Below are 72,089 nucleotides of genomic sequence, written 5' to 3' on the forward strand. Positions count from 1 at the left end.
GAAAGCATACATAATCGATAATAATCATCGATTTGGACGAAACTTTGCCCATTCTTTGTTCTTAGACATTTCTAAGTGATTCTTATACAAGTATTCGACGCGTATTTCTTCATTACCCAAGGGGTGAACATTATTTTTCTGGCGGACAAAAATAGACGAATACGTTTAGTAACCATGTATCTAATGTAACCTAGAATAACAGGATGACGGTAGAATACCACGTTAGAATGCCACGTTAAAGAAGAAAACCGACGATCGTTTTCTCTTATTTGGAAATAAAATTCATCGCTCGATAACGCTTACTGTAAGGTTAAACACGAAAAAGATGTATTCAGCGAGGCAACACTTTTCATCCGCCAGGCCGTTTGCCCGTGAACCGTGTGTCGCCATACGATGGATCCAATGAATTCCACGGCTTTCCAATTCCGTTCTTAGAAATGGAGTTTGGATGGAGTTGATGAGGTTTCCTCTGGAAAATACACACTCGAGTGGCGGAGAGAAGCGGCGGGAGGGAGTGGATGGCGGCAGCGGGAGGGGGGTCGTTCTCAAACTTTCTTTTTTCTTCGCGGGGAATGTATCTCGGGGGCAAGAGTGGTACGAGTCAAGGGGTTTGGTCAGCGGCAGAGATGGACCACGCGATTCTATTGGTCAGATGTGATGCGCATGAGCCGTAGGGGTGAATGAGAAACGACGGGAACCTGCAATATAACCTGAAGAAAGACTCGATCGGAGTCAGGTCACGTAATGTTCCTCCACCTCTTCGGGCTCTACTTTATAACTTCTATTAATCCTTTCGCATCGGGGCTTAGGTTGCCCTAATGAAAAATCCTTTCCCCACGACCCAACACCACCCCCGGTCCATGGTCCCTGGTCCCCGGTCCCTGGTCCCTGGTCCGTTTCTATTTTTCCTACTCCACCGATATATGGCACCGTTGAGCACCGATGCCCGATATTGCGTCGACCGTTCGATCCTTCCACCGTTGAATATTTCCGATAGAAATCGTACGGCCGCGTCGCCTTCGTATCGATTTAAAAACTCGCTGAAAAACAGTGAAACTCGTTAGGTGATCGTTAGACGCGAAAGGACACTTAGTCGACATAAGGAGGGTAAGCTCTATCGAATCGTTTTCGAATCGACTTTCGAGAAAATTCAAGTAATTCGAAAAATCAAAATCCCCGGCTGATTCGAACAGACAGTTTTGAAACTCGCGCGACTCTGAACTTGCGAACTCGTTACATTTTACACCATACCTGCCACGCTTCTACACTCTCGAGATTTAAGAAGATAACCGTTCCAGAAACCGTTAATGCGATGCGATGTCCCCGTTAAAATATCCACTAAAATCTAAATTGATATTGTCCGCGATACCAAAGTGTTAGAAAAACGCAGCAATCGCGAGAAATCGTCTGGAATATTACGAAATGACGCGAATCCCGATTGAAATTCAACGCAGCGATGTTCGTCGGAGCTGGCGGTCCAAGGAGCCGAAAGTTGTTCAACGGAACGAAAACAAACCCGAAGTCGAGATGCGTGCTCCGAAAAGCGGCAGCCAGGAACAATGCCGCTAGACCGAGTCTCTCGGTCCCTCGTCGAAAGAACAGAAACAGCTTTTCACGGCATTGGGAACACGGAAAACTAGCTAACGACTCGACAATTCGCCCTTATTCGCCAATCTTGGCCCCGGCTTCCGGGGGCCACTGTTTATCCGAGCGTGTCGAGCATGACTAGAGTACGACATGAATAACCGAGTAGTTGAATTCTGCTTGTCGCGGTTCTATAATATTATCAGAGCATTGTGCCCGACTAATTAGCTGTACTAATGCAATCTTGCCTGATTACGCATTCTGCTCGCCGATCTCTCGAAGCCTCGGCCTCAACTTACGTAGAACGGTAGAAACGACATCTCGACGTCTTGCCTAGGTGGCAAGATCGTGGAGTGTTTCCAAAAACACGAGCCAAACGCCGAAGAAGGACCTTCTTTCATCATTACGTTGAAATACGATACAATCGTATCCCGGCTACTATCTTCGAAATTTATTTTTCTTCTCAAATCTTTATCAAATCTTTGCTAATTTACCTCGTTGTTCGTTTTTTAACACTTAAAAAAGCTGCAAGGTAACTCGCCGAATTTTCTAGTAGCATTCTGTTCAAAAAACGCTATTAATATCGTACGTGGCTTTGGCTGCGAAACGAATCGGTTTAACCTCGAAAGAGAATCACTGCGATTTCATGCATATTCAACCGTTCTAAAAAGAATTTTCAACTATCTCAAACAAAAGATACACGAAACGATATTTTATTTCGTATGAACCACGCAGCAAGCAAACGCGACAGTAGTGTAGAAATTATACAAAAAAATATATGAATATACTTCTTGATACGATCCAGATGAAGAAGAGTCTGGCTCTGATCAAATAAACATGTATGACGTATGCGTGTGGCGTGTAACAAAGAATATATAACGTAGATAAAATCACGTTTCCGAAAATGCGGCTTTAAAAAACGGATTCAAATTATAATTCGCCATATCGCTTCGAAATTCAAAGTACACCCCGCTACATACCGGATTCCAAACTTGCAAACTCGTCGCTTCGAACTTTGAAATTCGAATTGTTCGTGAGACGACAGATTTCGAACTGAAAATTATACGGCGCGATCCTTGCCATTGTCACAAACCGAGTAACTGTCATTTCAAGTTCAGTTTCAGATTCCGATCGATCCAAAAACTATCTCTCTTCCCACTCTATTATTCTACGTCGACATCCTTTCGTATCTTTTGATATGTCCAAGATGTGGTTTAATTTTCTTCTTGGCTATTTAACCGGCTTCAATTGAAATATTACAAGCGATTTTATCTGCCACTTTACATGCACGAACCTAGCAATTTATATTAATTCCGAACGCTGACAATTTTTATATCCCAAGCCTATATTTACAATACCGTGTTTTTATCTTTGGAAGCTCTCAGGAAATGAGCGGACGTAAACGTAAAAAGAGTACGAAATAAAGAATCGATCGATGGTTACCGGCTGGCTACGCGACTTTCATTCTGTTCGGCAAATATTTGATCAAAACTGACGTCAGAGTGGAAATCCACGGTCTCCGGGGCCGTTGGGGAAGGCAGTGGGGGAGAGGGGTGTCATTGTTTCGAAAAAATTTGTAAAGATCCAAGCCGATCACAATGATGCAAACGTGTAATCACCGACTTTTCTTTTTCCTTTTTTTTCTTCCTTTTTTTTTTTTTTTCGCCCATTGAATATTTTTGGTGCGCCGCGCAATTCTTCGACCGGGCCGATTCGAGCTTTTTCCAGGCCATCTGAAAAGCTGTGATCACCGATTGTCACCGTCGGACCACCCGGTACCGGACCAGTTGGAATAAAAAATAGATGAACGCATTGAACCCTCAACCCCCCGGCCACGCGGGATTTTTTAGCAAAAACGGGAACGCGTCGGCTAAACGTTTCGCTGCGTGGACGCTCGTTTTAAGAGAGATTGAGTTACGTTGTTTTTTGAATTTTCTGTCCACCCCCTTCTTTTTTCCTTTTTTTTTTTGCTGCCGTTTTTCCTTTTTTCCTTTTTTCTTTTTTTTTTCGTTTTTGCGATTGAATTGTCGGGTAGCAATTAAGCGGAACTGTCGATGGAAATATTTGAACGGGCGAAAATTGTCCGCGTAATGAAGATGCACCGGAGGATTGTATTTCGTCAAACAGATATTGTAACGACGCAGCGAATCGATCGTAATAACGCGATTGAAGCGGGAAATATTACAAGTTGAGTAATTAATTGGAAAATTTAGGCCATCTAATACGGTAACAAGTAGTGAAATGAAAAACGGTAAAGTCGTACTTGAGGTATGTTCAAAATTAAACAGATCCTTGATAGATTCTGGATACAGAACCGTAGAATGCAGAAACGAGGACATTTCACTGGACTGGAGGTGATTTTATACGAGACAAAGAGAAGAAACAGTAATTTTAAATAAGTAATCGTATCAACTAGTTATTTTACGAGGTTGGACGTTAGTCGCTCGTAGAACTGATCCGTGGTCTGTCCCTCGTAATCAATTCAGAATTTAAGAAACGCGACACTAGAAAATATTCCAAAGTTTATTAAAGTATTTTTAACGGATTAGTAATAGTCATAGACGCGAAAGGAATTAATAAGATAAAATATTAGAAAATATCCTCCATTATACATAAACGCTTCATCTTCGAATTGTCGTGGTGCACGGCAATCAGAATCGATTGGTAACTGTCATCGCCGATATCATCTAGCAACGGTTAGTTTCACGGGTTCACGAGTCCGGGGATCACTCGCTGTTTGCACAGTTACGCGTAAATCTGTGGTGTAGGCATCGGTTCCATATTAAAACACCCCTATGCTATTCTCCGATGGTAACAAATAATAGCCGCGACAAGGGTCGAAGAGGGTCATCCTCTTCTCACCTTCTCGTTCTACGATCTGTGTCCGATTTTTCCAATTTTTCGTCTCTCTTTCCCTCGTCCTATCCCCCATGCCGTTCTCCACGGAGCAATTTATCCGCGTTATACCCTCGGTTAGCCACGGTGCGTGTTTTGACAAGGAACACCATTATTAAATGTCCCGGATATCTGATCCTCAGACGAACACCCATGATCTACATAATATGCGTTTACGTCACGCGTGAACGGTCATCGTACAGTGCCATCATGGCCACTAGCTGGGATTATTTTCTGTCCTCCTGCTTTGGGTGGAAACGACGTTTAGTTTATTCATCTTGCCTTCGTTACCATCTTCGGCGAGTTAGTAGCAACTGAACAAATGCAAAATGCGTCGATCCTTAACACGGTAATTTGTATCGGAAAGCGTTCTTGACAGTTCGTGGCAACTTCAAACGTGTAACAGGTGTAACATGTAATGTTACATGTAACGATAACACGGAAAATATTAAAAGCATAATATTCGCTATGTAATAAGTAGGTATTTAAATGACGAAACAAACGTCCGTTAATACGCATTTACACAAATATTCCCAGTTCGATGATTATTAACGAAAAATTAAACAACTTGGCAAATTATCAATTTACCAATTCGCGCATTGTATCCAGGATAGTAGAACGAACGCAAGAGCTATGCACTTTAATCCTAGGCGGAAAGACGTCGGCCTTAATATAATCGCATAACGCGCGAAAATTGAAAGAAGCAAAGGGAGCAAAGGGAAAGAAAATGTTAAAGGAACAAGAGAACCGTAGAAATCTGCAAAAGGGAAATTAAAGGTCTGCGAAATGCTAAAAGCCCCGTGTTAAACGGTCCTACTCGGCCGATCAAAAAGGTGGCTTCTTTGAAAAGGAGTGACGACGTGGAAAAGCGAGCAACCCTCCCCCAGCCCTGGTTTGGCTGGCAGTCTGGCAGTCTGGCAGTCTGGCAGTCTGGCAGCCGACAGCAACCCCTGGGTAACGGGGTGTCTTGTCATAATACAGGCCGTAGTACAACTTAATGATCTATTGGTGCAGCGCAGTCGGGGATGTAGCATAATTCTCGACACGCTTCCTGTCACGTGGATCGGCCATTCGATACGTCCTCCTGCCATTGAACGGGATTACAGCCGTACATGGCTAATTTTTCTCATGCCCACTGTCAGCCTGTTATCTCTGGATGATCCGGCTTCCATTTGGCCCACGACATCCTGTCGCTCCATAAAGAACGTGGGATTTCGCCCATTTCCGCCGATGACGCGAAAATGACCAAAAGAGATAAGGATGATTGGTGACTTTCCTGATCGAACTCTGATTTATCGTTGAATGAAAGAATCCTAGCGTTTGTGAATACCGGAATCATATACGTCGCCGTTCATTTTCTCGACACTTTGGACGATTTGTATCAACAGTATTTAAATTTCGCTATAGTACAGAAATTAATGGTGAATTAATAATTAGCAGCGGTACTTCTTATCCCTCTACAGAATCCGCAGATTAAGTTTAAATAATATAACAGAGCAATAATAAAATAATATAATAAGAATAATAATACGCATATTTTATCAGTTACTACATTACTACGTATTACGTAGGCATATAGTTGTACGTATCGCTTGCATTGACGTTCAAAGTATTTCTATCGGCTTCGAAAAGTTCTACCACCTTCTTTATCCTCAATTGAATAGAATAATAAATTAAAATCCGAAACTGAACTTTTAGCAAGCATTTCGTTTTCCAAATAATAACTAATCATTCGCCAAATATTTGATTGAAATATCCCAAAACTAAATACTTTTATAACTTGTAGAACTCTCAAAGTCTTCTTCTTCAACTTTATCCTCCTGTTGCCTACCATTTTACCCCAGCCGACATTCGATATCTCCTTAATTCTGGTAGTCGAAAAGGAGCCTAACATTTCATTTGCCCCCAAGACTTTCCTGCATTGACGTGTCCCGCGCCGCGCCACGGCCAATGAATCACTTTTTAACCAGCCTGATAACCCGTTCGTCGAAGCTCATCCTCACTGACATCGATTCCCGATTTATCGGGGCCGCCATTTCATTTCGAACGAATCACGTGTCTTGGAATCGAAAACCGAACTCCTTGCTGGTTTTGCGTGTAATAATACGAGAGGAAGAGGAGGGAGGGAGGGAGGGAGGGAGGGAGGGCCCTAGGAAATAATTGCGGTACAAGTACGTGCTCGCGCCGAGCACAGTTTAATTCTGGGCGATATTATAATTAAGTGGTTCGAACCGTAATGGCTGGCGTCACGTAAACCGCCAACACCGGGACTTGGTGCTCATCATACTGCTTTGTTCAAACAATCAGCAACCCGATGGCGGCCGTCACGCGAACGTTTTGCCTCGGTGAAAGTGGCCTTCCTGCCTTCGAGTCGTCCCATCTCGAATCGCACGCTTGAAACATTTATTTCCCACTCCTCACCTGATTGACGTACAAAAGCCCGAAATTTATGCTCCGATGGACAGTTGACTCGACGCAGTTCAGCGAGTGAACTCATTATTCTCGAGTAAACTCGACTATTTAGCGTCGACATTCAGCGATACACGTATAACGTATATCGTGTATCGTGTATCGTATACATATATCGCTATATGTTCTTCATAGGACATTAGAGTCCTATGGATGGGAAAAGTCAGTTTAGAAATAAGTCAAATGGTCAACAATGGCTATCTACTACATAGACTATACTCTGCTAGATAACGCGTATCTCCGTAGCATTAATCTCGAATTACTAATAAACTGAAAGATCGTTGCGTTCGACAAGTGTAATGATTCGAATCTGCGAAGAAATGTAATAATATTAATAAATAAGGTAGTAATATTCACAGATTTGAGATAAGTACACGTCTTATCACGTGTTAGTAGTGTTACCTGAAACAACGATTCGTATCAACGACGTATCAACGATTGAACTTTCCGTTTAAGCAACATCCAACATTTTCAAACATCCGACAGATGTTCTCGGCGACAAAATGGTAAGCGAGAAAACTGAAGAAAAGATACAAACGGTAACTTGCGATAGCGTAAAGCAGATTGTCGTGCGAATTAACATACGTCAATCTGAATGAAAGTTAACAGACCGATGCGATGAGTCGGGCTCTCCAGGTAACCAGTCAACGAACCGCAACCGGAAATTGGCTGCTCGGTTATCAAAGTTTGCGGGTTGCGTGTCTGTCGAGTCACGAGGAGAGAAGTAACTAGGGGGTGGGATATCCATTAATAAGCGAGTGAAAGCGCGATGCCTTCGTATATCGGGGTGCCAAGGAAGGTAAATATTAATTTGCCCAAGCAACCGCAGGGATCGGCCGCGAACAGGTGAAATTTGTTTCGTGCGTTCAAATAATTATGGTTCTTACGTGTAAAGCGAAGGGAGTGAATGCCTCTCCTCTCACGTTTCACGTAGCGGCGGGATAAATCCCTATATTCGTTGCAACATTGCTTGATACTATGTAATTTTGCAATTTTGTAATTTCGTAAATTCGTAATTTCGTAATTTCGTAACTTTGTAATTCTATTTTCCAAGTATCGTGTTTTCGTGTTGCGCAATTGTTGTATTCGCTGAAACCATGTTCTTAGGGATGCCCCAGCATCGTATTGACGTAAAGCATACACGCGTGAGTATAAAAATATCAGTTTATTATCGCAGAAATCGTCCACTCAAATACGAGATACGTAACGAAATATAAACGAGATAAAAGCTTATTCCATTCTATATCCAAATAGTAAGATAACTCGACGAAGGATCATTTGCTCGCTCAAAGTAACGCACAGTGTCCAAGCGTAAAAACAAACGTGTCTCCGTTTATAATCTCAACAAAGATATGACAGAGGCAGTCATCGACAGAGACAGTCATCGACTGAGGCAGCGTGATAACTTGCTCCATCCATTTCCCTCAGCGAATAAGCGCAAGCCGTTCCTTGATAAGTACCTTCACATACGCAACGATCCCTGGGGAAACGGCACTCGAGGCGGGTTCGAAATACACGCGCCATAAATTCAACCAGCCGAAAGCCATTTTCCATTCGCGTTTCCCCGATATCGCTCGCGGAATCGGCACGCGGCAGCCGTCGCGTCGCGAGAGCTGAATAATAAATTACGCCGTTAGTTGAAACAATTAATTAATAATTCATGATAGGCGAGGAAGGGAAGTCCGCCAGGTGGCAGTAGTAGTGAGGGGGGGGGGAGAGTGTAGAACGCGTAGAACGCGTAGAACGCGGGGGTGGCCGCGGAGGGAGATTGGGTATACTTGGCGTCTGCGTCGACGGGATACAGTCGAAAATCAGGGGTTGAAGAGGGATGCGAAGAGGGTGACACATCCACCATGCTGAATATAATTTACTTGAACAAACTAAAATCCCTCGCAACCGTGGATCCTCGTCGCGCTTCCGCGACCGCGACGCGTTGTCCTACTTCGAAGCAACCCTTCCTCGCAACCCTTCCGTTCCTCTCTAACCCCATACCATCGACTCGCTCCTCCTTTGCGAATACTTTATAAGCTGAAAGACGCGGCTCAATGCCGCCCAAACTTTATTCTCTATTTATGTTTACCCGCGGCCCCGGAACACGAGCTTTTCCGCGAAGCTCTTTGCCTTTTGGAGGGGGATTATGCTAGCCCAACAGTAGGGTAGATATGAGACCCGTTTGCGGAGAAATCGTGCACTCGACTCGCTCCAATCCTCCATTCTACCCGGCTTCCGAGCACCGTTTCTTAGCGGGGATAGGTTGTGTTTATAATTCTATTCGACTGCGTGGTTGCAAGTGGCTCGGTTGCTGCTGTAGCCTTGGTTTCACGAACGCTAGGCAAATGAATTTTAAATATCAGCGTTATCGTAATGCAGCTACTGCTAGAATTTTTAATCGCAGGGCCGGTTGATTGTTCGTCTCTAGATTTCTGAACCTATTAAACAGGTAAGACGCTGCAATGTAACGGGAACCAGGGATGGAATTTTCCTGAAACAAACGATACGGATAAATCAACAAGTATATCGCTTATTATAGGAGATGAATAATAGTAATAGTAATAATAGTAATAGTTTTTCGCTGTTCCTTCGTTGCCAGTCGCTACACCATACGGTTCATATGAAATTAAAAAGCTAAAATGTGCAGACGGTAAAGACCTAGCTGTGCTTATCTCGTGCCTGTCACCTATGGAAATCTCAGTATCTGAAAAAAAAAGAAAATAGAAAAAAAATGTATATACATATATATATTTCAACGATGCCAATCCGAACCATCAGCTCGTCAAAATACCCAACGAAACGGACGTTGAAAGAACAACATCCCGAACAAGTCGAAGCACGACGGGGTCTCGATTCCGTGGCAGTCAGGATAAAAATCGAAAAGGATCGAACACAGCGGTGCTTTCGTTTCACAGGGAACCCTGGAAGACGAGTGTCGAGGCGGCGCGTACGAAATCGAGGGAAGGAGGAGCGGGTGAACGCGGCACAATCAGCAGGAACGATGCCGGGCGGAACGAAGGGATGAACCGGCGTTCATAAATCTCGGCAGATTACTAAATCCCCGGTTTGATGAAACCAGGCTGCGTACATACGTGTGTCTCTTTGGCGACGGGACACGTACACGCATACGTTTGTGCGCGTGACGATGCAACCGCGGTTGTGTTGGTATCACGGTAGCTCATCGGGGGCCGGGCGCTGATAACATTATCATAAAACGGCAATATCGCACAGATATTGGCCTGATGGAGCGCCGCTGCTACCAGCCAGTCTCGCGACTATCGAACCGAGTTAAGAAGTGATCTAGCGCGCGTGGCTTACAACTTTTTTCATATGCAAACGACGAATCGAGACGCTCCGCGACTGTCGCCCAAGTTACGTGGTTCTGGAGGGGTGGCTTTATCCGTTATCGGGCACAACTTTTGACGCGGCTTTTCACTGGTCGTGCGATCGTTCCAGTCAGAAATGGCTATTGCTTCGAGACAGCAGCGAGTAAGTCTTGAGAGCTTTGGCAAACCGACTCTAATAGATGGAACAATTTGAATTTCGGAAAGATTATCGCAAGGTAAATATCATGTACATCGTCCATTGTTTTAAAAGGATTCCAATGCTTTAGGAAATCAGCTAACACCAATTTGTGATAAAGATATCGCATAAATTCTTCAACAATTAACTTAACGCGTAATTTAAAGGTTGAAATTCGTGATATAGCAGCATTCGTTTACAGATATTAGAAGCTTAGCAACGTAAAAATGTGAATTCGATAATCATGTTCGTTAGTTCGAGGAAGCGCGTATCCGTTTGAATGAAACAATCGTGCTACGCTCTGTACGTTCATCATCCAATCGAATTAAAGAGCGACTCGAACCGACAGCAATCTACTTTCGCAATTTGTTCGCATGCAAATGTCGTTCGCAAACTTTTAATTAACTCCTTAAAAGCTTCTTTCAACACCTTCGACCAACATCTTCTTTAAATGGACGTGTCATTTATCGCAGTAAAACGCATCGGATGCTTTCTTCGGGTCTGCCACTCAACTTACTCGATTATGAAATTGAAAAATGCCATCGATATATCAGTAAGTATCTTTACGATACGCGATATAACGATAGTACGAGATCTTTTTAGTTATTAATTTAGTTAATTTATCTGGCTTCGTACTTTTACCAACAATCAGAAAGATACTTCTTACACTTCTCTTTCGAATATTTTAAATATTCTTGCATATATCGCAGCTATTCTATTGGCTTTTCCCTCTTGAAATCTCTCATAAACGCATAAACATCCGCGGTCTGGTTATCGATAACATCGCTACTAACATCTCAAGCACGAAGCGGTATTTCGAAGCTGATTAATAAAAGACGAAACGTAGATGACTCAGAGAGTAGATAAAGGGTTCGGGGAGAAAGGGGCGAATCCTCGTGGCCGTGAAATCGTCTATCCCCCTCCACCGCTGATGTCTAATATAGCAGAAGGCCTAGATGATGAGACTTGGCCCCGCCTCGACTCGGTTCAGCTCAGGTATTACATTATGAATATTCATGACGGTGTGTCTGCGCGGTGCTTCATTACACCTTCTCCCGGCGCGGCGGCTGCTCCGTTCTCCGTTCTCCGTTCTCCGTTTCACCCCTGTTCTTCGCCGCCTAGTCCTCCTCATCCCTAGCACCGTCAATCAATATGCAACGGCACATCGAGCTTTGCTTATCTTCTACGAACCGTGCCAGCCACGTTCTCGCTGATACGCACCAAGACTGGGGTTCTTCGACGACACGAACCCTTGTTAATTGCAACGCTATTCAGAGAAAAGTCCTGCTTCCAAGAAACGCTTTTATCACAGTCGTTCCTTTCAGACTCGAAGCCCTTTTGTTAAATCGGTGCAATTGCCGAGTATGCATTATATTTTCTAAAATCGAATATCCATGTGTTTACGGTTTGATCGGCAACGAGATTAACACCGATGGATAGAGGTAGGATCGAGTCGATTGGAAGAATGGTCCTATTCGTTACTATATATTATTAGTACTGGCGGCGGATAGATGAGATCGATCGACTGATCGGGTACGGAGACAAGTCCATTAACGCTAATGGTGATTATACAAATTCAGCGCACGAGAAACACGCGCCTACGTTTATACAATTCCCATACTATGTACCACAAATGTATGTAAATATTTTACTTTGCAATTCGTATACTATTTGATTCTTAGAAGGCATGTTTCACTAACGGCCATACGTAAACGCAAACGATTAAAGATTCTTTCATCTTTCATATTTGAAATTCCCCGGTTCATAGGAAAAACGATAAATAGAAAATGTCTCGTTCAATGGGAATCAAAGTTGAATTTTACAAAGAAAATTTGTTACATACATTTTCAAAAATATCGCCGAAACATCATCAAACCAACCGAAAGAAAATGCTCCGTCTGGCTTAATATATATATAAATATATATATATAAACATACAAGCCTCAAGTACCTGTAAACCCGCTAAAAGAAACAGCCAAAGGCGCACCTGTCCCCTTGATACGATTGCCCTCTCAACGGACCAAAAGCACCCCAACAAAAAGGTGTACGGCACCAACAGGATCCTGCTCGTCTCTTCTCACCCTCTAAACATGTGCCGAGCGTCCCGGGCGCCCTTTTTCGCGCACGCGGGGCGTCTGAGCGGACAGAAGAGAAAAACGATGGCCCGATTAGCGGCTGCGCGTATCGCCCGTGATTACACCGCGTCCCGACGCCGTATTACCCACATGACCGGCCAGATTTGACGTCTCGGCGCCCCGTCGTCCTCGATGGAATTAATAAAGCGGGGCCGAGCAATCTGCTCCCGCGTCGGGACACTCGGCGCCCAATATAACAAAGTGGACGGGGTTACCCCCCATGGCGTCGGATCCTGCATGATTTGATTAGCCCCAGATTGACCCCGCTTTCTCTCCGTCACCTCCTTTCTTCTCGTTTAAGCACCCTACACAAGACAACACGAGACAATGTCACATGCGAAAGCATCTCAGTAACATGTATCTGTACCTGTATCTACAAGTCTGTCCGGTTTTCACGTCTTACCATGTGACAAACAGATTGCAATTCGCGTGCGACAGTTGCCCATCGAAGAGAAAGTTTCACAAAGAATTCAGAGTCTTCGGAGTTCCCGATTGAAGTATCCGCTGGATCGTTCCTTTTCGGATCATCACCGATCATTTATACGACGACATGACGATTTTTTCTCATTTTTGTGGAAAACTTGAAAAAAACAATGAAACGAATTCTCCTGAAAACGTATCCCACTTTTGAATTTTAAGAAGTTTATTGTTCCACTAGTTCGCGCAAATAAGTAAAATAAAAAATGAATTTCACTGGACGACGGTTGTGCCTTTGCGATAAGCATTACCGTAATTATAGGGAAAAGACTGTATAAAAATGATCCACTGGTGTAATACACATATCTACCTATATACAACGTTCCCAACTCTAAACGTATTATTACTACCTGGCTATCTACAGCTAATTTGTAAATATAGAAACTGTCTGTTTGGCGAATTTTATTAAAATCAATGATAATCGCTTGTCTCAAGGAAAATATCAATCACGTTACGACCGGCTCAACTCTACATCCGTAAAATCTTTGATATTTCTATAAGGAACAGTTTCGTTGCATGCGGCGGGCCGTATATCACAGTGTGAACGGGTACCTTACGCTTCCTTTGCCGTCTGTCGCATGCTTCTCGGGATTTTGTTTTCCAGCCCCTCGCACGATCGTTCACGAGTCTTCTCTCTCTTCTTTCCCGAGGCACGGTCCAACCCTCACCCCTCGCTCCATTACACTTACGCTAGCCACTTTATGTCGGGAAATTTGCAATCTTTCCATTTAATATATCGACGCCCGGCGAACAGGGACGGAGGCATGCGATTTGAATACATTAAGCGGACACCCAGGTCCTTTCTCGACCCTCTGTCTCGTATACGCGTGGACGTAGCCGGTGACGAGGCGTTTCGAGACGAAAGGAAGCCGGGAAGACAGACGGTGGTACTATGGACAGCTTGTTTTTTGGGGGGGATTATTTAGGATGGATCACGAGGAAAATGAATAGCAAATTAGAAGGGTACTCGGCATGGTGAAATTTAAATGATTAAGGGATGACGAGAGACAGGCTAATGATTAACTGTGAAACCATTTTAATTCTTCTCATTCTGCTACGATCTATACTGTGATACTCTATTAGTATATACCATTCTTCCAACCGATCTATTAAGCATTCTATAAAATTTGAAATGATCGGAATCAGAAAGTATCAAGGAAAGCATCAACGGAAACAACGCTCATTAACTTGCAACGTTATCAATGTAGCACGGCGATAACACTCGTAGTTAAGTCTCGTAAGAGGCAGAAGTCTGCAACTAATTTTCCCACTGTTGCTTCGTCTCGAGTGATCGCGAAAACCAGGTTAGATGGACCGAGGCAATTCAACCAACGTGTGTCACTCGTGTTCGCTCTTTCTTCTTTACCCCTACCTTTACCGAACGTTACACGAAATTACAATAGATTTATAAATAACGCCCAGAATGATTATCTTTTCGATTTAGAGTATTTTATCCCCAACTTTTAATCCTTCCAACTAAATTACGTCCTATCGAAACTAACCACGAGTTCATGTATGTATTTTTATATGTATATGTATATCCCAATGAAAATTCGCACCGTCACACACGACAGACGTCTTCCGACACTCGAATCGAGACAGATGTAGGATATGAGTGTCGATTGCAGGGGGGGGGGGAGGTTTGGTGACAGGATCTCCGGGAGCGGCACCCCTGGCCGATATTCGTTCCCCTTGCGTCTAGTATTAACTACATTTATACCCGTTGTCTCAAATTAACCCCTGACTCCCCATTCATTTTGCTCTCGCATCCCTCTATATTCGTATCTATCGAATGTCGAATGCTGCCAGTAATATTCACTGCATGCCTATTACCATTAGAATACCGAAACGAGATAGGTTTCGTTATCGCGTCAGACGAGTGGATTCCAGTCTCGTTCTGGCTGTTGGTGCCGTTCATCGCGTGTCATTCTCCTCGTCGCATCCCGAATTCTTCGTGCCTGCTGTTCCGCCGTTTCCTACACTGCTTTCCTTGCCATCGAAATTATTCCGTTACCATGGAAATCGAAATACAGATTAACCTTTAGAAACAGATATATATTTTCTCGATAATACGAAAGAAAATTACGGTTTGTCCGAAATTTTCGATTCCTCTTAATTTGGAATATTGGAAAATTATCTGCTACAAATATTTGAAACTCGCATAAAAATTGCTCGACATTTTCATCGCTACCGACGCATGCGTCGCTTCAGTTATATCCAACTACGATACAACGAGTAATACAATTTCAGATATGAAATAGTTATATTCTAGTAACCGCGAATGTATTATATCAAGGAGACGCGGGATAAGATGAATCAATTAAGATTGCAAAACACATAGAAATCCGATAAACGAGGATATCGGATAAGATCGGATAAATGATGTTACACAAGGCGCATAAAACACGAACATTTCTTATACAAGTTGTAGAAATTCTCGGTCGTTTGCTTGTTCCGTGGTTCAACATCCGTTGACCGTACGTGTCGAGCTCGTAACACGAAATACACCGCGATCAAATTGCTCGACTCGAGTCGTCGATTCCCGAGGCGCATAAAAGTCAACTTAGACGAACAAAGTTGGAAGATGATGTTCGTTATGGGTACCGTCCGGTTAGAGCGAGTTAGGGGTGATTCGGACAAGGTTGAATGTAGCTGGTACGTATAATTCGATTAGACGTTAACCTTGCGAGGCACGGAAAAGAGGCGGACGATAGGATCGAACGAAGAAACTCCATGAACCTTCATTATGTTACCTCACCCTGGATGGCTCGTCCTCGGCATTAGCGTTAGCCGTAACGGTTTCCTCCGCTAAATTAAAGGAATTAAATGGACGTAAGATGACCGGAGGACAAACCTAGCCAGCGGATCTGATTATATCACGAGTTGCGATTCGTATTTGGTTCGGTTGACAAGTAACCACACCAAATTTTCATTCATCTCTGCAAATCGACCAACACAACTCATTCGAGTTACTCGGTTAGGAAAGTACTAACGAATGTCTGAAATTCTCAGAGACAAATTGTTTTATATAATACCTACGCCATCGTTTAGGTATCATTTTCCTTTTTCTTTTTCTTTCTTTTTCTTTCTTTTTCCATTTCTTTTTCCTTTCCTTCCTTTTCAAACAAAACTTCAACTACGCTACCAGCTCCTTCGGTAGCTCCTTTAGGTAGCGTTTATATATTTATTCGAAATAGTCTTCGCATCGTTCAATGGTTTGCCAAGTTGTCGATAACTTCGTACCTTCTCGACATCTCTCTTTCTTGTCCTAAACTATTTAATTATAACTACTGTTTAATTATGACTACGACACTAACAGAAACATACCTATCCAATTCAGAATGTGTAGGCACGAAAATTGTTCCATTCTCGATAGAAACAGAGTACAGATTTGAAACAAGCCACTAAAGCAGCTTACACGCAAACCTTACGCAATTTTTTGATAAAGAAATCTCGAGCGTCCTTTGATGAGCAAAGCAACGTTCAAAATTAACTGCCTATGTACATATATCAAACATTATCGTAAAAAGCGTTATGTCGGCAAATCGCAAGCGGCAGGCGTGGTCGTAAACCTGGAGAAAGGGCGAAAACTCCATAAGCCCAGAGAATAATCCAATGCTCGGTTTAACGACTGCTAAGTTCCGTAATGGCTGTCGGTGGAAGTGGAAGTGCAGGAAGAACGCGGGGGCATCGGTGAAAAATGGAGACGCTGCGCTGGCCCGGGAAGAAACACTGGTCGGTTCGCATCATATATTGTCCGAATGGAAGAAAATCGTTTCTCGAAAGGAGGGCCAAGAACGTTCGTTCGATGTTGCAGGATGGCAATCGTGGAAAAAAAAGGCGCACAGGCACAGCGTCACCGGAGGCGTAAGATTTGTTGCCATAAAGAAGATTGCTTGGTGCTAATGAAGAAACATTACCACGACGATATTGCGACCTCTTTTACCGCGCCTGCTTGTATTTATGGATGAGAAGATAAACAGGATCGATCGGACCGAACGTTACCGTTCGGAGGAACTTTGTTTTCAGTTTGATAAAAGTTTGGTTAAATGCTGGTGTGGAACTTAATCATTCGATAAATTATCGGTTTACAACGACACGATTATTTTGGTAAAGAAATATTTAGTTAACAATACGAAATATCAAGTAGATCGTTTAAACGGTATACCCTGCCAATTTCGTAAGAAAATACCAATTTGTACATTCTGATAATATTTATAGGTATACGCGATATTCACGACACATAGATCTCCAGAATTCCATAAAACTATCGCGATATTTATGGCAGATAGTGTACATGGATCTCGTGCGTCGATAGCAGAGAGTCGATCGAGCGCATTCGAATAAAAAGCCTGTGGCCTCCATGTAGGAAAAAGTCGGCAATCATGAGGCACTAGCGATCAGTTCTCGTGATGGCATGGACGAAATCTATCGGCCCTTTCACTCGCAACCGAAATCGATCGTCCGGGCCAGGAATCTGACAACGAGAGATACATTTGGTAACACACCGATGATTTGTGAAACTGTCCGGTCAGCAAGTATGCCAGAATGTGTATGGGGTTCGCGCAAGCGCAACCCCTTTTTCCGACCCCATGTATTGACGCGGTGGTCACCCTCAGTGACCAGCACCCCTCTGTTCCGTTCGACCGTCCACGGAGAAGGCTGTATGTCTTACGGAATGCCTATGATGCCTTCCTGCAGCCCTTCTAACTCCTCCACGACTATATAGTATGCGCACGCACACGCGCGCGCGCTCGCGCGCGCGCGCACACACACACAGACACACACACACACTCACACTCACACTCTGCAACCCCTGTCCAACCCCCTCCAACAAAGCCCGTCTTCTGCGATAGCCACACGCCGCGCCGGTGACAAGTGCGAGGCGGCCATCCAATAACCCGCACCGGCCACTACCCACCACCCGTCAACCCCCTACCTCCAACCTCCAACCTCCAACCTCACCGGCCAACTTATTGAGGACTTGGAGGAATTAGGAAACGGAGAGTGGCTTCCTTCTCTTCGCCTCTGTTCCTTCCCTTCCTTGTTTTCTTCTTCTTTCTCTTCTTCCTCTTCTCCTCCTCCTTCTCCTTCTCCTTCCTGTCCTGTCTCTTTCTTCTTCCTTTCATCCATCATCTTGCCATCTCCGCTCTATGTTTCTTCTCCTCTCTGCTCTCTATCACCTCCTGTCTTCTACCAAGCACCTCCGCTTTTTTCTATTTTCTATCCTCCACCTGCCTGTCCTCTTTCATTTTCTATCCTATTTCATTTTTCTATCTATTCTATCTATTTCATTTTTCCTCTCTGTTTCCTGTATCTCTGAATTTTCTCGTTTTCGCATCTCTATTCCCCTATGTCCTTCGTTTCTCCTCCCTGCTTCGTTCCTCTTTCGTTATCGTTTCTCTATCCTTCTCCGCTTCTCTCCTGCTGTCTGGTCCACTCACCCTCACGCCTCTACCCCATCTTGGCTAGCTCTCTTCTACAGGGTTATGACCGGCGACCACGAAATACCCGGAATTTCGCGTGGCCGCTCTTCTGAAACTCGATCGGGGACACGGACGGTCTTTTTACACGGTAACGAAGGCTTGGCCGCGTGGAAAAAGGCCAGGACTCGTCCGGCTGAAAGAGATCATACGGAATGCCGCTATTTCGATGGAACACCCTATGAGAATTTCCTGATTGATTGTTTAATCGTACTTTCCGGCAATCTTTCTCCCGTTCCTCCTTTCTTTTTTTCTTCCTTTTCAACTATCTTGCTGCATTTTTCCTAAGGATGAATCTAAGAAAGATACAATTGAGATCAATCAGGGGAAAGTTTAAGGGTAGAGGCTGAGTATCATATGATAGAGTAGCGCATGATCGACAATATCGTTATTATATAATTTTATTCAGAATAAAGTTGATATTAGTTTGAAAAATGGTAAACTACGTTACGGGGTTAAGAGAGAAATCCTCTAGTTTGAAAACAAAGAATCGAATGAATATTTACATAGTAATATCAGAATTTGAAATTCGACAAACGGTCATCAATGTTTCCGAAAACTTTGAACAAAGTTGACAGAACGATTCCCATTACGGCATCCTCACACGTAACTCATTTGTCAGCAATTCCTTCTTAATCTTTCTCCATTCGACCTTACAACCGCTCCTCTGCAAGTCTCGACCCGTAAACTTCGAAACTAATCTAATTTACGGTGAGCAAAAAGGCCGGTCAGCATTCACGATCAACCTTGCACCTTCGAGCGACTCGTTTGTCCCGAGATTCCGAACAGAAAACAAGCGTCCCACTGTTTCCTACGTGAGAACGAACCGCGCAAAACTTTCAAACTTTCGGCACTGATTCCATGGGTGATTAATTCGTTTTCATGTCTGTAAATCTCCCGGTTATTCCCCATAGGAGAAGTATTTAGCTTACTGAACATACCTTTTTCTAATTATTCAATATGTTTATTTATATATTCGATAAAATTATTATAGATTCTTGTAGGTACTTGTAGGGACGATGCGCACATACATACAAGCGTATACATATAAGAAAATAGTAAGTAAACTTACCAAATTGTACTATGAAGAGTTTTATTTCCATTTCTTTTCTTTGTTCTTTTTTCTTTTATTTATGATATATAGATTTCGCAATATATATTTTTATAATTATAACGATTATACGGATACTAAGTTATCTATTTATATGCTCACTACTCCGCTTAAATAACATCGATTTCCAAGAAAAATGACAAAATAATGCTCCTTTCACAAATAGCAAACGATAGTTTAGTAAAGATCTCCGAAACCTGAACACTAACTGAGTTAACTAAGTTACGTACGAGCGGCAGAAAGATTCTCTCGCCGCTAAATCGTTGAATAAGTTAAGAATTTTCTACTTTAAATTCTCTATTCCGAATTTCTTGAAAATTCCACTTTCCTAGATTGTGTCACTGCTTTTGAAAACCGACGCTATAACATGTAAAGAGCCAGAAGAGCCGATCAACACCGGTCAAATTGGGAAGCGTAACGTTAATCCGATAGAATCGAGCAGACTGAAATATTTTGCGGTTAATTCTGAGGAACAAGCTGTCCCGTTGCAGCAACTGCAAAATGACAATAACATTTCCGCGATAATCGGTTTAACCGAGCGGCGTAACTGAACGCCGCGGCGTAATTAACAAAGGAAAAAGCAATAGCGGTGGTCGTGCTTGTATGCACTCACACGAACACAGTCGTGCTTCAATCTGATCGCAACACAGAGAACTAGCCTGCAGTTCGAACGAAATACTCGTTACATTGTACCGACAAACGGCTGTTTTTAACCATTTCGTCACGATAACGGTTTTTCGATATTTCCGTCCGCGAAAGCTTTGAAGTGTATTTTACATTTAAACGTTTCTACCTTTCTTTATTATCCTTTTTTCCTTTTTTTCTTTCTTTTTTCTCCTTTTCTCTTTTTCTTTTCTTTTTTTCTTTTCACTCTATTCAATTTCGAGTTTTCGTTCCATTTCTCGAAGAGACCGTTTCGAACCAAGATTTTTTACAAATTGGAAGGAGCTTGAGATTAAGAACGAGAAGAAGGGGAAGACCTTTGATCGTTAGACAATATCTCTTGTCCATCGCGTCTCCTCCGTTTCTTTCTTTTCTTCTTCTTCTTGTCTTGGATCATTTCGAAAGAAGTAGAATGCCGTCGCGTGCTTTTCAGGGCATGTTAGTTTATTCGTGCCAACTGTCTCATAGACAATTCGACGAGTTTTATGAGTTTACAGCATAGTAGCCTATGTATGTATAATTCTATGCAATTAGATAATTCTAACTTAACGTTAAAGATACAAGTAGGATATTTTATCTTACAATGGCGTTATAAAGATTATGTCAGCGAATCGTTATACTTTTCTCGAATCAACAAAGGTTTCTGCTTGTCCAGTAATAAAGGTAATAACGATAATGCTGCTTTCACTTTTCAAGCGAAACGAGCATCTTTTTTATCGCCATTCCGAGATATCTGTATTGTACTTCGCGTTTTAAACGATTATTCGCAAGATACGATTGACGAGATCGATCCTTGGTCGCGGAATTTGAAGAATGTTTTGGAATAGTTGTTTTCAGGCCAGAAACAGGGAGACTGGGTTTTGAGGGTGTTCCGCGAGTTCGAACCCTTCGAGATGTTGATTTCTAAAACTTCAATATCGCAGACGATTACCGGTTACCATCTCACCTGATATCCATATCCGAATAATTAAACTAATCCATTTTTTCCACGTCGTTTCCCATACGATAATTTGCCGAATGTAACGTAACGTAACGTAAATTGTTAGGCAAGGTACAAAACGAGACATACAACAAGTAAAGGCTAGTTACAAAGTAAATAGTTACCAGACTTTTCGATTATTCGTGCATGGAAAATTACTACAAACTATATTAATACGTTCGTGCGTTAATAAACCTCCTAGATATATGGAAACACAGATATAAAAAAAAAAAAAAAAAAAACACGATATAGAGTGTACTGTTTCAACCGGTCGATTATTATCTGAGAGTCTGGTGTCCCGCTACGTACGACGAGGCAAGTCTCACCGTGTGTAGGGTACTTAACGCCAGTCCAACCGGGGGCGTTCAGTTCAGGCGGTCACTGTCTATGTATATGTATATATGTATAGCGCACACATAGGCTGGAACTCATACAGAGAGAACCGGCAGTGGGAGAAAGGACGGAGATGAGGCGCGTTTATATGGACACGCACACGCGCAAGCAAGTCCGGCGGTCGGTCCAGTGGCCTGTGCTGCGGCCGGCAACTGCGGGGGTGGCGATCGGGGCTTCACCCCGTAGAGGGTGGCGAGGCGTTGATCAATACGTGAAGATAGAATCCGATGCTACCCATCCAGCCCCGCCATCCCCCTTCGAGCCTCAACCGCTGCCCGGTCCGGCTGAGGGTATCGCGGCTCAATCGACTGATTTGTCACCCACGCATCATTTTCTTCGACGCTGCGGGGACGAACCGGCGCGACGCGACATTCCCAAATCGCAGACCTTATGGCATTCGCTTCGTTAGGGCTTCCTTATTAAGACTCGATGGGGTGCGCCGATGAGAAACCGAAGGCATTTTCGGTCGTTCGATTCAACCGAACCGCATTTGTAGACCATGTTGTAGATCGTGGACTGTAGACTATGTAGACCAACGTACACTGTCTCTACACGGCGTATTCCATCCCGATCAATTCCTTTATGTTTTCATGTTTCTATTTTCATTCCTTGTTGGATTTAGATTTTAGAGGTTGCTGATTTCTCGCACATCTATTGCAAAGTTAATTAACCCGAACGGGCTTGATGCGAGAGTTGAGAAAATGAATACAGATGGTTTATAAGAGAAAATCTTTAATTTCTACTCGAGTATAGATACATTGGTGACGATAGAATACGCACCGTGTACAATACACACAGTATCGAGCGAATTTCATTCGTATCCGTGGTTAAGACGACGCTACTTCTATGTACACTTTTCATATCTGATCAAATAACTCGATTTAAAATTACAAAGTAGAAATTACAAATATGTTTTATTTATAAAGGCAACGGTTATCTTAATACTTTGCAGTTAACTCGAAGATACGTCTTTTGCTTGTTGTATTACACTGATCTAAAGGTACTAGAAAGTTCTGCTTCTCACTGACCAAAACATGATTCATCTTTTCATATCTTATTCCCAACGCACGATGAAACGTCCAACTTTTCTGCATCGTGATTGCATTGTCAACTATTTCGAAGTCTTTATCGATCAGCTTGACCGACCGAAGCTCCAAGGGAAGGCAGGCTCACCACCGATATCACAGGCAACCCAGTACCGTGGAAAATAGCCGCAGCTAACTTCTTTTTCAGCAATTCGTAGAGGATGGGAACGATGTCGCTAATGGGATATGAAAGCTGGGGAAAACAACGGACTCCGCGACACGGAGGATTAGCGCGATAGAGGGCCGGTTGTCCAGTATTTTCGCCAGGCAGACAGAGGGAAACGCCGAGCCGGTTAACAGGACTCTCGTCGTGAAAGGAAAGTTAAATCCCTTTACAGTTTATACGACAGGCGCGGCTGTTTCCAACTTAGCTGTTTTAGGGCCATAAAGCTTGCCCGGGCATGCAGAGGAGGACGCATTTATAACTAACGTAACGCGAGGCCGTTTAGCTAAATAATTAAAAGATACGAGCGAGCATGTCCTGAATACCGGCTCTTTCAAAGTCCGACGAGTCTCTTTTGTTTTAAAGCCTCATTTCCGATCGCCAATGTTAGTCGGATTCCAATAAGTTGACTCCAAGCTTATTATGTTCGTGTAAGTCGAGCTAGTTGATTTGAAGTCGTTCAAGTTCCACTAATCCGAGTCACATTAACGCTTTAACAGTCAATTATATTAAGCCCAGTCGAGATTACTCGACTTTACGTTTGTATTCACACGAATTCAGCTAGTTGTCTTGAAAACACTCGAGTTTCAGCAAACTGACTTACATCGGAATCAAACATCGTTCGCATCGAGCTTGGTTTTTCCATTGATCTTTAAAAAAAAAAAAAAAAAAAAAAATCGTAGTAAATTGCATTTTATATTTAATTTATTGTTATTTCATTACTGATATCTAAAGATATCTATCTATGCTGTTAGTAAACTCAGTTACTCATTCTATACATTTAAAGAAACACCAGTCAATAAGATTTAAATAGATATATGATAAAGTTGTACCAAAAATTCAAATGTTCCAATAGCATTGCGTATATTAAACTTTATACGATCGAAAACCGATACTTTCGTATCAACAAACGCCTAAATATGTATATACGACAAAGTCTGAAGATAAGATCAGCATGAATGCAATAAGATAAGGACATATTGAGTAAAGTATGTCAAAAAGGATCTCAAAGAATGGGAAGAAGAGACACTGTTGTTCGCTAAAAACGAGAGAGATCAAATTTTACAAAGTTTATCGTTTTAATTGTTCGCGTATCTAAAATTTAAACGGAAAAAAGCATTGGTGCGTGACTATGCGTGGTGTTGGCCGACCACACTCGTTCCGTCCTCTTCGAAGCTCGTTGCGAGTTCGTTCAGACAGTTTGTTGCGTCGAGCTAGTGGAAAAGAGAGCCAACTGAAGTCGTAGTCCTTAGTCGTGCCCAAGCAATTGATTCCTTAACGAGTTTGCTCCCGTGACGGCCATAAGCGATCGACCGAAAGCCGCATCAATTTTGATGTTTCCTTTTTCCTACTCGCTTGTGTTGTCTCTAGAGGCTCTTTACCTTCGAATATGCGTGCTTCTTGATTTCGAGAATCATGGAATTTCCCTTAATTTCGTTCAAATTCCATTCATTTTTCCCTTAATCTATCGATGTTCGATTAGCAAGTTAAGTATAAGTACGAATGTATAGCTTTGTCGAATACAAGTTCAGAAACGAAATCTAGATAGAAGTTGTGGTTAGAGGATTATGAACATTGTATTTCTTCTTTTCCTTTGTTCGCAAAAATTGCAAATTCAAAAAAATTGCATGTGTGATATATCATATGCAATCGGTGTCAATCATAGACTGTATTTCAAGATCATATCGGGCCGTGCTTACAGTTTTAAATCACTAGTTAAACCTTAGGCATAATTAGGTTAATAATGTATAACGTCTATAATTACGTTGATAATTAAACTCGGAACAAATTTGAAATCCAAACATTTGCAAATTCGCTAATTCCACCGTCAAAGATTAACAGGTTTGAAAGATTAAACCTGTTATATAGGTACTAAAAAAAGAAAATAATAACCTCGTCCATAGAGTCGCATCAACGTCGTTGCAAGACACACGCGTATCTCTATAGATAGCAATGGTTTAAACGTCGAATAACATCCACGGTTTCGCCCTGTCCGATCAATCCACGACACGCGATACAAGCTTCTCGCTGACGATGCATCACCTACGCTTATACATAGATACACTTGGGCCACAAAACCGTTGCACAGTTTGTGGGCGTCGAGCGGGGGGAGGGGGTGGTACTGGACGGGGAAGTAGGAGGACGAGGAGGCGGACTTCTTCAAAGAGGCTTTGTGCGGAAAGTTGATGGACGAATCGCGAGGATAGATAGCTGAAAGGATGTTGCATGGATAGTGTGGGACTAGGCCGCTGATGAGACAGCTCGAGGCTGCATGAGAAGAGAAGCGTAACGTTAGCTTTATGTTAATCCAGGCCGGCAGCACTGCGGCTGACAACGATGCTGTCGCTGTTAATATCGCCGGCTGACGTAGCAGTAACTAGTTGCTGGTATACCTGGCTCGCAAACCTCGTTGCACCAGGCTTCGGTTCGAGCGTATACGTGAAACGTAGTAGCTCTCTCTATGCAGCATAGAGAGCGGAACGGTGCTGTACAGGGGGTATGGTGGTGTAGCAGTGGTGAGGGGTGGCGACAGGGGTGGCAATCAATATGGGCCTCAACGCAAACACGGCGCCGCTGTTGTACTAACATCAAATAGGCGGATAGCGACCGGTCGCCTGCCTCGTGTGCATTGTCTGCTCTACTGCTCTGTATAAACCGGCCGGCGTTTTTCAGACACGAGTACCGCTGATCGCCTCGGTTCGCCTCGTTCCAAGATGGAAGACGGATTTTCGAAACGCAAACCGCTACGTGTCTTCAATTTCGCTTTATTATTCGCGACTAGTACTGGCAGAAACAGATACATATATTATCAGCAGGTTTGATTAGTAAAGAGCAAATTGTTTTTAATACTCGGCGAGTACTTGGAAAGAAAAGGGAAATGATATTTTTTGTACCTTATAATTATATAACTTTAAATCTAAATCTATTCCAATACGATAATATCGGTTTGTAGGGTTTCTAACGATATACTTACTAAAAATATCTCCTCTCTGTATTTGCTAAGTATGTACATGTTCTATCTATATTCGCTTTAGTCTATTCTATTCTATACGAACTAGCGTCTGTGAGTATTGGAAAATGTCTTGGATATTAGAAGTCCACTTGGATATTAAAATATCTTACGAAAACTATATCGCTGCCGCTTACTGTAAATGAACCATTAGCCGGACATTGGCGAATTGAGTGTTTCCACTCCTTCAACGACATCGAAAAACCAGGAAAAATCGTATTTTGTTCCTGCGAGAGTGCTCTCGAAAACCCCGAAAGCGTCCGAAAGAAGAAAGAAAAAAAGAAAAAGAAAAGAGAAAAGAGAAGAAAGAAGAGGACTGAAGTGTTGGAACACAAGTCCACGTAATTCGACTGTTTTGCGTATCCGTTGACCGAGAGCACACAAAGTGGAGTGCGCTCGCTCGTTTGGAAGGGTGGCAGGGTGGAATCAAGTCGAGTACCGTGCTGGAACCAGCCTCGACTGTTTACGTTGGGGAAATCTTACTGAAGAATGGCACGGAGAACTGGCTGGGCAAGAAAACCAGCTCGCATCTCATAACAGGGCCGTTTCCTTCGCTTTTTCTTCTCTTCCGTTCCAGGGTTAGAAACGACGAACAACCGAGGGTCGAGGAGGGTAGTAATTATGCTACCGCTGTGTCCCCGGATAATATAAAGTGTCCCCCTCGAACCGTGTCTTCTTTGTAATCTTGCATAATTTATTTCCCGCTATTGTTCCCTCTCCATCTTGAATTTTTCTCTTCCTTCGGGGGAGCGAAGCTTAATTCGTCAAAGAAAATTCTACAGGCAGGAATTCGCCGTCCTATGCTGCTGGTTTTAGACTTTAGACGTACTACCGGCTCTCTCGCCTTCGTTTCGCCAAACCAAGTTTTTTGTTTTGCGCCACTCCTTCAGGACAATTGGAATTACCGCTTCTGATTAGAAATTGTCCTGGAATTTTCATGAAATCTTCGCTCTTTCAACAACCACTCTCTCGTCATCCCCATTCTATCTATCTAATTTATAAAATAAATTAAAAAGTTTGATAAATTTATTTCCATAATTTGCGTGAAATTCAAGAGAGACACGGTCTAGGTTAATATCTCCTAAGAATAAATACCAGACTGACAAGCGATTTTATTAATTAAAATTAAATTAATTTACATGAAATGAAAATATTAAATATATTAAATAAAAAATGGGTCTTAAAATATAACGATTAAAGCGTATTAATTCTTAACGGTTCATCAATCATCGTCTTATCAATCTTCGATAACCTTAAATAACCTTATATACTTTTTCATGTTGTCGGGATAAAGTAAACGACTTTATCAAGTTATCGTCATAATGTCTTCTTAGTATAACTATATGGTCCGACTTTGCATACTACGCCCCATCCGCAAGCTTCCGTCAGTTTGAATATTGAAGTGCCATCTTTGAATATTGAAGATGGATGGGTCCTTGAACATTGGAGGCACGATCCTCATCTATTATAAAATCCTCGAGTTCTCTGAAAGACGATGACACTCTCGCCAGACAACCTACAGATTAAAATCCTTGTTCCTTTCAGCAAATCTTCGTGTCGAATTTAAATATTTATTTCACGAGCTGAAGATGAAAAAATATATATAACAGAGAATTTCCCTCTCAACTTCAAAGAAGCATCAATTGTCATACGAAATTTTACAATTGGAAAGTATTACGGAATTATTATTACATTGTAGAGATGAATACACACATATAATACAATTGAAAGTCGCAAGAATTTTATATAATACAGATAGAGGGAGAAAGATAGAGGGAGGGAGGGAGAGAGAGAGAGAGAGAGAGAGAGAGAGAGAGAGAGACTGACAGACAGACAGACAGATAGAGACAGAGATTTAAGAACGATGAGAAGTTAAGACAGAATGTTATTACGAGAGATGAGAGATAAAATAATTACAATTAAAATTAAACTTTAGAAAGAGATATAATACGTGTACCTCTAATAGGTGTATGAAAACGTATTCCACCGCGCGAAGATATGAAAGGAAGTTGGCACGAATGAAGACGGCCTCCTTGGACCACGGGGGTGTAAAGGGTTGATGGAAACGCAAGATGTTAATGAGACTGGAGGGTTGGCATTCCTAGCGGCCTCCAAGACTTCCAAAGATTTCTCCTTGGTGACGTCAAGATTTTGCTCTTCCTCTGTTCTTCGTTCAATTATGACGCGTTTATCTTCAGGCGTTTTATTAAATTTTAATAGTGCTTTACGGAATATCGATCATTGCAAACACGCAAACACATTAATTTCTCACTCAAAGCATTGCCTTAGAGATTTAACGAAACAAATAAATTACTTGTATTACTACTGTGATATTACCATCGTACGATATATTTCTTTAATACAATATCCTACGATACAATAAATAACAAAAACAAATATGATACTATTGTAGCGATGCTGTCACGTAACAATACTATTATCTACGGAAATATATCTTACTAATAAGTACTTGTAGAACATTACAAAATATTCGTGTCGTTAGATAATGATATATATTTTTACATTACGTTTCTATCTAAACTGGTCATTTGATTAAGGTATTAGAGTAAATAATTTCAATGGACACATCATCATAATGCAGAGCTTCATTTTTCCCCCTTTCTCTCACGAGCAATGGCGGTTGCGGCCAACCCTGCTGCTCTTAAATTATTGTCTCTCGGGGTGGAGCGTACCGCGAGGGCGTATCATCGGCGAGATATGATGATATTTCAGAGCTAAGGGTTGGTTCCATCTGATGGACTAACGGACCAATAACGTTTCACCCTTGGTCCATTCATACTCGATTTCGTAACCACGTTGCGCTACTCATGTATTAAATAACAATTAAACAACGGTGCATAATATAGAAGAATCAGTCTTATTTCCACATTTTTTCATAACATAATATTTAAACGTAAAGACGAAAAATTTCGTTAATTACAGTTAAGTAAAGTAAAGTGTAAATTAGGTATTAGGTGAGAAATAAAAAACATGCAAACAAAAACGTTACATAAGGGTTGATAATTTTCTACCTCCAACGTTTCTCTTTTTCGTGTCAATATCCTACACACTACTACTCTACTTCTTCTAGTTGTGTCGCTCCGCTGACGAGCGATTACTACCTCTCTTCTGAAAATCTCCGCTTCTACGCCATTTTCCACTCTTACACCTATTCGTCTTTAAAATGTAAAATGTAAAATATGATGGATATCGACACTCGAGAAATTCCCTCCTTACGTCAAAGAAAAAAAGAAAAAAAAAGAAAAGAAGAAATAAAGAGAAAAGAAGAAAAAAAAACGCAACACCAACAACACTGACAAGCTTATTTAAGCTCGTGGAAGAAGACAGGCGGAAGGAACGAAAGTCGCGCGATGGTTCGTTAGTTATCCACGAACGTAAACCATCGCAGAAAACGGGATCGTCTGGACTTATAATTTTCCAAGAGTTCAGCAAGATTGCAAACGTCAGGTACAGCGAAACGTCTAGAAGATCCAGAGAAGGGGTGAGTTGCGGTGAAAACGTGAGGCTGCAGGGGCTCGGTTAGGGAGGATACAGGGCTGCTGTCACAAGCACACCAGCTGTTACTTCTGCTCCGGTAAATTCTGCGCTCGACGAATGATCTTCGCCATCTGCGATCGGTTTCTAATGCCTCGGCGAATCGCTGTATCGTCTTTCTTCGTCTATCTTATTCCGTTATCGTTAGAACAACTGTCTCGCTTAACGTGAGAACGCGATGAATTTTGGATTCTTAACGCCAGAAATCAAACTGCTTTCAAGACTCGAAGAAGCATAATTACTTGAGCTATCAAGTTAATTATGAAGTTAGGTGCAGGCACAAGAAAGGACGAAGCTTTTTATACCTAGTTGAAGAACGTTTATTTAAATATGAATTAGAAATTCAAAGTCTGAAAACTTTTATTCTTGAATCACGATGAAACATTTACGTTACGTTAGACAAATTTCTTAAAACAATTTCGTCGATCGTGAAACTCTTTAGCCTCAAACATGTCGGATAAAGAATACTCTTCTACCTGCCTAATAGAAATATCACCGTGATTAATTCGAACAATGGTAGGTAACGATAATGGCACAAAGTTAATACTTCTTTCAATAACGATTACAAATTTGTACCACTTGCGCGCCACTTTCCATCATCGGGTATATTCGCTACAAAAGGTTGTTCATTTAAATTTCAACTTACCACATTCTACCTTCGATAAACATATATTCACTAGCGAAGATTCCTTCTCTTAAAGTAATCGTAAATTTCAGTGCATCCTCCGTGCAAGAATATTTCCATCCGCAAAGGTTGTACGTTCGCCAAAATATCCTAACAGTAAGATGCAAATATAATAAGCTATAAAATTTAAACCGACATCATTTTTCACCTCGAAAAGCACACTTTGGCCGGAGTCGACAAAGAACCCGGCCCTTAATGGGGGGAAATTACGCAGCAACCCCCGCGGAGTATCGGCCGTTTAAAAAGGGAAGCGCGGTTTACGCGAATCCCACCGCGCGCCGCGTTGGCGTATCAATTTATACGCGGCATCGGGAAATCGAGCGAAGGAGCGACCCTAAAACGCGCACATGCCTGGAAACAGGTCTGAGAGGGGTTGGAACTCCAGGCTCTAGGCTTTGTTTTATACTTACACCGATTCAGGTTCGTGATGCATTCAAACGAGCAACCTTCCCCCGTATAACGGAAAACTGCCGAGAGGCATGAAGGGGATGATGGCCATAGTGGAAATCAAAGTGCGATTCCCATTTTTATTTCCATTCGGATTTTCATCCACGCCGGCTGTTCTCCAGTTGAATCGAGCGTGTTATGGAAGAGAAAGTGAACGGAGGACGAATGGCGGGGCAAATTGTAGCGACTATATTTGCCACGCCGTTTCGTACGATACCGTAATTTCACAGGCGAAGAAGAAGAAAATGGCGAAATGAGTAATTGTTTGCTCATAAATGCATAAATAAATGTTACACGGAGCATCAAGCACACATACTTTGAATATTTTGTATTTACTTCTCATTCTTACACATTATTCCCATTCTACGCGTTTTCGCACTTTTCAAACCCCCATAAGCAAACGCCTAGATATCTATAATCGTACGTTCTCAAAATCTCCGTTTATCTATACACTCTGTGTGATATACACGAATAAAAATACACTCATAAATTCCAAGATCCGAGTGATCAGAAAATTACGAGTCTCGAAAATCAGGAATAGAATCATGAGCCATAAGTTTCTGGTGGAGGAGGTGGGATGGTTTCCAAGCGAATAAGCCGAAGAGTAAAACATACCCGGCTGCGCCCCCCTCCCTCCCCCCCCCCTTCCGTGAGAATAACGGCACGGCAGTATCGTTCGGCAAATATTTCGATAAATCAGCGCGGCGGAAGGCGGCGCGGCGGTAAGGTATACAACGCACACCTTAATGTCGCATAAATCTCCCACTGGAAAATTACACCGATGTGAGACAGAGGCAGAGAAGGGAAACAGACGGGAACGGAGGCGAGAAGGAGAGGAACGTAAGCTGTTCGGGCCGATGGAGGAGGAGAAAGAAAGAGTCAGAGAGGTCTTTGGGACTGGGAGGTGGGTTTGGGGTGGTTGAAGGGTAGCGAAGGGGGGTGAGTTGGCGGGGTGGAAGAACCAAGAGCAAGCGAAGGCGCAGCTTCGAGATCTAGAGGGGTGTAAAGCGTACGTTTCCCCTCCTCCTTCACTAGGAACCCACCACCACCATCAGCAGCAGCAGCAGCAGCAGCAGCAGCACCACACCAGCAGCAGCAGCGGCAGCAGCAGCAGCAGCACACTATCAGCAGCAGCAGCAGCACACCAGCAGCGACAAGGAGAGTGTTTCCTCTTTCTCCAGCGCCATTGCAACCCCAAAGCCAGGGGCAGCAACAGCAGCAGCCGCGGCGACGCAGCAGCTTTCCCCACTTCAGAAGAAAAGCACTTTCATAAATCTGCCAGCAGATATATGTGCGCACAATTTCCGAGATCCGGCCATTAAAGAGCCGCTTCTCCGCTCTACCCCTGCCTCGACCACCCGTCCACCACCCGTCCACCACCCAACCATCCTCATCGCCGTGAAACAACCCCTACCAGACTACGAGCCGGCGTAGATCAGATCCGGATACCATTTATTTCGCCATCATATTCCAGCAATTGATATTGTAAATACATATACCCACTCTTAATTAGACTACGGATGTTTATTCATACGTAGGATACGCAGATTTCTAGTTTATAAGATTGTATCGGCGCTTATATTAGGCGTGGTATGCAAAAATATTGGATCGTTCAGAAGGTTCTCTCGTCATATCTTACCGAGGAACTTTGTTCGAGAATCGAGAATTACTACATATTTCCAGACACATAAAACAGCAAACGATAAAAAAAAAAAAAATGCGGCGTTCGAATTTTTGTTTTATGTGCAGGTATTATCAATTTTTGCTGTTTAATTCGTGATACGGCAAACATTACATTTTAAAGTAGCTGCACAAGGGTGGAACCCGATCGACCATTAAACAACAAATTGTGTGAAATTTAAATTCAATTTGATGATATTTAACTACTTAATCGTGAATTATCGTTATAGTTGTGCGAAAGTTACACGAATAAATTTTGTCCATTGCACACGATATGAATTAGGCATTGTAATAATCGGTAGGTTTCATTCGAATTTTTCTTGGATTATATTGTCGATCGGATTGACCGAAGCGAAGGTTTTCTAGAGGGAGAATATAAACTGCGTTGTAATTTATTTATCAAGCTTGAAATAATTGGAACGTTTTATTCGATTGAGAATAAAAACAATAAATTTCCAACCTTATATAGAATCGATAATCCTTACATTGATCGATTAACGAATCAGCTAAAAAATTATTATTTTTATCGAGTTTGCCAAAGTTTTGCCAATTTCACTTTCACTTTCCGAAGCTGGTATGTGCGCCTTTAATCTTATTCTATTTCATGTAATAACAGATTATTTGGTTTCTCTGATTCTCTGGCGATCGTTTTAACATTGCCGCTGTTGTTAAATTTTTACGTCACTTGGATTGATAAACTATTATTTTGACAAATAAGAAAACCATTGACGCTTCAACGGATTTTAACGCATACAATTGGAAGAAAAGATCACGCCTCTCGTATTTACCACAAACATAAGATAGCATTTAGATTTTAACGATAGGAAAATACGATTATGTGAAAAACCAATCAAAGAACACGAAAAAATCAACACTCGCCTATAATAAAAGTATGCTTCACCATCAATTCCTATAAACAATTGTGAAACACTGAATTCGCCATGTTTAATTTAGGTAAATTCAGGCAAACCGTGAATATGGACAAGATTGGAGAGTCTGTTGCTCCGATCTGGCAAAGTTATATCTTGATCTCGCCCTTGCTTCCGGTAGTTCAAGCAGCCAGCCAGCTCGAGAGGCTATGAAGAATAAACGGCTAAGCAATGCCGGGACCCCAACTCCGACTCTCACCTCGACGAAAACTCAACGCGTTTAGATAAGGCGGCCTGAAACGGCTCGCACACCCTGTTACCCTCTCTAGCGAGCGCCACGTGGAGTTTACCCTATGCTCAGCAATCCGCAAGTACGAGAGAAAAGAGAAAGGGAGAGGAGAAGATGGCTGGCCCGCGGACCGAAGAACACGCTGTAAACAGTTTACTTGTAAACCGGAGAGTTACCTATGTATTTTCAGATAGGGGTGAGTTATGCTCGCCAGCGGCCCCGGTGAACGCGGGCCGTTTTTAAAGATTTATCCCGCCCGTTGTCGTGGAGGACCTGCTTGATAAATAAGCGAGATACGACGAGTTCGGAGGGAGTTTCAGGCGACTCACGGCTCTCTCCTCGCCTCGATGGGCATTCTTTTGATTCTTCCGAGTCCTCCCCATTTCTGGTCTGAACCGGACATTTTGTTAACGCGTTTCGTCTTTGATAAGTTGCAACTTCTATCAGCTTGGAACGCAAATCAATAATTAATCGGTGATTCATTTATCGCGATATCGATCATGAGTAGGATAAATGAAAGAAGCCACCGTAATTATTGCCTGCAATTAGTTTATCTCTTATACCTGTCATACTTAATTATCCGATAATTTTTAATATTTGTGCAATATGTTATCGCAATACTCGCACAGATGTCTTGTCTCAGGGAACGTCATTAACGTCGTTAAATGCCTATTGCCGTTAAATGCCTATCCATGATAAATAAACAATATGATAAATCACATTTACGAGACTTGAAAGTTCCTCGGTAAAACCACTTCCAATCGTCAACAATGTTCTCATGAAAAAAGAAAATTCCCAAGCTTCGTTCAGTTAGTTTCCTTTTCTAGCCAAACTTCCAGAATAACCAAAATGGAATTGTTGTTGCAGGTTGTTACGACCAGGATCAGGCGAAGCGCGTATATCGTTCAACCTTTGAGCGACCAAATGAAGGGTGGCTGCAGAGGTAAGGGGTGAGTTTCTCCCTACGAGAGGGGCAGACAGATGACCGACTTAACTGCGGCATATTATACGAATTAATTACCCCCCGGCTGAATGGCACGGACATATTATTTATCTGTGCAAGTTCCACCCCATCTTCGTGAAACATCCCCGGGTAGTTGAGCTACCCTCATCGCCGGACGAGCCGGCATCGTTTGTCTATCTTTCTATATCCACGCTCGAGTAACTCACAATTCCACCTTCAAACCGGGACAAAGGGCAGGCCAAGTTTGCTCGAAGCTTCCCGTCCTTGTAGATAAGGGGAAGTTCTTTCCGGGGATTTTAATCGGCCGGATTTTTGCTTCAAGATTTCACTGGCTGAGGCGCCGAATGAGATCAGTCTACGCGCACGCCTTTGTTTCCTTATTTCTCCTTTTCCATCTCTCCTTTTATTTTACATAATTTTTCTTCTTTTAGTAATTTCCTAAATCAAGCTCCTATATATACGTACGCGAGCGTGCGCGTGTGTCTGTGTAGAGAGAGAGGGGGGGGGAGGGGAGAGAGAGAGGGGGGGAGGGGAGAGAGAGAGAGAGAGAGAGAGAGTATAAGAAAAAAAAACGAGAAAAGCTTTCAAAGTATACCTAATATTGACGACAATTGGGTCGTTTCAACATACTCATTAATTGCAACACGACCAAGAGATTACGATGAATTTTTATAGAAATAATTCCAGAAAAATATTAAAAATAAGTACGTATTTGTGTGTTGTCTTAGCATACAAGATATAACAATTTTATATTTCATATATTTATTCACATGTATTTATTATTTAGGACAATATATTTGCAAGTGTATTGTTAAACTTCAACGCTCATACATCAACTTGCCCATTTGAATATCTTCAAAAATACAACATCAATAATACCTGAGAGATTTATAAATGTTTATTAACAGCAAGAAGGAGGATTAAGTAGCAAGAAATAAAATGAATTTGTTGAAATGTTCGAGTTACTTTCTGTATCCACTTTTCAAGCGAACGCTTTTCAACTTAACAAAACATCCAATACAAACATCGTCACCGCGAAAAAATCCAGAGAGAAGCAGGAAAGAACGAGGGGGAAAAGCGAAGAGTGATAGAAAATAAGCGGACGAGGCACCGAGTAAGAGGGAAAAATCGATATGGAGTGGCCATCAGCTCCCAGCAACAATCAAATTCGACGAAGAAGGAGAAAGTTTAGGGTACAGCAACGGGTCTCGTTTCTGCCAAGCTTCGCGCGAAACGAAATAAAAAGGGAGAGAAGCGCTACAAAGGGGATATTGCCCTTTTACGTATAAGCGCACCGAGAGATCGTTAATTCTCGCCGGTGATTACGATCTAAATGAAAGGAACGCGTCCTGAATAACTACCAACGTGTTTCCATACTTTTTTAACAATTTATTTTCAAAGGAAATAATATTTTCAATAATATTTTCAAAAATAATGCAAACCAATCAAATTATTTATTATATTCACATAAATATATATATATATATTATAATTTATATATGTATATATACATCATAAATTATTACTCTAAGTGTATATATATACACTTTATTGTACCTATTTAGAGTAATCATTTTAACGAAATTATCAAAAACCTCAATGCCGGCAATTTTTTTGATCTTTTATTCCATCATTTTATTAATCAAAAATTACTTGCACTTTAAGGAGAATGTTCGAAAGACGAATAAGCATATTAATAAGTGGTATGTTAAATAAAGAGTTTAAATAGCTCTATATTTATATATTTCCTATATTTAAATAATTTAAAAAGATGATCCAATGAGAAACCAAATCCAATAATTTAACCAATGAGAAAAGATTAAAAGCGAAAAGTTCCTTGAGAAGGCCGCCGACGTCGCCGCCGCCGCCGCCTCCCCCTCGTGCCATTGCTGCTGCCAAAAGGGCAGAACGTCGATGGACAGTCGTGGAACGGTATCGAAAACTGGCCCAAGCCGTCGAGTCGCCTCGAGTCCATTTGCCACAGCAAAGCACGATTTCACCCCCTCGTCTCGAGTCTCACCTGTTCCCAAGCGAAGGATGGGGGTGGTGGCAAGCGAAGGAAGCAAGGCAAGAAGGGTGGAGAAGGCGAAATACATCAGGATTGCATCCCCACTCGGGACTATTTCCCCTTCTCGTGGTCGCAGCAAGGGGTAGGAAACCGGACGAGGGGGTGACTCGGTTGTGGCTGCGTTGAACGGGGTGTCGGCAGCCCCGCCCGTCATATTCCGCGAGGGCCAATCCCGCGTGTGCTTTTTATTAGATCCATAAATCCATCATATCGCGTTCACCCCCCGCGACTCAGCCATTGGCCAGGCTTATGACTTAGCCAACACTGAAAACGCGAACCGAGTTTTATGGTCATGGCGCATTGCGGACGTTCCCTCAGCCCGCCTCGTTATTAATATTGAATTTTTACCCGCGAACGAGACAAGAAGGCTGCAGGGTTAGCATCCAGGCGCACGCGCGCACTCGCCTCATCGTATCCTTCTGTCCACTGGTTTCCTAACAACCTCTCGAGACAAGCAGCCCGTCGCAACGAAACACTTTCCGAACCGATCATCGCCCGTGTGTCCAAGCTTTGTCCGCCTGCATTTCGTACGTTACAGTACACGCTGCTGTACAAACGAGACAGACGAAACAGTCGGACCGTACAGAATCTTGCTACTCATGAAAAATGCAGGCCGTCATGTCGGGGCGAGATGATCGCGGTGTAGTTTCTTCAAGAGGGTTGGGAGGGGGCGGGGGATGGACGAGTAGGAGGAAATGAAAGGGGGATGGCATGGCAGTGCGGCTAGAAGACCAGGGGACTCCTTGACGGACGCGGGGATCAATAACCTCCGATAGCATACTCGGAAAGCTATATACGGGGCCATTTCCAGCGGCAATAAAACGCCATAGCTACGTGTATTGCGATTCTCTTGCCTGCCTCCTATTGGCCGTAAAACACTGGCCGGCTGAAAGGTTGAATTTTATCGTAGGGGGGAAGAAATATCGATGGGAAAAGGAGAACGCCACCAACCCCCTCCATCTCGTCGTTCGGTCCCGGTCTAGAATACATGCATCCGGGGGTGTCTTTGGCCGGGCTTGAATTGTTGCAGGGGTGCGTTCCACGTTCCCTGAACAGAGCATTTGATAGGACAGGGGTAAAGAGTGGAAACGAGAGGGTCGTGTGTATGGTTTTCGGTTTCGCGCCGAAAATATTCGCGACTCTAGCAAGAGCTTCGAATCGACGTCTATCGTTTGAAACTATTCTGCAGGATATTTATTTGGACAACACGTAGTTGAAATGTCGACAGAATTTTCGTGCGGGTTTTAATCTTAAACATTGAATTCCTAAAGAAATTGTATCTATGAATATAATTTTTCATATGTACTTTATAATGTAATTTTACAGATAATTCAGTTCTTTTAAAGACCTGCTGAACTTGTATCGCTTACCGTCAGTAAAAGATGTGACTCCGTCTAATTGCGTAAGAACAAAATGTCGGGACGTCACATAGCAAATAAACTAGTACCTGTACACACTACGTAGTACGTACTATCTACAAAGTCACGTAGCACCTACTTTCAGAAACTCCAACGATATCGATAAAAACTATTTTTAACTTGAATTCCCTAAGAAGAGGGAGGCTGTAGCGCTTTACACCTTGTACGGCACATATTCTGTATCGGAGTTGATTGGACAAGCGTCGCGTCGCGTCGCGTCTCGTGGCGCGTCGTCAAATTGCAACGAGCGATAAATAATTTCTTAGAAAGCAACGACAAACGATAAATTGTAATAATTCTCCACCTTTGTTTGCCAGTAATTGGAAGAATGATTCAACAAGTAATCCAACAGAATCATTGAAAATATCTCGCAAAAGCATACCATTCTGATATGATAAATGTTGTGCGTATCAAATAATAGATAATTAGTATAAGCATTTTTAGTTAAACTACGATACGCGAATTATTATAATTTGTTGAGAAAATAAACTAGGAAACAAATAGTGCAACAGTTCTTCTGGGTAACATTTTATTTAACTACGTGGTGGAATCGCGTGACAGGGTTGTAACATGAGATCGATTCAAATACCTAAACATCAGGGGCTGTTAACTTTAAGTCGAAGGGTAGTAGATGGGAAGGCAAATCCATAGATACTGGCTAGCGTTACTTTTTTCATTTCTGCGTTGTGCATTTTGTTCTTCTGTTTCGATGTTTTCAAATCTATCAAAACGTTATTAGGTATTTTTCAAAATCTGAGTCATAAATCTTCTTACAACGACTTATTTTCTTAACATCCCGATCATTACTTATCATTGCAATCCCCTCTCCCCCTCCCTTCTTACTTTGTTAGTTTCCAGTTTTGTTTTAATAGATAAGTCATAGATAAATAAAAAATACGGGCTGTTAGTTTTAATTAGAGATAATATCGTATAGTTTATATACTTGGTTACAAAGTCTGCAATGGAAGACATTTTATTTTGTTGGTAATTCGAATATTACGATATTTTTGAAATTTTTCATTTCAATATTTCCGTTACTTTATAATTGATAATTATTTACTTTATTTTATAGGTATAACGGATGAAAAGTTTCTTCTACCAATAAGATTTCAGAGGAGTCGGTTTGAAGAGGGTAAGTTTCCAAGTGGAAGTAGAAGGCAACGCGTACGAATATGAACGAAACTGGTTACGCGAGCTCATTGGATATTGCCAAGGTCCAATCATAAAATGGCACGATATGAACCAAGCTATGATATGATGTTATCATAACGCGAGCGGATTATTATTGGTCCAAGTTACCCTACTCCGGTTTTCCTTGCTCCTTCCTTTCTTCCGGCATTTCAGCCACCCCCAACGCATACGTTTCTCGGCCGTCGAGGTGGGGCTCAGCCCCGCCAGTCGTCCCTCAACCCTCTTCAACCCTCCCTTTGCCACCCACTCCGCCGACACCCTCCAACCCCCCGAATTATGAGGATCAATACACGAGGAAGCTTGCAAGGGCAGCGCCGACGCTACTCGCTTGTCGACCTCCTTCGAGCACGGACTCCCTCGACTCTCGACAAGCTGGACCATCCACGGCCTGATAGCTGCTCGACGGCTCACTCTTCGATTCGATCCACCTTCTCTCACCGTTCACCAGTTCACCTTCCCTTGCGTTTTCACCACGGATCTTTGTTCGTCGGTTTTCTTACCTATACATAGTTATATAAGTTCGTCAACTTACCTATGTTTATACATGTATATGTACATTGACAAAAATTGAAAACAATCGAAGGCTACGAATTCAATGGAATTTTTGTTTCATTCTTCGAATATCTTACTTCCTGCCGAGTTTCGTTTAATCATCGAAATATTCGGCAACTCCGTCTTTTGCAAATTTTTCGATTTCTGTACCAGCTGAACTCTTGAAGAATCCGAAAGATAAATCGAACGCTTGATCGATCGTAACTCAAATCCCAAATCTATCGAGCGTAAACATAATAACTAAATGTTTCTTAATTTCGTGAAAAGAAAAAGAGAAAAGAAAAAGAAAGCAAAAGTCAACGCCAGGAAATATCATTCTCCTTGTTGAGAAAGTGCATTCAACAATCCCTTAAGAATATATTGGAGATTTATAAATCTCCGTACTATTTCACCAACTATTTCAAAGGCACAACGCGTAATTAAAATTTTATTTGGAAAAGCAACCCAATAATATTTACCGAACGTAACAAGTCTCTGCTTAGGTATCGTTTCTCGAATTATATTCATAAAAATACGGACTTGCATAAAACATCTCCAGCCGGTTTATTAGGACGTGTAAGCTAATATCTCTCGTTATCTCTTCTTCTCCGTTTCAGTGATAATCGAAGAGATAGGGTTTGCAAGCGATCCGAAAAACTGGCCGCGCGCCGCCTCAACTTACCTATCCCTCGCCAGTTTGGGACGTATCAACTGGTGGGGCATAGGCTGAATAAAAAACACGTTGGAAAAGACGCGACGCGACGCGACGCGGCGCTGTTGGATACACGAATTCATCCCCTTGACGGGAGTTGCGCGGCCGCGGTCTCATATGTGCGTGGCTGGCATTATATCGCGGAACAATCGATACATGCCGTCAGCACCACCAACTCGCTGTTACGCGAACTAAACCAACCAATCCTTTGCATCTTCGCGACGACTACAAACTATCTCAAAGAGGGAAAAATTCGTCATAAACGAGTTGAAATTATCGGTTTTTATTTTTTAAATTTCTTCGATATCAACGAAATAAGGAATCACAAAAGGGAAAGATTTTGAACCTTCAAAAATGAGGTTTTTTTTAAGTTATAAATACCTATATACTCTGATCTTATAGAACTCTGGAGTTTGAGTTTGTACGAATATAAATATTTAGCTTAGAATATAGCTTAACCAAGAGAACGTTATTTTACCGTTCTTTCCTTTTTGTTTTTTTTTTCTTTAATTATGTCACATATATCACACATACGTATATCGAGTATTGAGATACTTTGCGCTTATATTATGGTTGAAAGAGATACTAAGATTAACTGCGGTTGTCTGCAACTTTTCTACAAGATTCAATTACTTACTACCAATAATTCATCGAATATTATTCACACATTAAATTATCGATGATATTTCATCGTATATTTTACGATTGAACAGCATCGTTGGCTACATCGATATCTACTCTTTCGCAGAAATCTCGCAGTTTTGTTAAACGAGAAGGAAGAAATCTATCCTCTCGTAATCAATTTACTAGTATTTTAACATGTACCATCGACGCATCAACACACACACGCACACAAACACCTCTACTCCATCTCTAAAGTTATGCAACCTAGCGAAACGAGGAAGAGAAAACCCATCCCCTTCTACGATATAACGGTCCGTTTCAACGGACCATGCACACCGCCAGCGGGCCACTCTCGACGAGACATCGAGGAATGGACCAAAGGTGTCGGCGTGTAAGTATTCCCTAGAAAATGGGACGTCGGGCCGCGCCGTCGTCGTCGTCATCGTCGTCGTCGTCATCGTCGTCGTCGTCGTCGTCGTCGTCGTCGTCGGGCCGCGCCGTCGTCGTCGTCGTCGTCGTCGTCGGGCCGCGCCGTCGTCGTCGTCGTCGTCGTCGTCGTCGTCGCCGTTGTTGTTGGACCAAGTGGTGAGGGGGTGGGTTTCGCAGGCTAGTGTGGGAGACGAGCCGGTGGTCGGGAGGAGGAAGTAAAGCGACCAGGTCCCCGGGCAAAAAGGAGGAAGCCGAGTGAATTTTTTATCGGTAAAAACTCCATTAGAGAGAGAGAAGTGCCGGTGTTTGTTATTGGTCATCCTCGTGGAGGCAAGACGGCGAGTTGGAGGGGCTTGTCCGGCGCAGAGATATCCATTGATCCAGGGGGATGGTAGATCGCGAACGGTACGCTCGTATCCCCTCTCCAGGCCCACTAGTCGAAGCATCTACAATGTTCCTTTCGTGCGGCCGCTATCAAAGAAATCAATTACCCGGCAACACGCGCGAGTTCCAAGCCCCTGCGAGCTGCCGCCGGAACGGGAAGCTGAGTTCGCTGTTGCTCCGCAAGGGAAGGAAAGGGAGGGATCAAGGTGGTGTGGAGATGAGGAGGAAGGTGGAACACCGCTTGGCCGTCGCACATATTTATTTTATACTGGCCGCTCCTTACGCCCCGGCATGGGATGGAATCCTTTATCAAGTTGAGCCGCGCGCCCGGAGAACTCCGCCTTTTTCTTTCGCTACCGATCGATCCCAGTCAGCCCCATCCCGATACTCCATATAGCTACACAAGCGATTTCAGCCGTTTTAAGTTTGCTTCACGGGCTAGTTTTCACGCAGGGTGTAGTATGTCGGTTACAGGTTGAGATTCAGCAAGTCTTTCGATCTTCCGATCTTTCGATTTTATCAGACAGCAAGGCAGTTCTGATAAATAGACGGGCGAAGTCTGTGCAAAATGAATGCTTCTCTGCCAATAGATTATTCATCCCTTGTCCTATGACTCTTTCAACAACTACGGGTATCCTGCACAAAACTTTCTCCTTTAAAATTTATACCAATACTTGTATAACACAAACGTATATTATACTATATTTACTTTCCTAAATAATTTGAAAAGTACAGATTACTTTCTACCATATTATAATGAAAATGACGTTTGCGTATATTGTCGCATTGCCTATGAATATGATGTAAGTAGATTGGACAAAGATTGGCTACGATGCGCAAAACGTGCCAAATGAGCATAGATAGGAAAGCTGCACCAGCTGAAAATTCGAGGACCTTGATGCTCCTCAACGTTACCGTTGTTAGGTCAGATCAGGGCAATATCGTGGTATATATGTACGGTGTTTGCCAATAGATCAAATAAATAAATAAAATAGATCGGTAAAAGAGAAAACTTTGTTCTGTCGTTCGCAATTGGTTTTACGAACGAAAAGGTTACAGATCCGAAACTCTTAAGCCATATGTATGCGATTTTGTACATGTTGTTCTTTCATATCCACGTAATAGCGTGCTTGAGGCCAACAATCGTGAACCTACCCGCAAAGATTAACACAGTCCGACTTATTACCTCATAAAAAGGGTTTCTTTAAACCTTCATCTTCATCTCCATCTTCTAACAAATTATCCTTCAACTACCAGGAACCTAGGAAAATCGGTTATTCCTGATCTCGAGTTTGAAGAAACTCGTGTCCCGTCTAGTAGCAAATAGTGCTAACGAACGATATCTCTGATTTCTCGAAAATCAGGTGAACGCGTCAAGTTGTGGCACAGTGAGTAGGGTGGGGTTGATCAGACAGGTGAACGAGCGAGGGTGGACCAGCACGATGAACGTCGGTCGGCTGCAGGAGACCGATAGGATATGGCGGGGGTGGCGGTGTAGGATCTCTTGACGCGTGCATCGATGTCCACTGGCTCCCGAGGGAAATCCACTTCATGATGGGAATCCCATTATTTCCCGGGCGATATAAAAGTAGGTAGTCCACGTGCTGTCCAGTTCAGGCCATTCCACTGGCTCTCTCACCCCCCGATCCGCCTTCCCTCTCTGCCTACAGCCACCACCGACGACCGCCGCCTCCTTTCAACCGAGCTGCCCAGCTCCTCGCCATCCCCCTTTACTATTGTCTCTCGATCCATTCACAATTCATTCCGGATTCGGAATTGTCCATGGCCAAGACGACACGGACCGTGAACAGTTTTTGCGTTCGATTAATACGTCGCCTTTTTTTTCGAACAGAATGAAATCAAATCGAGTATGTTGTATGTATCGTATACTTGGAATTCTTGAACAGCAACAATGGAATATAATACAAGGGATGATACTATCAGCTTTGTGCAACTTTACCCAAACGCAGCTTCTTTAGCACATGGTACATCGGTGTTCAAAGATTTTTTTTCACTACAAATATTTTCAATAGTAAAAGGCGAAAGTGAAATTTATCGTATAAAAGGAAAATATCAGTTAATTATTGATCAGGTAAGTAAGATTTAGAGAATATTACAAGACTTTTCGATTAATACGAAATTAGTTGATTTGAAGCACATCATATGATTCTGATCAACTCCATTTTCGTTCTTGCTACGAATTGTTTTGCTCGAAACGAATTTTTGATTTTTCATCCAATTGAAGTTGAAATTGCGTTAAATTTTCACAATTTTGATCGATATAATAGGACACGATGCTATACAACAGAAGAATACGAATAATTCTGTCTGTCGATTATTTTATTCGATCGTGTCCCTTGGTATTAAATAACTTTTTAATAGTATTTACCCTTAATTTTTTTACCCATTTTAAGAACCTAATTGGTGTTATTGCGCTCTATTAAAAACATTTTGTCAGAGGTTGCATTTAATAACCCTGATCCAATTACGAATTATATAGCGAAAGACATAAGCTAATTAGCTACGGTTGCAATTACGTTTTCAAATGTATAATCAGAATGGATTAAATTACAGCGAGACTCTCGTTAATTCTTGAAACTGTAGATTAATATTAGATAATATAGATTAGAAAAGCTTTTGCATTCTTTTTTGGTAGTATGTAAAACGAAGTAACATAAAATCTCTTTAACTAAACGATTTTATTTCTAAAAATAACTCCGTTTCTCTTTCATTATAGCTGACTTAACCATCACTAACGTCCTCTATGACAGATTCTACTGAGTGTTAACCGTTAGTTCTACTTAACCGTTAGTAGTAAGAATGGATGAATATTGTACACGTAGTCTGTTTCCGATTAGAAAATATCCGATTTTATATCTTAATTCTACATAATTTCATAATCAAATTCAGCTTTAAATTCCAATCACTAGTAATATAACACTCTTAGTATATACAGTACCGATAACATCGCATGCGACACGAAAGTTACATAATGTCAAATCCCCTATTATCGACTGTTGTAGGTAGATCAAATATTTTTTAACCATGATAGTGGAGAATTACTTTATCACAACTTCTTTTACATTACAACACCGACGAGCCACTTACAGGATAGACGTGATATCGTTAACCAAGAACAGGACAGACGTGACATTAAATAAATGGAGGAGTTCGTGTTTCTGTTTCTCAGATACCGACCTGGAAAAAATCAGAGGGTTCCTTACGCTCTCTGGATTTGCTATGGCGAACATAGGAATTAATAATTAACTCAATCATCAAAAGCCACAGTGTAATATAAACAAATGTGTCCATCGGGTGGTTTACGATCATTTCCTGATAGTTTTCTAATATCCTTTTTCTAACGATGCCATTACTAAAATCTATATTACCAACAGAGAATGAAACGAGAGTGTTCACCATTACGAACCTGCTTGTTGCCAGACTAGTGTTGCACCACGCGGCCAAGCGCCGAGTTTAAGTGACGTTAGAATATACAAGAACCTATATCATCGTACGATCTATATCTTTCACATCTACCAGATCGTATCTACTTTTCTATCAGAGATAGACAAGTATAAGAATGATAAAGTCGTCCAATAATGAACATTTGGTGACCCAAACGGGACTGTATTAGCATAGTTCTTGGCTTGGTAATCGTGATTACAGCCAATTAGATCATATTGTTCGCTACATAATTAATAACTGTATCACGTACAGCGATGCAGGCGGTATTGAAGAAATATAGCCATTTTATGTTTCAACTATAACGAGTAAATTTACTCGTTTAACTTGAGAGGAATTAAAAAGGTACCTGACTTTTAAATAAGCATTAAATAAGAATATTAAATATCGCAGACAGTGATGTAGGTGTTATTCAAGAAAAAGGAACATTTCATTTTGTAATTAGAACGAGTAAATGAACGAATATCGATAATATAATATAATGCTTAATATGAATTTTATCTGTCTGATTATTTAATACCTTAACTTATTTCACAGTAACGTCATCGTCTGCCGTTAGGTTTTTTTTCCCTTTTTGTTCAAACTAATTAATAGTCGAACAGTTATATTAAAGAAGTGTGAATTTAGTCTTAGTTTGCAGAAACTATTAAAATGATAAAAATGGATATCGTATTAAATCGTTAAAGATGCCAATTTACGATAAAAATTAAGAAATCGTTCAATTTGATTTTGTTACAATGGAAAAACCGTCTCCTGCTATGTGAAAATATCGTTACCGTTTGATTAACAAACCGGCATCTTGTCAAGGTATATAAGGAACACGGAAGTCGCGCGCGAGCTCTTTTGTGCCTGAAATTCCGGAGAGTGAACATCGAAGAAGAATTTAAATATAAGGTAAATAAAAAAAAAATCAAATAACAACATTGCAACCAGTAATTTATAACATCTAAACAATTAATTTACAACACTTAAGCTATTAATTAATAACATTTATGCTATTAATTTATAACATTTAAACTATTAATTTATAACATTTAAGCAATTATTTATAACATTTATGCTATTAATTTATAACATTTAAGCTATTAATTTACAACATTTAAACTGTTATTCTATACATTTAAGCCATTAATTTATAACATTTAAGGAATTAATTTATAACGTCAAAACTATTAATTTATAACATTTATGCTATTGCTTTATAACATTTAAGCAATTAATTTACAACATATAAACTATTAATTTATAACATTTAAGCAAATAATTAGCAACGATTAAACTATTAATTTATAGCAACTGAAACATTAATTGACAACATGTAAAACATTAATTTATAAGAATCACACCATTCTTCAAGGAATCAATAAGAAATACCTAACCGTGATTACAGCCAATTAGATCATATTGTTCGCTACATAATTATGAACTGTGTCACGTACAGCGATGCAGGCGGTATTGAAGAAATAAAGCCATTTTATGTTACAATTATAACGAGTAAATTTACTCGTTTAACTTGAGAAGAATTAAAAATGTACCTGACTTTTAAATAAGCATTAAATAAGAATTTTAAATATCGCAAACAGTGATGTAGGTGTTATTCAAGAAAAAGGAACATTTCATTTTGTAATTAGAACGAGTAAATGAACGAATATCGTTAATATAATATAATGCTTAATATGAATTTTATCTGTCTGATTATTTAATACCTTAACTTATTTCACAGTAACGTCATCGATTGCCGTTAGGCTTTTTTCCCCTTTTTGTTCAAACTAATTGATAGTCGAAAACTAGTATTAAAGAAGTGTGAATTTAGTCTTAGTTTGCAGAAACTATTAAAATGATAAAAGTGAATATCGTATTAAATCTTTAAAGATGCCAATTTACGATAAAAATTAAGAAATCGTTCAATTTGATTTTGTTATAATGGAAAAACCGTCCCCTGCTATGTGAAAATATCGTTACCGTTTGATTAACAAACCGGCATATTGTCAAGGTATATAAGGAACACGGAAGTCGCGCGCGAGCTCTTTTGTGCCTGAAATTCCGGAGAGTGAACATCGAAGAAGAATTTAAATATAAGGTAAATAAAACAAAAAATATCAAATAACAACATTGCAACTAGCAATTTACAACGTCTAAACCATTAATTTACAACACTTAAGTTATTAATTTATAACATTTAAGCCATTAATTTATAACATTTAAGGAATTAATTTATAACGCCAAAACTATTAATTTATAACATTTATGCTATTAATTTATTACATTTAAGCTATTAATCTGCAACATCCAAGCTACTAATTTACAATATTTAAACTATTAATTTATATCATTTAGGCTATTAATTTACAACATCTAAGCCATTAATTTACAACATTTAAACTGTTATTGTATACATTTATGCTATTAATTTATAACATTTAAGATATTAATTTATAACATTTAAGCCATTAATTTGTAACTTTTAAACTATTAATTTATAACATTTAAGCTATTAATTTACAACATTTAAGACATTAATTTGTAACTTTTAAACTATTAATTTATAACATTTAAGCTATTAATTTGCAACATTGAACTATTAATTTATAACATTTAAGCTATTAATTTATAACGTCTAGGCCATTAATTTACAACATTTAAACTGTTATTGTATACATTTATGCTATTAATTTATAACATTTAAGCTATTAATTTTTAACGTCTAGGCCATTAATTTGTAACTTTTAAACTGTTATTTTATACATTTAGCCATTAATTTACAACATGTAAACCATTAATTTATATCACCTGAGCCATTAATTTACAACATTTAAGCCATTAATCTAAAACAATTACTCCATTAATTCTTAACAGTTATACCAATAATTTATAACCACATTCTGCCATTAATTCAAAGTAATTACGCTCTTAATTCATAGCAGTTGTACCGTTAATCGGTTGTAACTCTACATTCATTGATTTAAATCAATACCATCAATTCGTAGCGAGTGAATTAATGATTTATTTTGTTTCATTTTATTAACGAAATCTATCAAGTCTTTGATGTACTATTTTATTTCTACATAGCATTATTTTTTAATTTTAAATACATTATTTAATTTCTCATTTCACTATTTCGTATAAAACCTGTGGTAACACAGAGTGTAATCTTAAGATGTAATTTTCCATGTCTGCTCAAAACTAAGGAAACAACACCATATTCATGGAATCAAGGAAGCGAGTGCAATTTAACCGAAGGCAACCACATCTTATTTGTAGCTGGACGTGAGTCAGCGGACATTTCAAATCATGTTGTTGTTTTGCCTCGGTATAAGACCGTTAGATTACAAGTAATGTAAGAACAAATAAACTCCGGGCAAAACAATATCGCCGCTACAATGTCGCTTTATTATAAAATAATTTTACATCTCTGCTTCCAATGTTTAAAAACTGTTTATGTAAATGGGACCCGAGCGTAGTTACCTCCTCGTGGTGGGTCCCGGTAATTGGTATCGTTTCCCAAATAATAATACACCAAGTACTATTTTGAATATTAGTATTATTATTTGAGAAACGATATCAAGCTAAAAACTACTTGAACATAGTCTGGTCTAGATCATCCAAAATAGTTTTGGTGATTTAGACCGGACTAAGACCCCCCCGCGGGGGCGCCGTGGGACATCGTGAGACACCGTGGGACACCGTGGGATGCGTGCGTCTTAATCTTAATTAATCGTAAGGTAGATACCTATGTTATGTGCATTGTGAGCTCATTCTGTACAAAGATACTTATCTATCTTGGAACGAAAAATAAAAATCTCGTCTCTCATGATCCCCTCGCTTACCACACTGGAAAAATTGTTTCCGCGATTTATCGGTTCACGGTCGCTCAGTTCTTTCAAACCGTAGCGTGACGTACTCGCTCGTGCGTATTCCGGGTACGTGCGGGTCAACGTACACTGGACAACTCTTTGGATTCGTAAGTCGCCTCAAGGACACCTCTGTCTTAGTGACTGCTCGACGACTGCTCGACGTTCGCATCGGATCGCGGGAGTTGTCGTCGCGCCGGTGATGCTAGCGAACCTTTTGGGGATTCAGTCGTGGATCTGCAGTCCTGTCCGATTGGTACTTTGGTACTCGGCCAGGGACCTGCAATTTCACGTCCTCCGTAATTCTGTTCGGGCCCGCGGGAGTGGACCCCACTGTTCAGTTGAGGTCAATGCCTTCGTAATCCTGTTCAGCGGTCCCTCCCCGTGAGTGGACCCCACTGTTCAGTTGAGGCCTCTTGCCTTCGTAATCCTGTTCAGCGGTCCATCCCCGGGTTCCACATGTTCAGTTGGAGTGTGTTAAGTTGCTGGCCTATGTGCCGGATCCACGGCTGAATTACCCGTGGATCACTAGCATCATCGGTCGGCGCCATCGACCGCGACTCGTGTAAGTTTCGAACGGCGAAACAGGAATCGAGTTACGGTCAATTCTTGGGCTTTCCGCGGAACCTCGGGGTTATCTCGTGTACGGGGGTACGTCGTGTAGGTTTGTTAGTTCTTTCGAGAGATCGCGATCTCGTTCGTTTCGGGCGCGCCGCGATTTTTTCCTTTATCATCTGATTAATCGGGCATTTTCATGTTTTCCCATTTTTTAAGGGAAACTTATTGAGATCACGTTAGAGTTTATAACTTTTCAGTATCTTCAATATCTTACAGTGTCGCAAAAATAGAACGTTAACTAGTTTAGTACAGCGACTCGTATGTCCCTTCTGCGAGACACGAAATGGTATATGCAGTGTCAGTAGCTACATTTTCTTCTTTTCATTCCAAGTTAGATAAATGTGTGTTTGATACCGAATGATGCCAGTAGGGATGCGAATTATTGTACGATATTTGTACTGATCGATGTAATCGTTGTGTGGGAGATGGATGTTGCGTTACGTAGGCTTTGTTCTACGTTTGTAAAGATTCATGTAAGCACTGCGTCGGGGATATGTGTTTCGCAGTTAGGCTACGAAACAACTATTTCCATACGCAGGCCCATGGTTAAGTAGAGTCAAAACTCGACATTCTGCCAGCAGGTTGAATGTCGAGATCGATGTGTAGTGCTACATATACCCATGGGCGGGTCTCGTGCGTAGTCACCTCCTCGTGGTGAGACCTGGTAATTGGCATCCTTTTCCAAAAATTAATCAGTTGATTAATCTTTGGAAAACGATGCCAAGCTAAGAACTACGCAACAGTCCAGTTTGGATCACCAAAAGCCTCTAAGAGAATTTTGGATGATCTAGACTGGACTGCACCGTGGGACATCGTTGGACACCGTGGGACGTCGTGGGTCCAGTGTGGGTCACCAAATGCCGCGAAAAGAATTTTGGATGATCTACACTGGACTGCAACGTGGGACATCGTCGGTCCAGTGTGTGTCACCAAATGCCGCGAAAAGAATTTTGGATGATCTACACTGGACTGCAACGTGGGACACCGTGGGATACCGTCGGTCCAGTTTGGGTCTCCAAAAGCCTCCAACAGAATTTTGGATGATCTAGACTGGACTGCATCGTGGGACATCGTTGGACACCGTGGGACGTCGTCGGTCCAGTGTGGGTCACCAAATGCCGCGAAAAGAATTTTGGATGATCTACACTGGACTGCAACGTGGGACACCGTGGGATACCGTCGGTCCAGTTTGGGTCTCCAAAAGCCTGCAACAGAATTTTGGATGATCTAGACTGGACTGCATCGTGGGACATCGTTGGACACCGTGGGACGTCGTCGGTCCAGTGTGGGTCACCAAATGCCGCGAAAAGAATTTTGGATGATCTACACTGGACTGCAACGTGGGACATCGTCGGTCCAGTGTGGGTCACCAAATGCCGCGAAAAGAATTTTGGATGATCTACACTGGACTGCAACGTGGGACGCCGTGGGACAACGTTGGACACCGTGGGACACCGTTGGACACCGTTGGACAGCGTTGGACACCGTGGGACACCGCGGGACACCGTGGGACACCGCGGGACACCGTGGGACACCGCGGGACACCGTGGGACACCGTGGGACACCGTGGGACACCGTGGGATATGTCTTGGCTATGTCGAATCCATTCTGAGCCCATTCTGTACAATGATACTTATCTGACTTGGAACGAGATATAAAAATCTATTCTTTTTTTCCACTGAATCTTGCGGTTATTTTGTGCACAGGAGTGCGTCGCGTGAGTCCATTGATTCTTCTGAAAGATCCCGATGTATGAAATCATTCTCTTATTTCAAACCAATTTTTAACGAATTATCTTATTGTTTCAAAGTGAGTTATAACGTCATAAACTTGCAAATTAGTAACAGGTAGATTCAAATACCTCGAAACAAGGTTTCGCGCGCGTTTGCACAGTATTCTTTAAATATATTTAGTGGCGAACTTTTGAATTCTTGAAAATATTTTCCATTATTTAAATCACGCGACTGTAGTGTATTTTTGGAATGTATATTTCGTATTCTAATAACGAAAATTCACAGTATATATTCTAATTGCGAACAATATTATTCTTGCAAACGATTGCATTGCATTCACGTTATTCATGAGCATTTGTTTGCTATCGAAGAATATCTCACAATTTTCAACTAAATAATATTTTTCAAACTTGTTCCAATTTCTTAATAATAATCTTTAAGCGTAAAAAAATAGCAGTATTTTCTAAATAAACGTTCGATAGGAAAAAGAAGAAAATTGTCGAAACGACGTTTCGCTTCTTCCTCAAACACCCCCCCCCCCGCCCTTAAACAACCACCATTTCCACCACTGGACTTTACACGGTTCCTGCCTGATGTTAGTCTCCCTGATGATATTCGCTGGGGTGGCGCAGCATCCATGGTACGTCCTCTGTTTCTCCGCATCGAACGGTGAGTCGCATGCATTTTTGTTCCTCCGGTCACTCAATCATGTCGTAGGATGAAAGGTCCGAATCGGCACGGGTGACCGGTTGTATTACGTAGAATTTTTTGCGAGCATAGTGACCGCGGGTATATTTTATACCCGTGAGTAGTAACATTCTTTTTTTAAATTTATTAGTTTAGGATAGGTCTTCTTGCACAGCGCGATTATAATAATTAGTTTAAATACATACACTTGAGAATATATTCGTGTTATTTGTAAATATGCATGTTAACATTCCGTATAAATATTTGCAAATGGCAAATATGTACACGAATATACCTGTTTAACATACTTGATTTTAAGCAATGAATTAATCGTGACAATATCAAGTCACGTTCGTTTATTTCATTTCGGTTAGAATTTAAAATATGAGTCAAAATTCATTTTTTCCCGTACAAGAATGTGTGAAATTTTACGTGCAAGAAGACACTTCGCGGCAGGCAGATTTTTGAATCAAAGCAATAATTTTGAACACTGCTTCTGCACTTTCGAGTATGTGCTTTGATAAAGAGATCGCCTGAGAATATTTCTTTCTTAGTAATATATTTAGACTCAATTATTCCATTTGATCGAGTCTCAGTCTTTTTCAATTAACGCTACCTTTTTTGCAATATTAAAGTTTTGTTCTGATTTATTAAATTAATAAAGTAGAGTTACTTAGTTACTATTAAATTAATAAAGTAGATTTAATCAGAAACGAAGTAGTAAAATATAAAATCAAAGAACGTTAGTCCGTTAAATAAAAATTATACAAACTAATTATTTCTTTTAGATCAGGATTTTCAGGTTTAACCCTTTCCGTGCCCATTGTCAGGATCTCATTCACGTGCCCAGGTGCTACTTGAATGGGAGAAAGACACTGGGCACGATGATCTAGAATTAAGTAATGTAATAATTTGTCAGCGACTGACGATGTGTTAGTGTACCGTGCACGACGTATTTTCCACGTTATGTGTGTGTGTTGTTAGGCCGTGGAGCTGCGTCGCTTTTTTTCATTCGTTAAAACATCAAATATTAAAAATGTCGAGACATATATCGATTCAATTTACGTCTCGATACAATCACAATTTATGATAATATCGCCCACGCGATTAAGTGTAACCACGCTTTAAATATTGCCGTAAATTACAATTATAATTCCAAGTTTACTTACATTTATTTTAACGATATCATTTCTTCAGATGTGTTTTATCACGTTTTACGCAATGGTCACTAGCCTTCGTCAGTCGATTTCAGGAAAACGGTACGTACCTTAGAGTGTGCATGGTGTGTGTTAAGCTCGGGTGTCGGAGGCGTCCCGGGACGTCCTCTCTAGTGTAGGACCTTTGCGCCCGAGCGTTTGTGTGAGAACCGTGGAGCGAGTGTGTTGGTGTGCCTGTTTTGCTATTTTTTAAATATAGCGCTAGGTAGGATAGGTAGTATACTTTCTGGTGTGTCTGTTAATTATAAGTAGGTAGGGCCGGGCAGGTTGGCACAGTCTCTGGTCGGGTAGGCGCGTTTTCGTGTGACCAACCTGTTTCTGGAAATCTGATTTGAAAAATCGACGGTGAAACTGGCACGAGTAGAGCATGCTCTCGTCTCTGGTTTTGCCTTTCGATTTTTCGAATTTCGCGGTCGCGGTCGCGAATGGGTCGAAACGAACGTTTATTGCTCGAGCACGCACATGCGAGTGAGCAACGATCACTGCTGTGATCGTTGGTCAGTCCATGTGCACTTCAATCAGCTTCCGCGGTTTATATTTTTATTTTTCCTTGGTAAGTTTTTTTTTTGTTTGCGATTTAGAAGTCTCGAGCTTAGATTTAAGTTTCAGCGGGCATTGCGCCCGAAGAAAGAAGAGGCTATAAGCCGAAGAGGCCCGGCAAACTGCCACTCAAGAGGGCAACTACTAATGGCTGCCCATCCTCTGGGTCATCCAGAGCATGGGAAGTCATTATTGTTACTACTTTGTCACTATGCTCGATTTTAGTACTTGTAGTAGTAGTAGTAGCAGTAGTAGTAGTAGTAGTTTGCTTTTTTGACCGATGTATATATCGGTCCATCGTCCCATTGGGCAAATCGCGATTTTTCTTATTAGTGTTGCGACAAATTAATTACGGGTTGTATTAGAGTTGCGAAATAACATCGCGGCTTTCCATTAGTGCGGCGAGAAAATGATTACGGTTTGAATTAGAGTTGCGATAAAATGATAATCGCGTTTGCTTTAGAGTTGCGAATTACGATATCGCGATTGTCTTTTGCAAATTTTATTATAAATTTTTAGAATTTCTTATAGAATTATACGTATCAGAATTTATTCTGTTTTCTATTGTTAAAAATTAGATTATAAAAATGTTAGTTTTCAGTTAATTTTATAGTATTACAAGTAGCAATATCAGAATATTTAAAGTAGCTTTTTCATATAGTAAATAGTAATTTTTATTTGAATTCACTATAAGAATTAGCGTTGCGATAATGAATGATCGCGTTTCGTTAAGTAGAGTTGCGTTTACAAAATGCCCAAACCCCCCGACTGCATTGGTCGGACACTGTTCCTGGATCACACGATACAGCTGCAAGAGTTGTACAAGTGTGATCGTTCATCGGCAACCTCCTAAATGGTTGCACTGCGATATGTCAGTCCCCCACTTGCGATTTTTCTTATTAGTGTTGCGATAAATTAATTACGGGTTGTATTAGAGTTGCGAGATGACATCGCGGCTTTTTATTAGTGTGACGAGAAAATGATTACGGTTTGAGTTAGAGTTGCGATAAAATGATAATCGCGTTTGCTTTAGAGTTGCGAATTACGATATCGCGATTGTCTTTTGCAAATTTTATTATGAATATTTAGAATTTATCCTATTTCCTATTGCTTAAAATTAGATTATAGAAATGTTAATTTTCAATTAATTTTATAGTATTGCAAGTAGCAATATCAGAATATTTAAAGTAGCTTTTTCATATAGTAAATAGTAATTTTTATTTGAATTCACTATAAGAATTAGCGTTGCGATAATGAATGATCGCGTTTTGTTAAGTAGAGTTGCGTTTACAAAATGCCCAAACCCCCCGACTGCATTGGTCGGACACTGTTCCTGGATCACACGTACAGCTGCAAGAGTTGTACAAGTGTGATCGTTCATCAGCAACCTCTTAAATGGTTGCACTTCGATTTCTCGCAATTAGTGTTGCGTATTGCTTAAATACGAGTGCGTAGATTTATACTTATTAGCGTTGCGTATCAAATTTCGGGAATTTTCAGACTTTCCTTTTCTTTTTTTTTTAATGGTAGATTAATTGGTATTGCAGATATAACAAAGCACTCGTCGTGTTTGATTTTGAGAATTTTCTGCTTCATAAATATTGGTAGTAAATTAGCGTTGCGAAACAAGAATATTCAGTTCCACACTCGGCGTGTTAATCGGGTTTATATAGAGTGGAAGACGATTGAATTTTAGTAGCCCTTCTGGCTACTGCTTCGTTTCTTTTTCAGCGCCCCTTATTAATGCGCCCCTTATTACTACGTTTATTACTGAAAATACTGCTATAAGACATATTCTTAAAAGTTAAAAGTTAAAAGACAAGGCAGTTGATTTTATAATAATCGGGGTTTCCCTCATCTTAGTTATTCCAAATGAACTTTTTAATTTTTAATTCAGATTAAATTCAATTACTTAAAATTCTTGTTCTCATCGTAACCCTTCGTTTCGATCAAAAAGATGCAAATGATTCTCTATATTTGCTAGAATTTAATCAATAGTAATTTGATATATAATTGACCATTATTAGTAGTTTATTTTTCATTTTTGAAATTGTTCTCGTCATAAAGGTGACTGTTTCTTTCATATACCAAAACCAGAAAATGAATTTGTTCCAGAGTTATCAATTTACAGAAAGTACATTTCAATTACATATATGAACATTTCACAGCATATTAAATATGTATGCTAGATACCCACATGATTTATCTTCCATTGTCTGATTGTTCAGGCTTCTTCCCGTTTCCCCATTTTTAAAAGAAGCATATTGCGGTTACGTTGGAGTATATAACTTTTCGATAATTTCATAAGTTTAGTGCAATGAGTCGTATGTGTTTTGCAAGACTCTAAATTGTATATGCAGCGTCAATAGTTTCATTTCCATTCCTTCGTTCCAAGTTAGACAAATGTATCATTGTTACCGAATGTTGCCAGTACGGTTGCGAATTATAGTACAATGTTTGTACTGATGGATGTAATCGTTTTCGCAGATTAATCAGTTGCTTAACTTTTGGAAAACCACTATATCGATAAGTACAAACATTGCACAATAATTCAATACCAAGCTAAGAACCACGCTATTACAGTCCAGTTTGGATTACGAAAAGCCACGAAGAGAATTTTGGATAATCTAAACTGGACTGCAACGTGGGACGCCGTTGGACACCGTTGGACACCGTGGGACACCGTTGGACACCGTGGGACACCGTTGGACACCGTGGGACGCCGTTGGACACCGTGGGACGCCGTTGCACAACGTTGGACAACGTTGGACAACGTTGGACACCGTTGGACACCGTTGGACACCGTTGGACGTCGTTGGACATCGTTGGACATCGTTGGACGTCGTTGGACATCGTTGGACGTCGTTGGACGTCGTTGGACGTCGTTGGACGTCGTTGGACAACGTTGGACACCGTTGGACAACGTTGGACACCGTTGGACAACGTTGGACACCGTTGGACAACGTTGGACGCCGTTGGACACCGTTGGACACCGTTGGACATCGCTGGACGCCGTTGGACACCGTTGGACAACGTTGGACAACGTTGGACAACGTTGGACACCGTTGGACATCGTTGGACAACGTTGGACACCGATGGACATCGTGGGACACCGTGGGACACCGTAGGATGCGTGCGTCTTAGTCTTAATTAATCGTAAGGTAGATACCTATGTTAAGTGTATTGTGAGCTCATTCTGTACAACGACATTTATCCACCTTAGAACGAAAAAAAGAAAGACCTCGTCTCCCTTCACTCGCTTACCACACAGTACTTCTTGTACTCGCGATTTATCGGTTCGCGATCACTCAGTTCTTTCAAACCGTAGCGTGACGTACTCGCTCGCGCGTATTCCACGTACGTGCGGGTCAACGTGCACTGGACAACTCTTTGGATTCGTAAGTCGCCCCAAGGACACCTCTGTCTTAGTGACTGCTCGACGACTGCTCGACGTTCGCATCGGATCGCGGGAGTTGTCTTCGCGCCGGTGATGCTAGCGAACCTTTTGGGGATTCAGTCGTGGATCTGCAGTCCTGTCCGATTGGTACTTTGGTACTCGGCCAGGGACCTGCAATTTCACGTCCTCCGTAATTCTGTTCGGGCCCGCGGGAGTGGACCCCACTGTTCAGTTGAGGTCAATGCCTTCGTAATCCTGTTCAGCGGTCCCTCCCCGTGAGTGGACCCCACTGTTCAGTTGAGGCCTCTTGCCTTCGTAATCCTGTTCAGCGGTCCATCCCCGGGTTCCACATGTTCAGTTGGAGTGTGTTAAGTTGCTGGCCTATGTGCCGGATCCACGGCTGAATTACCCGTGGATCACTAGCATCATCGGTCGGCGCCATCGACCGCGACTCGTGTAAGTTTCGAACGGCGAAACAGGAATCGAGTTACGGTCAATTCTTGGGCTTTCCGCGGAACCTCGGGGTTATCTCGTGTACGGGGGTACGTCGCGTAGGTTTGTTAGTTCTTTCGAGAGATCGCGATCTCGTTCGTTTCGGGCGCGCCGCGATTTTTTCCTTTATCATCTGATTAATCGGGCATTTTCATGTTTTCCCATTTTTTAAGGGAAACTTATTGAGATCACGTTAGAGTTTATAACTTTTCAGTATCTTCAATATCTTACAGTGTCGCAAAAATAGAACGTTAACTAGTTTAGTACAGCGACTCGTATGTCCCTTCTGCGAGACACGAAATGGTATATGCAGTGTCAGTAGCTACATTTTCTTCTTTTCATTCCAAGTTAGATAAATGTGTGTTTGATACCGAATGATGCCAGTAGGGATGCGAATTATTGTACGATATTTGTACTGATCGATGTAATCGTTGTGTGGGAGATGGATGTTGCGTTACGTAGGCTTTGTTCTACGTTTGTAAAGATTCATGTAAGCGCTGCGTCGGGGATATGTGTTTCGCAGTTAGGCTACGAAACAACTATTTCCATACGCAGGCCCATGGTTAAGTAGAGTCAAAACTCGACATTCTGCCAACAGGTTGAATGTCGAGATCGATGTGTAGTGCTACATATACCCATGGGCGGGTCTCGCGCGTAGTCACCTCCTCGTGGTGAGACCTGGTAATTGGTATCCTTTTCCAAAAATTAATCAGTTGATTAATCTTTGGAAAACGATGCCAAGCTAAGAACTACGCAACAGTCCAGTTTGGATCACCAAAAGCCTCTAAGAGAATTTTGGATGATCTAGACTGGACTGCACCGTGGGACATCGTTGGACACCGTGGGACGTCGTGGGTCCAGTGTGGGTCACCAAATGCCGCGAAAAGAATTTTGGATGATCTACACTGGACTGCAACGTGGGACATCGTCGGTCCAGTGTGGGTCACCAAATGCCGCGAAAAGAATTTTGGATGATCTACACTGGACTGCAACGTGGGACACCGTGGGATACCGTCGGTCCAGTTTGGGTCTCCAAAAGCCTCCAACAGAATTTTGGATGATCTACACTGGACTGCAACGTGGGACATCGTCGGTCCAGTGTGTGTCACCAAATGCCGCGAAAAGAATTTTGGATGATCTACACTGGACTGCAACGTGGGACATCGTCGCTCCAGTGTGGGTCACCAAATGCCGCGAAAAGAATTTTGGATGATCTACACTGGACTGCAACGTGGGACACCGTGGGATACCGTCGGTCCAGTTTGGGTCTCCAAAAGCCTGCAACAGAATTTTGGATGATCTAGACTGGACTGCATCGTGGGACATCGTTGGACACCGTGGGACGTTGTCGGTCCAGTGTGGGTCACCAAATGCCGCGAAAAGAATTTTGGATGATCTACACTGGACTGCAACGTGGGACATCGTCGGTCCAGTGTGGGTCACCAAATGCCGCGAAAAGAATTTTGGATGATCTACACTGGACTGCAACGTGGGACACCGAGGGATACCGTCGGTCCAGTTTGGGTCTCCAAAAGCCTCCAACAGAATTTTGGATGATCTAGACTGGACTGCATCGTGGGACATCGTTGGACACCGTGGGACGTCGTCGGTCCAGTGTGGGTCACCAAATGCCGCGAAAAGAATTTTGGATGATCTACACTGGACTGCAACGTGGGACATCGTCGGTCCAGTGTGGGTCACCAAATGCCGCGAAAAGAATTTTGGATGATCTACACTGGACTGCAACGTGGGACATCGTCGGTCCAGTGTGGGTCACCAAATGCCGCGAAAAGAATTTTGGATGATCTACACTGGACTGCAACGTGGGACATCGTCGGTCCAGTGTGGGTCACCAAATGCCGCGAAAAGAATTTTGGGTGATCTATACTGGACTGCACCGTGGGACACCGTGGGATACCGTCGGTCCAGTTTGGGTCTCCAAAAGCCACCAACAGAATTTTGGATGATCTAGACTGAACTGCAACGTGGGACGCCGTTGGACACCGTGGGACGCCGTTGGACACCGTGGGACGCCGTTGGACACCGTGGGACGCCGTTGGACACCGTGGGACACCGTTGGACACCGTTGGACACCGTTGGACTCCGTTGGACACCGTTGGACTCCGTTGGACACCGTTGGACGACGTTAGACGTCGTTGGACGTCGTTGGACATCGTTGGACGCCGTGGGACATCGTTGGACAACGTTGGACACCGTTGGACGCCGTGGGACACCGTGGGACACCGTTGGACAACGTTGGACATCGTTGGACGCCGTGGGACACCGTTGGACGCCGTGAGACACCGTGGGATGCGTACGTTTTAGTCTTAATTAATCGTAAGGTAGATACATATGTCAAGTGCATTGTGAGCTCATTCTGTACAGCGACATTTATCCACCATAGAACGAAAAAAAGAAAAATCTCGTCACCCTTCACTCGCTTACCTCACAGTACTTATTGCACTCGCGATTTATCGGTTCGCGATCACTCAGTTCTTTCAAACCGTAGCGTGACGTACTCGCTCGCGCGTATTCCGCGTACGTGCGGGTCAACGTGCACTGGACAACTCTTTGGATTCGTAAGTCGCCCCAAGGAAACCTCTGTCTTGGTGACTGCTCGACGACTGCTCGACGTTCGCATCGGATCGCGGGAGTTGTCGTCGCGCCGGTGATGCTAGCGAACCTTTTGGGGATTCAGTCGTGGATCTGCAGTCCTGTCCGATTGGTACTTTGGTACTCGGCCAGGGACCTGCAATTTCACGTCCTCCGTAATTCTGTTCGGGCCCGCGGGAGTGGACCCCACTGTTCAGTTGAGGTCAATGCCTTCGTAATCCTGTTCAGCGGTCCCTCCCCGTGAGTGGACCCCACTGTTCAGTTGAGGCCTCTTGCCTTCGTAATCCTGTTCAGCGGTCCATCCCCGGGTTCCACATGTTCAGTTGGAGTGTGTTAAGTTGCTGGCCTATGTGCTGGATTCACGGCTGAATTACCCGTGGATCACTAGCATCATCGGTCGGCGCCATCGACCGCGACTCGTGTATGTTTCGAACGGCGAAACAGGAATCGAGTTACGGTCAATTCTTGGGCTTTCCGCGGAACCTCGGGGTTATCTCGTGTACGGGGGTACGTCGTGTAGGTTTGTTAGTTCTTTCGAGAGATCGCGATCTCGTTCGTTTCTGGCGCGCCGCGATTTTTTCCTTTATCATCTGATTAATCGGGCATTTTCTTGTTTTCCCATTTTTAAGGGAAACTTATTGAGATCACGTTAGAGTTTATAACTTTTCAGTATCTTCAATATCTTACAGTGTCCCAAAAATAGAACGTTAACTAGTTTAGTACAGCGACTCGTATGTCCCTTCTGCGAGACACGAAATGGTATATGCAGTGTCAGTAGCTACATTTTCTTCTTTTCATTCCAAGTTAGATAAATGTGTGTTTGATACCGAATGATGCCAGTAGGGATGCGAATTATTGTACGATATTTGTACTGATCGATGTAATCGTTGTGTGGGAGAAGGATGTTGCGTTACGTAGGCATCGTTCTACGTTTGTAAAGATTCATGTAAGCACTGCGTTGGAGATATGTGTTTCGCAGTTAGGCTACGAAACAACCATTTCCATACGCAGGCCCATGGTTAAGTAGAGTCAAAACTCGACATTCTGCCAACAGGTTGGATGTCGAGATCGATGTGTAGTGTTACATAACCCATGGGCGGGTCTCGTGCGTAGTCACCTCCTCGTGGTGAGACCTGGTAATTGGCATCCTTTTCCAATAATTAATCAGTTGATTAATCTTTGGAAAACGATGCCAAGCTAAGAACTACGCACCAGTCCAGTTTGGATCTCCAAATGCCGCCAAAAGAATTTTGGATGATCTAGACTGGACTGCACCGTGGGACACCGTGGGATACGGTCGGTCCAGTTTGGGTCTCCAAAAGCCTCCAACAGAATTTTGGATGATCTAGACTGGACTGCAACGTGGGACCTCGTTGGACACCGTGAGACATCGTTGGACACCGTTGGACGTCGTTGGACATCGTTGGACGTCGTTGGACGTCGTTGGACATCGTTGGACATCGTTGGACACCGTTGGACATCGTTGGACACCGTTGGACGTCGTTGGACGTCGTTCGCCATCGTTGGTCACCGTTGGACATCGTTGGACATCGTTGGACACCGTTGGACAACGTTGGACAACGTTGGACGTCGTTGGACAACGTTGGACAACGTTGGACACCGTTGGACACCGTTGGACACCGTTGGACAACGTTGGACAACGTTGGACACCGTTGGACACCGTTGGACACCGTTGGACAACGTTGGACAACGTTGGACAACGTTGGACACCGTTGGACAACGTTGGACATCGTGGGACGCCGTGGGACATCGTGGGACACCGTGGGACATCGTGGGACACCGTGGGACAGCGTGGGACACCGTGGGACATCGTGGACACCGTGGTATTCGTACGTTTTAGTCTTAATTAATCGTAAGCTAGATACCTATGTTAAGTGCGTTGTGAGCTCATTCCTTACAACGACATTTATCCACCTTAGAACGAAAAAAAGAAAAATCTCGTCTCCCTTCACTCGCTTACCACACAGTACTTATTGTACTCGCGATTTATCGGGTCGCGATCACTCAGTTCTTTCAAACCGTAGCGTGACGTACTCGCTCGCGCGTATTCCGCGTACGTGCGGGTCAACGTGCACTGGACAACTCTTTGGATTCGTAAGTCGCCCCAAGGAAACCTCTGTCTTTGACTGCTCGACGACTGCTCGACGTTCGCATCGGATCGCGGGAGTTGTCGTCGCGCCGGTGATGCTAGCGAATCTTTTGGGGATTCAGTCGTGGATCTGCAGTCCTGTCCGATTGGTACTTTGGTACTCGGTCAGGGACCTGCAATTTCACGTCCTCCGTAATTCTGTTCGGGCCCGCGGGAGTGAACCCCACTGTTCAGTTGAGGTCAATGCCTTCGTAATCCTGTTCAGCGGTCCCTCCCCGTGAGTGGACCCCACTGTTCAGTTGAGGCCTCTTGCCTTCGTAATCCTGTTCAGCGGTCCATCCCCGGGTTCCACATGTTCAGTTGGAGTGTGTTAAGTTGCTGGCCTATGTGCTGGATTCACGGCTGAATTACCCGTGGATCACTAGCATCATCGGTCGGCGCCATCGACCGCGACTCGTGTAAGTTTCGAACGGCGAAACAGGAATCGAGTTACGGTCAATTCTTGGGCTTTCCGCGGAACCTCGGGGTTATCTCGTGTACGGGGGTACGTCGTGTAGGTTTGTTAGTTCTTTCGAGAGATCGCGATCTCGTTCGTTTCGGGCGCGCCGCGATTTTTTCCTTTATCATCTGATTAATCGGGCATTTTCTTGTTTTCCCATTTTTAAGGGAAACTTATTGAGATCACGTTAGAGTTTATAACTTTTCAGTATCTTCAATATCTTACAGTGTCCCAAAAATAGAACGTTAACTAGTTTAGTACAGCGACTCGTATGTCCCTTCTGCGAGACACGAAATGGTATATGCAGTGTCAGTAGCTACATTTTCTTCTTTTCATTCCAAGTTAGATAAATGTGTGTTTGATACCGAATGATGCCAGTAGGGATGCGAATTATTGTACGATATTTGTACTGATCGATGTAATCGTTGTGTGGGAGAAGGATGTTGCGTTACGTAGGCATTGTTCTACGTTTGTAAAGATTCATGTAAGCACTGCGTTGGAGATATGTGTTTCGCAGTTAGGCTACGAAACAACCATTTCCATACGCAGGCCCATGGTTAAGTAGAGTCAAAACTCGACATTCTGCCAACAGGTTGTATGTCGAGATCGATGTGTAGTGTTACATAACCCATGGGCGGGTCTCGTGCGTAGTCACCTCCTCGTGGTGAGACCTGGTAATTGGCATCCTTTTCCAATAATTAATCAGTTGATTAATCTTTGGAAAACGATGCCAAGCTAAGAACTACGCACCAGTCCAGTTTGGATCTCCAAATGCCGCCAAAAGAATTTTGGATGATCTAGACTGGACTGCACCGTGGGACACCGTGGGATACGGTCGGTCCAGTTTGGGTCTCCAAAAGCCTCCAACAGAATTTTGGATGATCTAGACTGGACTGCAACGTGGGACATCGGTGGACACCGTTGGACGTCGTTGGACGTCGTTGGACATCGTTGGTCACCGTTGGACATCGTTGGACATCGTTGGACACCGTTGGACGTCGTTGGACATCGTTGGACATCGTTGGACACCGTTGGACATCGTTGGACACCGTTGGACGTCGTTGGACAACGTTGGACAACGTTGGACGTCGTTGGACAACGTTGGACAACGTTGGACAACGTTGGACAACGTTGGACAACGTTGGACAACGTTGGACACCGTTGGACACCGTTGGACACCGTTGGACACCGTTGGACACCGTTGGACAACGTTGGACAACGTTGGACACCGTTGGACAACGTTGGACACCGTTGGACACCGTTGGACACCGTTGGACACCGTTGGACACCGTTGGACACCGTTGGACACCGTTGGACATCGTGGGACGCCGTGGGACATCGTGGGACACCGCGGGACATCGTGGGACACCGTGGGACATCGTGGGACACCGTGGGACATCGTGGGGCACCGTGGAATGCGTACGTTTTAGTCTTAATTAATCGTAAGGTAGATACCTATGTTAAGTGCGTTGTGAGCTCATTCCGTACAACGACATTTATCCACCTTAGAACGAAAAAAAGAAAAATCTCGTCTCCCTTCACTCGCTTACCACACAGTACTTATTGTACTCGCGATTTATCGGTTCGCGATCACTCAGTTCTTTCAAACCGTAGCGTGACGTACTCGCTCGCGCGTATTCCGCGTACGTGCGGGTCAACGTGCACTGGACAACTCTTTGGATTCGTAAGTCGCCCCAAGGAAACCTCTGTCTTGGTGACTGCTCGACGACTGCTCGACGTTCGCATCGGATCGCGGGAGTTGTCGTCGCGCCGGTGATGCTAGCGAATCTTTTGGGGATTCAGTCGTGGATCTGCAGTCCTGTCCGATTGGTACTTTGGTACTCGGTCAGGGACCTGCAATTTCACGTCCTCCGTAATTCTGTTCGGGCCCGCGGGAGTGGACCCCACTGTTCAGTTGAGGTCAATGCCTTCGTAATCCTGTTCAGCGGTCCCTCCCCGTGAGTGGACCCCACTGTTCAGTTGAGGCCTCTTGCCTTCGTAATCCTGTTCAGCGGTCCATCCCCGGGTTCCACATGTTCAGTTGGAGTGTGTTAAGTTGCTGGCCTATGTGCTGGATTCACGGCTGAATTACCCGTGGATCACTAGCATCATCGGTCGGCGCCATCGACCGCGACTCGTGTAAGTTTCGAACGGCGAAACAGGAATCGAGTTACGGTCAATTCTTGGGCTTTCCGCGGAACCTCGGGGTTATCTCGTGTACGGGGGTACGTCGTGTAGGTTTGTTAGTTCTTTCGAGAGATCGCGATCTCGTTCGTTTCGGGCGCGCCGCGATTTTTTCCTTTATCATCTGATTAATCGGGCATTTTCTTGTTTTCCCATTTTTAAGGGAAACTTATTGAGATCACGTTAGAGTTTATAACTTTTCAGTATCTTCAATATCTTACAGTGTCCCAAAAATAGAACGTTAACTAGTTTAGTACAGCGAATCGTATGTCCCTTCTGCGAGACACGAAATGGTATATGCAGTGTCAGTAGCTACATTTTCTTCTTTTCATTCCAAGTTAGATAAATGTGTGTGGCATAGTGTAAACCGTGGCATACCGGTCGATACCACGGGACACCGTCATATGGTATAACGTTATAACGTATAACGTTAGTGTGGTATAACGTCATACGGTAAAACGTTATAATGTATGACGGTATATGGTATAACGTTATAACGTATTACATTATATGGTATAACGTCATATAGTGTAACGTTATAACGTATTACCTTATATGGTATAACGTTATAACGTATTACGTTATATGGTATAACGTATTACGGTATGTGGCATAACGTCATATGGTGTAACGCTATATCGTATTACGTTATATGGTATATCGTCAAATGGTATAAGGTTATAACGTACTACGTTATATGGTATAACGTTATAACGTATTACGTTATATGGTATAACGTCATATGGTAAAACGTTATAACGCATGACGGTATATGGTATAACGTTATAACGTATTACATTATATGGTATAACGTCATATAGTGTAACGTTATAACATATTACCTTATATGGTATAACGTTATAACGTATTACGTTATATGGTATAACGTCTTATGGTATAACGTTATAACGTATTATGTTATATGGTATAACGTCACATGATATAACGTTATAACGTATTACGTTATACGGTATAACGTCATATGGTGTAACGCTATATCGTATTACGTTATATGGTATATCGTCAAATGGTATAACGTTATAACGTACTACGTTATATGGTATAACGTTATAAGGTATTGGGTTATATGGTATAACGTTATAACGTACTACGTTATATGGTATAACGTTATAACGTATTTCGTTATATGGTATAACGTTATAACGTATTACGTTATATGGTATAACGATATAACGTATTACATTATATGGTATAACGTTATAACGTATTACGTAATATGGTACAACGATATAACATATTACGTTATATGATATAACGTCATATGGTATAACGTTATAACGTAGTACGTTATATGGTATAACGTTATAACGTATCACGTTTTATGGTATAACGTTATAACGTATTAGATTATATGGTATAGCGTTATGACGTATTACGTTATATGGTATAACGTCATATGGTATAACGTTATAACGTATTACCTTATATGGTATAACGTTATAACGTATTACGTTATATGGTATAACGTATTACGGTATGTGGCATAACGTCATATGGTGTAACGCTATATCGTATTACGTTATATGGTATATCGTCAAATGGTATAAGGTTATAACGTACTACGTTATATGGTATAACGTTATAACGTGTTACGGTATATGGTATAACGTCATATGGTATAACGTTATAACGTATTACGTTGTATGGGATAACGTCATATGGTATAACGTTATAACGTATTACGTTATATGGTATAACGTCATATGGTATAACGTTATAACGTATTACGTTATATGGTATAACGATATAACGTATTACGTTATATGATATAGCGTTATAACGTATTAGATTATATGGGATAACGTTATAACGTATTACGGTATATGGTATAACGTTATAACGTTTTACGTTATAGGGTATAACGTTATAACGTATTACGTTATATGGTATAACGTTATAACGTATTAAATTATATGGTATAACGTTATAACGTACTACGTTATGTGGTATAACGTTATAACGTATTACGTTATATGGTATAACGTTATAACGTATTACATTATATTGTATAACGTTATAACGTACTACGTTATATGATATAACGTTATAAGGTATTGGGATATATGGTATAACGTTATAACGTATTTCGTTATATGGTATAACGTCATATAGTATAACGTTATAGCGTATTACGGTATATGGTATAACGTTATAACGTATTACGTTATAGGGCATAACGTTATAACGTATTATGTTATAGGGTATAACGTTATAACGTATTACGTTATATGGTATAACGTTATAACGTACTACGTTATATGGTATAACGTTATAACGTATTAGGATATATGGTATAACGTTATAACGAATTACGTTATATGGTATAACGTCATATAGTATGACGTCATATAGTATAACGTTAGAACGTATTACGGTATATGGTATAACGTCATATGGTATAACGTTACAACGTATTACGTTGTATGGGATAACGTCATATGTTATAACGTTATAACGTAATACGTTATATGGTATAACGTTATAACGTACTACGTTATATGATATAACGTTATAAGGTATTGGGATATATGGTATAACGTTATAACGTATTACGTTATATGGTATAACGTCATATAGTATAACGTTATAACGTATTACGGTATATGGTATAACGTCATATGGTATAACGTTATAACGTATTACGTTGTATGGGATAACGTCATATGGTATAACGTTATAACGTATTACGTTATATGGTATAACGTCAAATGGTATAACGTTATAACGTATTACGTTATATGGTATAACGTTATAACGTATTACGGTATATGGTATAACGTTATAACGTATTACGTTATAGGGTATAACGTTATAACGTATTACGTTATATGGTATAACGTTATAACGTATTAAATTATATGGTATAACGTTATAACGTATTACGGTATATGGTATAACGTTATAACGTTTTACGTTATAGGGTATAACGTTATAACGTATTACGTTATATGGTATAACGTTATAACGTATTAAATTATATGGTATAACGTCATAACGTACTACGTTATGTGGTATAACGTTATAACGTATTACGTTATATGGTATAACGTTATAACGTATTACATTATATGGTATAACGTTATAACGTACTACGTTATATGATATAACGTTATAAGGTATTGGGATATATGGTATAACGTTATAACGTATTACGTAATATGGTATAACGTCATATAGTATAACGTTATAACGTATTACGGTATATGGTATAACGTTATAACGTATTACGTTATAGGGCATAACGTTATAACGTATTACGTTATATGGTATAACGATATAACGTTATAACGTATTAGGTTATATGGGATAACGTTATAACGTATTACGGTATATGGTATAACGTTATAACGTTTTACGTTATAGGGTATAACGTTATAACGTATTACGTTATATGGTATAACGTTATAACGTATTAAATTATATGGTATAACGTTACAACGTACTACGTTATATGGTATAACGTTATAACGTATTAGGATATATGGTATAACGTTATAACGAATTACGTTATAACGTATTAGGTTATATGGTATAACGTCATATAGTATAACGTTATAACGTATTATGGTATATGGTATAACGTCATATGGTATAACGTTATAACGTATTACGTTGTATGGGATAACGTCATATGGTATAACGTTATAACGTATTACGTTATATGGTATAACGTCATATGCTATAACGTTATAACGTATTACGTTATATGGTATAACGATATAACGTATTACGTTATATGATATAGCGTTATAACGTATTAGGTTATATGGGATAACGTTATAACGTATTGCGGTATATGGTATAACGTTATAACGTTTTACGTTATAGGGTATAACGTTATAACGTATTACGTTATATGGTATAACGTTATAACGTGTTAAATTATATGGTATAACGTTATAACGTACTACGTTATGTGATATAACGTTATAAGTTATTGGGATATATGGTATAACGTTATAACGTATTACGTTATATGGTATAACGTCATATAGTATAACGTCATAACGTATTACGGTATATGGTATAACGTCATATGGTATAACGTTATAACGTATTACGTTGTATGGGATAACGTCATATGGTATAACGTTATAACGTATGACGTTATATGGTATAACGTTATAAAGTATTACGTCATGTAGTATAACGGCATATGGTATAACGTTATATCGTATTCCGGTATATGGTATAACGTCATATGGTATAACGTTATAACGTATTACGTTATATGGTATAACGTTATAACGTATTACGGTATATGGTATAACGTTATAACGTATTACGTTATATGGTATAACGTCATATGGTATAACGTTATAACGTATTACGTTATATGGTATAACGATATAACGTATTACGTTATATAGTATAACGTCATATGGTATAACCTTATAACGTAATACGTTATATGGTATAACGTTATAACGTACTACGTTATATGGTATAACGTTATAACGTATTAGGATATATGGTATAACGTTATAACGAATTACGTTATATGGTATAACGTCATATAGTATAACGTTAGAACGTATTACGGTATATGGTATAAAGTCATATGGTATAACGTTATAACGTATTACGTTATATGGTATAACGTTATAACGTATTAGGTTATATGGTATAACGTTATAACGTGTTACGGTATATGGTATAACGTTATAACGTGTTACGGTATATGGTATAACGTTATAACGTATTACGTTATATGGTATAACGTCATATGGGATAACGTTATAACGTATTACGGTATATGGTATAACGTTATAACGTATTACGTTATAGGGTATAACGTTATAACGTATTACGTTATATGGTATAACGTTATAACGTACTACGTTATATGATATAACGCTATAAAGTATTGGGATATATGGTATAACGTTATAACGTATTACGTTATATGGTATAACGTCATATAGTATAACGTTATAACGTATTACGTCATGTAGTATAACGTCATATGGTATAACGTTATATCGTATTACGTTATATGGTATAACGTCATATAGTATAACGTTATAACGTATTACGGTATATGGTATAACGTCATATGGTATAACGTTATAACGTATTACGTTATATGGTATAACGTTATAACGTATTAGGTTATATGGTATAACGTTATAACGTATTACGGTATATGGTATAACGTTATAACGTATTACGTTATATGGTATAACGTCATATGGGATAACGTTATAACGTATTACGGTATATGGTATAACGTTATAACGTATTACGTTATAGGGTATAACGTTATAACGTATTACGTTATATGGTATAACGTTATAACGTATTACGTTATAGGGCATAACGTTATAACGTATTATGTTATAGGGTATAACGTTATAACGTATTACGTTATATGGTATAACGTTATAACGTACTACGTTATATGGTATAACGTAATAACGTATTAGGATATATGGTATAACGTTATAACGAATTACGTTATATGGTATAACGTCATATAGTATAACGTTAGAACGTATTACGGTATATGGTATAAAGTCATATGGTATAACGTTATATCGTATTACGTTGTATGGGATAACGTCATATGTTATAACGTTATAACTTAATACGTTATATGGTATAACGTTATAACGTACTACGTTATATGATGTAACGTTATAAGGTATTGGGATATATGGTATAACGTTATAACGTATTACGTTGTATGGGATAACGTCATATGGTATAACGTTATAACGTATTACGTTATATGGTATAACGTCATATGGTATAACGTTATAACGTATTACGTTATATGGTGTAACGATATAACGTTATAACGTATTAGGTTATATGGGATAACGTTATAACGTATTACGGTATATGGTATAACGTTATAACGTATTAGGTTATATGGGATAACGTTATAACGTATTACGGTATATGGTATAACGTTATAACGTATTACGTTACAGGGTATAACGTTAAAACGTATTACGTTATATGGTATAACGTTATAACGTATTAAATTATATGGTATAACGTTATAACGTACTACGTTATGTGGTATAACGTTATAACGTATTACGTTATATGGTATAACGATATAACGTATTACATTATATGGTATAACATTATAACGTATTACGATATATGGTATTACGTCATATGGTGTAACGTTATAACGTATTACGGTATATGGTATAACGTTATAACGTATTACGTTATAGGGTATAACGTTATAACGTATTACGTTATATGGTATAACGATACAACGAATTACATTATATGGTATAACGTTATAACGTATTACGTTATATGGTATAACGTCATATAGTATAACGTTATAACGTATTACGTTATATGGTATAACGATATAACGTATTACGTTATATGGTATAACGTTATAACGTATTAGGTTATATGGTATAACGTTGTAACGTATTAGGTTATATGGGATAACGTTTTAACGTATTACGGTATATGGTATAACGTTATAACGTATTACGTTATAGAGTATAACGTCATATGGTATAACGTTATAACGTATTACGTTATATGGTATAACGATATAACGTATTACGTTATATAGTATAACGTCATATGGTATAACCTTATAACGTAATACGTTATATGGTATAACGTTATAACGTACTACGTTATATGGTATAACGTTATAACGTATTAGGATATATGGTATAACGTTATAACGAATTACGTTATATAGTATAACGTCATATAGTATAACGTTAGAACGTATTACGGTATATGGTATAAAGTCATATGGTATAACGTTATAACGTATTACGTTATATGGTATAACGTTATAACGTATTAGGTTATATGGTATAACGTTATAACGTGTTACGGTATATGGTATAACGTTATAACGTGTTAC

The sequence above is a fragment of the Bombus bifarius genome, unplaced genomic scaffold (genome assembly GCF_011952205.1).
Source record: "Bombus bifarius isolate JDL3187 unplaced genomic scaffold, Bbif_JDL3187 scf7180000008047, whole genome shotgun sequence".
Taxonomy (NCBI): domain Eukaryota; kingdom Metazoa; phylum Arthropoda; class Insecta; order Hymenoptera; family Apidae; genus Bombus; species Bombus bifarius.